Here is a 60,948-nt window from a genome sequence, read left to right on the forward strand (position 1 = left end):
CATCATTATGTATTTATATGTATATCTTGACTGTGGTTCATTGACATTCAATTCGTATTGGCCCACTTTTTTAATTTCCTTTCACCTCACCCTTATTTGCATTGGAGGGGTTCTCATGTTGGTTCTTATGCTTCCTTGGTTCGATGGAGTGAGCTATGTATTTAGTATTTTCTCATATGTACTAGGTGGATGTAGTGGTTGGGTACCTATGCATTTCAATGAGATAGATCATTTGCCACATATACAATCTTCTTTTCATTCCTACTTTGGTTGTACTATTCCATGTTCGATTGATCAACTCTTTAGGCTTGGTGTTTTATGTCATTTGTATCTTTGACTTAAGTTGTTTTCCTTTGTGTGCCTCCTAATTTGAGTAGTATTTTCTAAGGGCACTCATGCAAATTATAGTCTTCTCTACCTGGTCAAATTCTATTTTAGTGGAAGTTCTTTAGACCAATAGTTACTTTTCGATAGAGCTTTGCCGCTTCTTCATGCTTCAGTGGTGTTCTTCATGATCGTCCTTTTGTTCTTATCTTTTGGGACATTCCCTAGTTTAGAGGCTTATATAGTCATCCACTAGTCTTTCAACATTATTTCATTTCTTCTTAGAGTAGGGTTTTTCCCATGTGGTTTTCTCCATTTCTCCTCTTTATATAGTTTTGGTTGTGATTGGGTACCTCATCAGGCCTTGTTGTGGAGACCCAAATTTTATTTCACTAGTAGTTTCTAGGTTTTTATCTACTCACTAAGTTTATCTTAAGGGGGGTGTTAGAATAATAATATATTTTCTTATGATCTATATTTTTCTTAAGCTAAACATTAGGCATATAGTAATTAATTCTTTTATTAATTATTATCATGCAACCTAGGATATTTTCCCTTTTGGGTTTTTACCTTTCTCCTTTTGTAAGGATGGTAATTGTAAATCTATTCATTCTCTCTATTAATTTCTCTTGTGACAAGCTTTTTCATGCATGTTTCTTGGGTTTAAAAGATTTGTATTACTCAAATCTCATGATTTCAATAACCAATAAGTTTTAGGTATTGATCATTGTGGATGATGGAGCAAGGAAATTATCCCTTCCCTTAAATCTATCTCTTATAAGTCCTCTTGACCATTATCAAAAAAATTCAAAATATTGGCATTTGATATTGGAAATAAATATGCATACAAGAATCATAATTATAGTTTGATGAAAATATTATAAGCCCTAGAAGTTAATAAAATCTTCAGTGATCTCAAACCTTGAAACTCAATGTCTATATGGACTAGAGAGCCAAAAATGAGATAATTGAAGATAAAAAAATGTCATTAATATTGTCTCTCAAAGCATATCTTATGCACTTGATTTGGGGCTAGTTGAAGCACTATTCAAACACAATGCAATACAATGGTAGCTTCATATTTCGATAAGAGTAATCTAGAGATTTTTTCCCCTAAAGGTTGGATTTGATAGTTTCCAACTTATAATCAAGTGAGACATATGGAGTATATGTGGAACTATATTTTTACAACAACACATCCTTTTTGACATTTGAATTGATGAAATATTTTACACAAACAAAGAGGTGGAATTATTACACTAAAGGGCCTAAACTTACATTGGCATAATACCCTCTTATAGGATGTCATCGAAAAAATGCTTGTAAGAAAAAATAAACTGATCAAATTCTGCTACCACCTACTCATGTCTTCAACATTGCTAATAAAGATTGGACAAATTAATGCATTGTGAGAATACAAACTGTGTGCAGTTACAAAACATCCAAAATCAATTTTAGTTTTAGTTTAATGATATTGTATTAATTATTGTCCAGGATAATTTTCTCTATTCAAACACAGATTGACATTGATGAGTATTGTTGTTGTCCTTAATATACTAAAGTTTAGGGAATACGATGTGTAGGATTACTATAATTTATGGCTTTGACAAAGTTTCTAAAATGGTTTTAGTGAAACAAGAGTCTAAAACCCAATGATAAATTGTTAGCCTCTTATGTAAGAGGTCTGGGATTTAAAAAAATAAACACATAATAATTAACATTAGCTTCTACTTATTATCGATCCAACTAAAAAAAACACTGCCAATTACTATTCATGCATTAATGTATACTATACTATATTTGTTCACTTCTAACATTCATATGAGTTACATAACCGATGCTTGTGAAAGATTATTTATATAGGTAAATTATATTGGGAACAATCCAAAAATGGAAAATCCTTTCAATGTATTCTGTAATGTCCATAACATCCCCCTCACATCAACTGTGAAAGTTAGTAATAAATCTTGGATTATACCATGATGTATTTGTACGAACATGGAAATTTAAATGTTTGTTGAATGATTATTGTGGTTTATTGTTACTTAGCTTATATTTGGCTTATTTTTATTTTATTTTATTGACAAATTATGTAACTTTATAGTTAATCTGAGACAATAAGAAATTAAATTTATTTTTAAATTTTTTTGAGCTTTCACCTCGGTTTTGCATGCATGTATATTAGAGCATTTATAACAGAAATCTCCAAACACTAGTATTGTTTGATTCATTTCCATACTTATTAAAAGATTCCATTTTCATATGTAAAAAAATGGTTTTAAATATGTCAATTCACGTTCTCAATAGATCCATCTTTTGCAACTCATGCAATCATTGCATGTAATTGGTAGCTATATTTTGTTTGAGGAAAGAGTATTTGATCTTTATTTTTAATTCTAATTTTAAGATTGTTTTACCTATCTTATTAGTATGTTATCTATCTAATAATTATTTTTTCATTCTTATATGAATAGACAATATCTTTCAATTTGTTGTTCAACAAGAACCTAAGTTGAGTTTTATGAAACATCCAAAAATATAGTGACACAACAAATTAGTTAGCCTTTTATGTAAAAATGATGAGACCTATATTTATTCAAAATGAGTTTAATATTTCCTATTCACATTTGTATACGAAATAAAGAGAATTCTTTTGTGTGAAAACATAAGGATTATAGGGTAAGAGGGATAGCCTCCAAAGATTATGGTGATTTAAGGATAGGATTCTATTTTAGATGTAGTATTAGATTTTGTTAAAATAAATGAGCAAGTTCAAAAGATTTAGAGAATTAATTTTAGAAAAATCTAATAAATAAGATTTGATTCTATCAATCTTTCTTATTAATGAGAAAAAGAATGTCTAATAACAATATAGTATACAAACTAGAAATGTTTAAAACTACTTCTACATTCTTTTTAATCATAATATTGGAAATGTAAAACACACACACACACACACACACAGACAAATATAAAATACATAAAAAGTAAGATGTTTCTAATTTTTTTTATTGCATAATAGTGTCAATTTTAAAAGTACTTAAATAAATTCAGATTATGAGAATAGTTTTTTTGATATTTATAATAATAGTAATAATAATTTATTTTTTTGGAGAAGGTTTTTTTACTTTCTATCATTAATAATCATTTACGAGTTCTTGCAAAATGACTTATGATTAGCATAAAAAGGAGAAAATATATTTGTATCATTGTACACATTATAATTTCTTTAGAGAATATTGAATACTAGGGCTTATTATGTGATGAAGGATGGTAAAATTTGAGGTCTCTTGTAAACTAATTTGAACCCAACTAAATTGAGACTTAACTCAAATTATAAACCAAATTGAACCTTAACCATAAAAAAATTGAATTACGATGCAAATCCTAATCCTAATCAAATATTAAAATAAATTAAAATTTAGACCTAAAATGTTAGCTTATAGAAAAACCTTTTAAAGAAATAGAAACGACAAACCTGAAAAACCAAATAAATATTAAACTAAATAAACCCTAACCTCATCTGTAGATGATATTTCATATTTAGCCAAGATGAAGCCTTACCTTAAAAATATAACCCTAATTAGTGTTAATATTTAATTTAATTTAATGTTAACCCTAATTTTTTCTTATCAAGTGTCATTTAATTTCCACATTACAAATGTTTAAACTAAAAGAATATAATCAATCATAGATCTTAAATCAAATTAAAGCTCAAAATTAACAAACATAAATGGACCCTAACAATAAACCCAAATATAAATTTTACTTTCTCACTTAAAAAACCCTTAACCTAAGTTAAATCCTAACTACAAACTTAATTAAAGATTAAATTATTAAATCTTACCACTAGATCTTAAAGCCTCATCATCAAACTTTTGTAATGTAACATTTAGAGCATTTGGCTTTCCAATAACCACTTACACATTGGTTAATTTTTGAGTTGTCATCAAATTGATCTATCTAAATCAATTAAAACTTAACCCTCACTTTAATCTTTATTTAACCATAACCAAAAAATAAACCTAACCCTAACTATAATTGAGCTTTTGTTGGCTTCAAAAATATATTCCAATCTAAGATTAGAAAACTAAGGCCACTTGATAAATTAAACCCTTCACCTAATCCTAGTTCCATTTTACCAAAAATAAATTGAACTATATAACCTTAATTCTAAACCTTAAATAAAATCCAAACAAAGTGATCCTTGAAATTTAACCATCACTTAACCCTAAACCTACTATAATTAAATTATTACCCTAATTAAACTCTAATTTTAATGATACAATTATATTTATATCCTAGAGAAATAATCAAACCCTTATTGTAATCAATCTCTAACTATAATTAATTTCAACCCTAATTATAACTCACATATTTCTCTCCTCAAATGCTAACCCTAATCTAACCTTAACTTCAACCCTAACTATGTTTCAACCATAATAGTAATTAAAGCACAATTCTATTCTTGTTTGAACTCTAACAATTATTTAACTCTAAAGATATTTGTAATTCTAGAAATTTAATATCCACCCTAACCAAACACGTACAAATATTAACCCTAACAAAAGCCAAATTTAAACCTTAACTAAAGATTAACTAGAACCCTAACCCTATACCTAAATTTAATCATACATCTAACCCTAACTATAATTTTCAATATCATTGTTATAATACCTCCAACCCAAACCCTAATCCTAACCAAGATATAGACCCTAACTATAACCATAATCACAATCTTAACCCTAAACCTACTCTATATACTATCCCTAACCCTATACCTAATATTAATCCCTATCCTAACCCTAATTCACTAACCCAAAGACCTCTTCCTATCTATAATCTTAACCATGTAATTGTAAATGTTAAACCCTAATCCCAACCTTGGTTCTAAACAAATCATAACCATAAACCTAATAGTAATTATGATCTAAACATATACCCTAAACCAAATCCTTAAAAATCATAAATGGTAAGCCCTGACTCTTGTTCTTCACTTAAGGCTCTCATTTTTGAACCTTCAATTTCTTGCTCATTTAGAATGTTTTCAGTAAATAACATGTAATTGCCGAACTCTAGCTCTTGGTAAAGGATCTGAGCTTTAGGGTCATCTGATTTTAAGATAGTAAATTTTGCCTTTTCTTTAGGTTCTAATTTAACTTTCTTATTCCCTATGGGTATGAGTGCTTGAGACCAGTCTAGTTTTATTTTTCCTCCTAGGTCTCAGCAAAAACTCCTACTTAAGAGAAGCCCATAGCTTTTTGGAATATTTTCCACTAGAATAGTCAATAAGAGTTTCTTTTTTGGATCAGAAGCTAAGGCTACTTGAGTATCTTTAATTTGTCCGAGTAAAGGAACCTATTTAGCATCCATAGAATAAAATGTTCCATGTACCTTGGTGAGGTTGAGACCTAGGGCCTCTGATACACCTAATCTATTATGTAATTGCTTAGTTTACATCCATTTATATATAGTGAAATATAGAACGGGTCAATTTTTTGCCCAGGAGAGGTCGCTAAAATAGTAGAACCCTCTTGATTAAATAGGTTAGATGTTAAGGTTTCATTCCCTTCTTCAACAGTCACATTGTGATTTAAATCTAAAACATTCCCTTTACATCGATCTATCAATCTTTTTAACTCAGAGGGGTGAGACTTCAAATAATCTATAGGGGAAATTTGAATTTTTGATTCTTCACAGAATTGAATGAAATCAAAAGGCATTTTATCCTTACCCATTTGAGATGTAGATACTCGATCAACATGAACATTACTTGCTGAAGGACTGGGATCATTCTTGTGAGCATGACTAGAGGATTGATTCTTTTGCCTTTGACCTTGAGTCCATACTATGCATGAAGTTCCATCAATAGTTGCATAGCATTCACCCTTTGGTTCATAATTTGACTCATATTCTAAAAATAAATTTTTAGAGTCGCCATTTGAGTACAAATTTGATTCTGAACAAGGAGTTGTAGTATTCAGCTTGTTGGTGGATAATAACTGCATCATACGAGCAGTTTCCAAATAGCTCTCACTATCATGATCTGTTGTCAAATGAAAGACACACATATTTCCTTTCTTTGGTGCTGCTTCAATTTGCAACCTAGGTTGTGAGCCTGTGAGCTATAAAAATTTTCCATCATTGTTCCTTCCTAGAAAATTTTGATAATTCTGCTAGTAGGAATTATTGAATCCAAGTAATTTCCTTTTTACTGCTACCAACTCATTTGACAATCTCTGAATCATTTCATTAGATGACGTGGTGCTACTGGAACTTCCTTTAGTTTGAAGTTCTTGCTTCCATTTTCTTGTGGAAATCAAGTCATATTCACGTTCAATTGCCTTCTTTTGTACATCTGCTAAATCTGTGAAATGTTCCCTTCTCAATCATAATTGATATCTGGGGGCCTCACACTTATGAAGAAGGTTTTCAGATTACTGGTTGTAGGCCTGTCAGTAGTTGGGATTCTACTAATAATCTTATTGAAATTAGCTATGAAATCCCTTAGACTCATGGTAGGTTACTTTTTAATAGATGTCAACTGTGTTAACAAGGCATGTTCATCTTCTGTACTCTTAAATCTTGTGTCAAAGGATGTTCTCATTGTATCCCAATCAGTGATCGAGCCATCATCCAGATGATAGAACTAGTCTGCTGCACTTTCTGTCAAGGTTTCCACAAATAATCTTACGGCAACATCCTCATGTCCAACTCTTAAGATGTGAGTAGCTACAAACAAGGCCTTAACATGTTCATCTGTAGTAACCTTCCCATCACCTAAAAATTTAGGGAAATTCTTCCTTGAACTAGCTAGGAGTGGATGATAAGTTGTTAGTGCTAATGGTCCTATTGTTGCAACCCACGGGGCAGCCATGATTGTTCTGGATAGGTATGGTAGGAAATTAACAAATGGGGGAGCAATGATTCCGTGCAGGGCCAATACCTGGCATGTAGTATGTAAAGCACTTTGATTCCTAATAGGGGAAGGTGGTCTACTTTAGATTTTCTTTTCACCTTTCCGTTTCGAAATGTCTAAGATGAGAAAACCAAGCTCTGTAAGTTTATCAAAAATAGGGTCTTTCCCACCCTATTCCTTGGTACTTTTGAGGAACCTTGTTTGTTCCAGGGTGCTAGGTTTGTTTTATCTTTGAGCTTCTCGTCTCAATTGTCTTTCTACTCTTTGGATGTCTCTCCTTTGAACAACTCTTTCTAAAGCTTCAGATCTTCTTTCTCCCTCTTCCAATACTTGGCTAGCATTCTTGTAATGTTCAACATTCTTCCTATGTCTCCAAACAAATGTATTAAGGGATGAAATTATGTCTTCTTGGTCATCTTGAAAACCAAGGTTAGGTTGGAGCTCGAGAAAAATGTTCTCATGAGGTAGTACCATTTTCCCTCATTATATAGGCTTATTAATCAAGTGACTATTTGTATCCCCGAAAGAGTCACCAAAAATCTATTGGTAAACAGATTTTTTCTTCATTGGTTATGACTCTTGAATGCCCAAAGTATAAACAATATCTTATTACAAATAGTTGAAAAGCCACTTATGGATAGACTGGCTTTTATGTGAATTGATAGGTACAACTCGCTATGGTAGATTTGTAGTGAATTATGTTTTATTTCTAAACTAATATGGGGTGTGTTCTTGACCCGAGAACAAAAGAGGTAAAACCAAGCCAGACCTAAACAGGATCTAACTCAGGTAGAAAAAGACTTCTAAAGAATTGATTAAGTTTATGAACCTAGACATCTTATGAACTCACAAAGCTTAATAGCACAACAACTAATACTAAACTAAATTAATTAGAATCTAAACTACAGAGAAGAAGAAGTTAGCTAAAGGAAAAAATGTTTAAGGGATTCCTCTTTCAACGTGCAATGACACTACTTATCACATCCATTCGCTGCCTTGTAACAGGGGAATGAAACTCTATTCTTTCCTTGCTTCAATCCAAATTAAAGAGAAAACGTATAGCTACAACTAACACAAATGGAACAAAAAATAGTTGATACAAAATACTATTCAATTGACTCTTCAACATCAAGTACTTTACACCAAAAATTTTCCAACCTTTTATTAATCTTTCAATTTCATACATATAGGATTTTGAGATGACTATTACAATAGAAGTTCAATCGGTTCATCTCCTCAAAGAATGAAAAATGGCAAGAGACCAGTTTTTCGTATTGCAATAATTACATAAGAAAGTGAAAAGGGGGTAGAATGTGAATCACTTCGTATTCTTCCCCTTTTTTTCTTTTGTTCTATAGGCCTTAGCAAAAACTATGATTGGGATTAGCTCTTCATGCTTAGGCACGTGTATATTGGTGTATCTCAAGAGCTTCTTAGAATGTTCCTTGGCCAACTCCTTCACAACATTCAATTGATTTGACAATTGCTCCATGGCCACGTGTATGTATCTGCTAAGTTTTTGGAGTTCCACAACTCTATTTTGATTACTGGAAGACACATCACTCAGACTATCTAAGAATTTGGAGAAATTATCCTTCATGATGTTTATCCCAATGAGTGCTTTCCCTTGGCCACTAGTCTATGAATCTACATGTAGCCCCTTCATGAGTTCAAATCCTCTATCTTGGGTCTTCTTCACTTTATCCTCTATTTTCTTAAGTCCTTTTTCTGCTAATAAGATCATTTCTATCTTGAACTACATGCTTTGAAATCATTCGAATAGAGGTTCATCTACTTTTGGCAAGATCTTTGCTTCAACAACTTCCTTTACCTTCATTTGAATGATCATCTTTAGAAGAGAGATACAATCATCACACTTCATTCTTTGTCTGGCCAGCGTACTACTAGTTGCTAAGATGTTATCCTTCTCTATTTCTAATCTTAAGATAACATTGCCAATTTGTTCTATAATAGCGACTCCCTCTACTTTGAGCTTTCCAATCTAGTCTTTAAAATTTTCGCCAAAGTACCTATCTTCTAAAGTTGAGAAATAAGAGCTTGAACTTTAGCAGCAGTAGGATTTCTTGTTATTGATACTTCGGAGGTAGTTGCCAATGGAGTAACCAATTGTCTGATGAATCTGTTCAACTCTTTTGTCTCAGCCTTCATCCTAACTTTTGACAACTTCAGGCCTTCCAATTGTCCTTCAATTACTTCATTGGTTGACTTCCACAAGCCAACCTTAGTGTCATGTCTAGCTTCTCCAAGGTCCACCAAGTGCATAGTAAAATCATCAAGAGTCATATCTTCAATTCTTCCTTCTTTATTGGGCTTGGCTATCTCCATTGTTAGATGCCCTATTTCTGGATCTTGCCCAAGTGTAGACAAGGTTTTCTACTTCTTCAACTAGGTTAATGTAGATCCAGAATGAACTGCAAGGGATATGGTATCTTTGGCAAGGGCACTTTCATCTTTCCTTTTTCTCTTCCTCTCTAGAGTATTCTCTAACCAGGAATCAATGCCTATCACTTTGGAGGCCATCCCAAGTGATTCTATGCTAAACATATTCTTCTTAATTGGAGGGATTGTCATCGTAGTTGAAGAGAAGGGATTCTTTGAGGCCTAAGAAATAAGCTTGGAAGAGCTCTAGCCTCTCTCCACCTCTGATATTTTCTTCATTGCCTCATTAGATTCAGTAGATTCACTACTACTGCTCTTTCCATCTCCCAAATCTACTATTTATATTAGGGAGCCACTTGGTTTCAGAAGTGTAGCACCTATTGGTGAAACTGAGCTATGATGAGGAGAGGAGACTGGTGTAACATGGGTAGAGGGAACTAGTGTGTAACATGAGGAGAGGGAACTAGTGTAATAGCATTATCCTTTGGCTCCTCCGTCTTTTTCTCTTCAGCACCATTTTGGGTTCCAATAACTGGGAGAGAGCCACCATGACAAGACTTAGCTATGGGAATGCTCTTGTTTGGAGGTTGGTCACCTCCCCCTAAAGGTTGAGCTAGTCCTTTAGTAGTAGCTATTGTTATGCCTGGTGTGGCACTCTAGGAGAAAGAGGGCATTGTAGTTGCTGGAGAAGCTTGAGTGGCTATGCCCGTACTCTGGCTTCTTTTGGTTGTCCATTCAACCCACTTCCTAGTTCTTTTGATGATTTGGGCCATCATAGTGTCTAAATCTTCCTCAACATCCCCATAAGGCTCCAAATTGATAGGAGTGTTCCTTAACTTAGTCAAATATGTATTACTATACATATATTGCCCATCATGCTCCAATCTTTCAACATTAATATTGATATTAAATGTTTTTATTTGCTCTATTGTGAGCCTGGTGAAAGTGTGATCTTGACTTTTAAACTCATCTTTACAATCTACCCAATAGTCTTCAATAGTGGTAATGTGCTTGATCACACTCCCAATCTGCAACACATCCCTAACATATCCATTCGAATCAAACATAGGTCTCAAGACCTTATACATCTCCAATTTTTATTTCATCTCAAACACTTTGAGCATATTCTTTGCATCAGAGCAAGACTCACAATTGTAAGCTCCTACTTTCACAGAGAATTCATATCCCTTCTTCTTCAAGCTTCTACTCACCACGTTCACCTAGACCACCTACCTCACAATCTCTATCAACATGATCATGTCACTCAGATACCTGGGCAGCTTCAAGGGGAATCCATCAAAAGCTACAAGAAACAAATATGAGAAAGATGAGAACTAGATAAAATAACTTTTGAACTAACTAATAGTCGCCATTGCCTCCAAACTAAATCTCCTCTCTGGGCATCCTTGAAGTTCCCTATAAATTCTCATTGTGAATGCATCATTAACTTTGGCATACTCTGTATAAGTATTTTGCAATTGAAAAGATGGATAGAACTCATAGCACTTCACATCATCAGGAAAGTTTTCTATTCTTGGAAGGCCCGACCATAACTATAGAGATGCTAGCATGTAAATCAAAAAATCAGACATATAGAAAGTGTTGTAGAGCTTCGTGGCGTTGAGAGGGTTGGAAATATTTTCACTTACCTAATAAGCCTAATCAATATATTGTGTATCTGAACAAATAACTTGTAGTAGAAAGAAATGCTATTCAACAAAATTTAGAGCTTCTACCTCATCTTTCAAACTGTATAGGAGAACCATAATATCTATAATCTCAGGTTTGAGATTAGTACCAAATAGAGTTTTGGGAATCTTACTCTTGGTACTCTATAGCTTTTGAAACTAGGATTGCATAATTTCCTTCCTCAACACCATCTTCTTCACAGAGAAATCAGAGACTGCTCCTCCTACTGTCAAGTCTGAAAACTCCTCCTGTTCTAGAACTTAGAGGCAATTCACCATAGTTTCCCTATCAAAGGAGATTAATACTATATGATCAGGTAACACAATCTGCCTGGTATATGGATTGTATTGATTTATGCATTCATAAATCAATTATGGAGCTTGGACTACAACCGGGAAACCAGTTTCCTTTACTAGTCCACTTCCTCAAAGCTTCTCAGTTATGGGATGAATCGGCTCCAACTTCAGCCTCATTTGGAAATCTTGCATGACATAAAAATGGAATGAAGTATCTGTGAAATTCTGCAATGTGGACTTGATTCCATTTAGCCCATCAAACCCTGCAAATCTAGTTTCCATTCTGTCTAAGAATGAAGTAAATTGCAATTTTGAATCTAGATGAAGAACAACATATTGAATTTGCAAATACAAACTATTTGAAAGTGTTGTGCAATTTAATAGAATAATAGTTGAAGAAAAAGTAGTAGTTTGAATAATTGTTATATATTTGATTAAGTAAAACAAGTTTTATAGGGATCCTAAAACCCAAAAGTTTTATAGCATAAAGATAGAAATTTAAAAAGTCCAGCTAACATGAAACTGCTACGAAAAGCCAAAACCAACAGCCCACGGCTAGGAGGCAAAATCCAACACCCAACAAAACTATGAGAAAAACCAAAAGAAAAATAGACTAATGGTTGTCCTTATCTAGATCCTACAGAGTTTCTACAGCCTCATTGTCCTTCTAATTGTTCATTCCTTCATGGTTCTTGTTCTGGGTTTCCACCTGGTCCACCTAGTTCATCTAGTCCCTGGACTCATTCTGAGCAACCTCTTCTTGGCCAAAGTCCAACCTAGTCTTCTGCATCGTGTCCCCACCAAGGCCAGCTCTCATTAGAGAATCCCCTAGATTGAGAATGTTCTCATTCAAGGTGTGCAGAGTGTCCACTATTTGTTTTGTCATGATCTAGTGGATGGAATCAAACCTCTAGACTTTCTGTTCAACCAAGGAGAGTCTTTCCTCCTGTTCATCTTTGATGTCCTGACCATTGTAGATATTCTAACTGCCTTCTTGATCTCTCTTCCTTCCTGTGGTCTCCTAGTCCCTATGGATGTTCTGGTTTTTGTCATGGTTTTTCTTATCCTTTAGAGCCTCAACTTCTTGAAACAACCATTTGATGGAACAGAAGTTATCAATCAAGCTATTCTTCACATTTTTCAAGAGGTTGAGGCTAGTTTCTTGCACATTGTCAAAAATGATCAACAGAGTAGGGTCAATTAGCTCATCATAGTGGGTTCTGCTGTCAAGGTCTTTCAACACCTAGATGTTCATTAGCTTTCTAACAATACCCAAACTTGTAGTATCCAAGTTAAAATTCCTCCAAGCCCTCCTCTTGTTCTTCCTAATCACCTCCCCACTTTTTTCCACCATAATTTCAATCATCTCCTTAGGTGGTGGTGTAGGCGAGATAGGGCCAAGAGTCTCAGCACTCTGGGCTTTCAGGTCTATCTGGGGTAGCTCTTGGTCAACTTTTCTTTTCCTCAAGTTTACCAGGGAGAAGATCCTTCTCCATCTCCTTATCCTCATCCTTAGAGTCCATGTCAATCTCCTCGTCTTCCTCACTATCCGCCTCCTGAGGCTCAAGCTTGGGGAGAGGGGGAGGGAGGCATCTAGGGCTCTTTCTACTAGGAATGTGGGGATTGTGGGTAGAGATGACATTGGTGGTGTTAACCTCATCCTCAGTTTTCACTACCTGAACATTCCCAGAATCAGAACTAGTAGTGTCCTCTGAAGCACAACCCAGGTCACCAAGGGATTTTCCTCTGGTTTGAGTTTTCAAAAACTCGTAAACCAGGAGAAGAAGGCCGTCATGGAGGGTAGGGTTGGTAACAGGTTTTTTCTTGAAACCCTTAATACTCTTGGACATGGAAGTGTAAAGACAAAATGGAAGAAAAATTTTAACACCATGCCTAAAGTGGTTTAACAAAACAAAATGGTGTGTTCTAATCTTGTCAAATCTAGGGTTGAAAGTGATATACTCAATGAGGATCTTGAGAACATACCTCCAAAAAAATTTGATGGATTCTATGTCATAGTAGGTGTCAATCTTGACAAGATTATCTTTCTCCATTTCTTCCTTGACAAAAATGCTAATTGCATTGGCCAACATCTTTTTGTCCCTGTAGAAATTCATGCCTTCCTGGGGAATGTCTATCACCTCCGTGATCAAGCCCTTAGAAATTTGATGGGTGATACCATCAATTTTGACACTCTTTTTGCTCCATGTTTCCACCATGATCTTGGTCACCCCAGCTTCGAAGCTATGAAGCTTTTCCATGAACCTGGTGATGCTGTCTTTTTTGAGTTTGTGCCACACCTTCTTCTTCTCCTTCTAGCTCTCCGCCTCCCTCTAGGCCTCTCTTTTGATCCTCTCTCTGACCATGGTTGCCTTCGGCTCTACAAACCCTATACCACTAGCTATTTTATAGTGCTCAATTTTCCTTTGGGTGCTTAAAATGAAAACATTTTTACGATATTTAGTGGTTATGTTCTTGCCATCCTTTGAAGTGTGCCTTCCATATGCATAATTATGACTTGAAAAGGGCTCCGCATGATTTCTATTAACTCCCCCTCTGACATGTGATTTAGCAAATCCTTTCATTATTAAAATGGGATTTTATTTGTACCCTAGATTCTATCCTGCCGGATCAACTCAATCACCATAACTAGGATTTTGTCTCTGTTCGTCCATGTCATCACCAAGTTTCTAGCGATGGTATCATTGGCAAACCAATTAGCAACCAAGTTGGCTTCTTAGTAAGTGTGGCTAACGTGAGTCTTTTTGAACCTAGCCACGTCAAATTTGATGTCCTCTATGATGTTGGCAATTGTCCAGGAAGGTGCAGATTGACCTTTGATGCAATTGATGATGTTCAGGGAGTCACCCTCAAGCACAGGTGCTAGATCCCAGAAGCCAAGGCCAGCTTAACAATATGTCTAGCCACACTGTCTTTCGCAAACTGGTTTTTTTGGTGACCAAGAGGGAACGATATGGCTGCAATTCCTCCACCTGAACTATTTCTAATTATGCCTCCGCTTTTGGTCGAACTAGGGTTCCCCTTTGCCACCTCGTCAAAGTTGGCTTTGTGCCATTCCTTAGGGGGAAATGACCATCTTGCTTCCTATCTTCTCATGGACCTGTCTTTCTTATTGGCTTTTTTGATCCCACCTTCCTGTTAGAATTCTTTAGAATAATTGAGAGGGGGGGGGGGGGGGGGGTGAATCAGTTATTCAAGGTCCAAATGCCCTATTAATACCTTTTTACTACCTTTAATAAATGCATACACTTTTCATCCATCCAAACTTAAATCAATCATATAGGCACGTTACAGTAAATCAACATGCAAAGATAAAACATGCAAGATCAACACATGACACAATGATTTATGTGGAAACCTGATTTGGGAAAAACCACCAGTAACATGCTACTCGATTCTCACTCTTCTAAAGTGATGCCCTGTTAAAGGCTTACAACACACTATTAAATGTGACCTTGTTAGAGGATTTCACCAAACTGTTAGGAATGGGCCTAGTTAAAGGTCTTTAGAACATTCTCTTGGAATGTCACTCTGTTAAAGGATTTATCTTATGGCTATTAAACCAACCTAAGTCCATAGGATTTAAACTTACTGTTACAATTGCTAGAAATTAATGATAATGGTCTTTTGATCTGATATAACTTACAACATACTTTGCAGATTTCATATCATACTTTCAATTCAATCCTTATGCTTGGCTTCAATCACTTCAACTCAGACTGCTTGTCTTCCTCTCAAGCTTCGTTTCCTTGAGTCTTCTTACTCATTCTGCCAATGCATTCATCCTTGTGGTCGTCTATCCAACCAGAGTTCCTGTACTTTCTTCTCCTTAGCACCTTCTTCAGTACTTCATACTTTTATGCTTGACCACCTCTCTCTCTCTCTCTTCTCCTTTTATTAACTTGTGTCCTCTTAAATAGAAAACTGATTTGCCTTTTCCGCTCAATTCTTCCTCTCCAATTTTAGAGTTTCAAAATGGATTAGGTAGGATACAATGTATCTACCCCATATATTGTTTTCTTCTAAAAACTTCACCAATTGTATCCTTAAAAATGTTCTACATGGTGTTTTGTGCCACCGGCTCATCATTCTTATCTTCTTTTTAATTCACATATTTCTAGATAACAACCTTGTCGGCTTAGATCTGGCGAATCTTCAATTTCCAAAATAATGCAGCAACTCAGCATTATTGAGTTACTGGTGCTTGGCACCTCTATGTTACTCGACACCTATACATGCTCAGCACTTGGTTCTGCTCGGCACTTGATTCTGCTCGGCACTTGATTAACTCTGTGTTACTCGGCATCTGAACTTGCTTGGCATCTGAAGTTTACTTGGCATTTGATCTTGCTCGGCATTAACTAGGAATTTTCTCAGCTCTTACTAGCTTGCTCAGCTCCTTCTCTCTTAGTTGAGCTTTACAAAATACTTAGCTAAAGCCTTAAATCTTTGATATGTTCTAGTGTGCCCATTCTTTGTATGTTATAGTATGTCATCAAATACACTTTTTCATCAATGGCTTAGCTAATCCTTGTACTTCATTACAACATCATAACTTCAACCTTTCTCTAGGTGTTCTAGTTACATCTTATTGATTGTCTCCTCCTTGACAATCAACTAATTGATAGTATTTGGATCACTAAAGCAATTGTCATTCCTGCAAGTAGCAAGTTTGACATCAATAACAAAACAATGATTGAGGACATTCTTTACTAGTTCCATATATTATTCCAACAACTTTTCTTATGATCATTTCAATCATTTCCAACAATCTCTCTCTTTGGCATTGATGGCAAACCAAACTGATCAATTAATCAACTTAGTTACCACCAAGATTGTATACGTTGTCTTGCTACTGATCTCATACATCTCCCTCTTTCATATATATCTCCTTCTTTCTTTGTATTGATCAATTTTTTGTATACTTCTCCCTCTTTGACATAAATGCCAAAGATGTAGCATCTTTATCATGCAAAATATAAGCTTTGGCTTCTTGTTGATTTTCTCCCTCTGTCGCCATGCTTGTGACTGATTTGGAGTTTCTGCTCCTGCTCTCATCCTTTGCATCAACCTGTTAATATTTCAATGATGTATTTCTGTTGATGTAGGGAAGCTTCCTTGTTGCCTTACACTACTTGAGTTAGGGTATTACCCCCAACTTGCCTCTTAGATATTCATAGGCATCCTTGGGAAATGGTTTGATGAAGATATCTGCAGTTTGTTCTTTTGTGTGAATGTATTCCAACTTTACTTGTTTGTCTTCTACCAATTCTCTGACATAATGATACTTGATTGTAATATGCTTGGTTTTTGCATGCATCACTGGATTTTTGGATATGTTTATAGCACTTGTATTATCACAATACAATATCACAGGTTTTGTTACCTCTTCTTTCATCCCTTCCAATAGATGTGTGAGCCATACAATATTTGTGCAATTGACTGCAGCTACCACATATTCTGACTCTGCAATGGATTGGGATGTACATGTTTGTTTCTTGCTAGTCCAGGTGACCAACCTTTTGCCTAGAAATAATGCACCTCCACTTGTGCTTTTTCTATCATCAATGTTACCTCCCTAGTCTGCATCTGTATATGCATTGAGCTCAAATTTTCCATTCTTTTTGTAGTATAGACCAAAGTCATTAGTTCCTTTAAGATATCTCATTATTCTTTTCATTGCTATGAGATGATTTTCTTTAGGATTAGCAGAGAACCTAGCCACTATTCCAACTGCTAATGCTAAGTTTGGTCTACTATGTACAACATATTGTAGTTTTCCAATCATGGATCTGTACATTGTTTGATTGACTTAAGCTCACTCATCATTTTTGGACAGCTTATTTCCCATTGCCATTGGTTTGCTGACTAGTTTGGATTCCTCCAATCCAAACATTTTAAGAATTTCTTTGATGTATTTTGATTGTGTAACAAATATTCCATGTTTGAGTTGATGTACTTGCAATCCAACAAAAAATTTGATTTCTCCAAACATAGACATCTCAAATTCATGTTTCATTTTGTCAGCAAAGCTTTTGCAAAGTACTTCCTTACCACCAAACACTATGTCATCCACAAATATTTTAGATACAATAATGTCTTTACCTTCTTCTGCTTTGATGTACATGTTGTTGTTGTCATCAGTTCTTTCAAATCCAATTTGCACTAGATACCTGTGAAGTCTCTCATACCATGCTCTAGGTGCTTGTTTCAAACCATAGAGTGCTTTATGTAGCTTACACATCATATCCCTGTTGTTTTCATCAACAAATCCTTCTGGTTGTTCAATGTAGACTTCTTCTTCTAGTATACCATTTAAGAAAGTAGATTTTATATCCATCTGATAGACATTAAAATCTTTGTAGGAAGCATATGCAAGTAAAGTTCTTACTCCTTCCATTCTGGCAACAGGAGCAAATGTTTCCCCATAGTCTATTCCTTCTTCTTGAGCATAACCCTTGCATACTAGTCTAGCTTTGTTTCTTGTAATCTCACCATTCTCATCTAGTTTGTTTTTGAATACCCATTTGGTGCCAATCACATTCTTGTCAGTTGGTCTGGGAACCAAACTCCAGGTTATATTTTTTTTTATTTGATCAATTTTTTCTTCCATAGCTTTATACCAGTCATCATCTTGTAATGCACCATATACTATCTTGGGTTTAGATTTTCTGATCAGACATTATTCTTGTCTTAGTCTGTTCCTTGTCATTGGTCTTGCATCTTTGTCACCAATTATCTATTCAGCAGGGTGATGTCTTTTTACATATTTGGATAATCTTGGCTCTGTCCTTGTTTCCATGTTTGATCTTCCAGATTCAGGATCACTATGCACTTTTTTGTCAGGTTATTCTTCATTATGTGTACTATCTCCAGAATCAGATTGTCCATTTCCTTCATTTTGCAACTCGGCTTCTGAATGCAACTCGGCATTCACTGGTTGAGACTCGGCTGAGACTGAAGTTTGTTGTTGAGTTTCAATTTGATTGACATCATCCTCATTAATATTCATTCCTTCATAAGAATACACAAAGATTCTGTACTCTTCCATTTTCTTTGGTACTTCAGCTTGGACTTATGTGTGCTCATCAAAATTTACATTTGCACTTTTCACAATTTTGTTAGTGTTAATATTCAAACACTTATATGCCTTACTTCTAGTGGAGTAACCAAGAAATATACCTTCATCACTTTTTGCATCAAATTTTCCATTTCTAGCATCTTTAAGGATAAAGCATTTACAACCAAACACTTTGAAATGTTTTACATTGGGTGAGTAACCATACCATAATTCAAAAGGTGTTGTATTTGTACCTTTCTTGACTTTTACTTGGTTCAGTGTATGAACAGCTACACTTATCGCTTCTCTCCAGTATTTTAGAGCAATAGTCTTTTCCATCATTAATGTTCTGGCATAGTCTATCACAGATCTGTTTCTTCTCTCAACAATTCCATTCTGTGGTGGAGTTTTAGGAGCTTACATTTTCCTTTTGATTCCTTTATCATCGCAGAATATCTCAAATTCATTTGATGTAAATTCACCACCTCTATCTGATCTTAGGCATTTCAAGCTTTTTCTAGTTTCCTTTTCAACTCTAGCCACATACCATTTAAACATTTGAAAGGCTTCAGATTTTTATTTTAAAAACATAACAGTCATCAACCTGGAATAGTCATCAACAAATAGCATTATGTATTTATCTCCTCTATAGCTTTGTATTTCTATTGGACCACATAAGTCAGTGTGAACTAACTCAAGTATCTCTTTAGATGTATAGTTTTTGCTTTTGAAACTTGATTTTGTCATCTTTCCTAGCTGATATTGTTTGCACATGATGTTATTAGGCTTCTTCAATTTTGGTAAACCTCTGACTTTCTTTATTTTACTGATGTTGACTAGATTGTCAAAGTTGACATGACATAATCTTCTATGCCATAACCATTCATCATCAAATTTTGCAAATAGGCAAGAAACATCATCCATATCAAGGTAAAACAAATTACTCTTTGTTTGATCTCCTTTTCCTATCAGTTTACCATCAGTATCATAGATTTTTGCAATTTTGTTTCCAAATTCCACTTTGCAACCTATATTGCCTAATTGTGAGACACTTAGTAAATTGTAGTTTAATCCTTCAACATAGTATGCATTGTCACATGAAATTTGTTCTGTGAGCTTAATGGAACCTTTTCCTTTGATTTGACATGGAGCATCATTACCAAATCTAACACTATTTCCATCATACTAAGTAAAGTTAACAAACTTACTTTTGTCTCCTGTCATGTGATGTGAGCATCCACTGTCTATGATCCATCTGTCATTCTTGTTTATACATGTTACCAGTGCTGTGGGGTCTTCTTCATTAGATTGGTCCTTCATGGCTACATAAACAACTTCATCATCATTGTCATCAAAATTTTCTTCAACAATATAGCACTTCTTACCTTTTTCTTTGTAATCTCTCTTGTCATCATATCTTCTGTACTTGTATTTGTTGACTTCCTTGAAATCCTTTTTCTGTGGACACCTTGCAGCAATATGACCTACGGCATTGCAATTGAAACAAATGATAGGCATCTTACCTTTGAATTTTCCTTTGCCCCTGTAAAATCTTCTAGCGAGCAATGCTTCCAATTGTTCCACATCTTCCTCATCAGTGCTGCTGTCACTGGATACATACTTCATTTTTCTTCCTTTCTTTGATTTCACATGTTCAGCATCTTTCAGTGATAACTTGGCCTTAAAAGCAGATTCAATATTTTCAGGTCTGTAGTTGTCAAAGTTAGATAACTCAAATGCAGTGAGTCTACCTATTATACTTTCAAAACTTAGATTGTTTCTTGGTATACATCTTAGCTCTTGTATTGATGATACTCTAATAGCATAGATAGAGAGCAAGGTTCTTAAGAGCTTACTATTAACAGTATCTTCATCCAGTTGACCACTCAAGCATCTTATTGCACTTACCACTTCCTTTATTCTTGCACCATACTGAGCAGCATTCTCATTTTCTTCCATTTTCATGTCATCAAACTTTCCTTTGAGACTTTCTCTTTTTTCTCTTTGTACATTCTGATCTCCTCCATAGATGTCTGATAGGAATTTCCACATTTTGAATGCAGTGTCACATCCTTTGATATCATCGAATTCAGCATAGTTGAGTGCAGAGGCAATTTCCAGCATTGTCTGATTGTGTTCTTGCTTATTTTTCATGTCTTCTACAGTAGGAGCACCTGTTGGATCTACATGTTCAGTGACAATGGAATTTTGGGCATAATCTCCAATGGATCCAAGATGTAACTTAATCAAACTTTTCCATGCAACAAAGTTGTCTTTGTTAAGCTTGGGAACTTCTCTTTTTGGCATTTTGATCTTTTCTGCTTGTAGTCCCTTTAAACTGAATCAGCAGTCAAGCTCTGATACCAATTGTTAGAATTCTTTAGAATAACTGAGGGGGGGGGGGGGGGGGGGGGTAAATTAGTTATTCAAGGTCCAAATGCCCTATTAATACTTTTTTACTACCTTTAATAAATCCATACACTTTTCATCCATCCAAACTTAAATCAATCATATAAGCAAGTTACAGTAAATCAACATGCAAAGATAAAACATGCAAGATCAACACATGACACAATGATTTATGTGGAAACCCGATTTGGAAAAAACCACCAGTAACATGCTACTTGATTCTCACTCTTTTGAAGTGATGCCCTGTTAAAGGCCTGCCCTGTTAAAGGCTTACAACACACTGTTAAATGTGACTTTTTTAGAGGATTTCACCAAACTGTTAGGATTGGGCCTAGTTAAAGGTCTTTAGAACATTCTCTTAGAATGTCACCCTGTTAAAGGATTTATCTTATGGATATTAAACCAACCTAAGTCCATAGGATTTAAACTTACTGTTACAATTCCTAGAAAGTAACGATAATGGTCTTTTGATCTAATATAACTTACAACATACTTTGCAGATTTCAGATCATACTTTCAGTTCAATCCTTATGCTTGGCTTCAATCACTTCAGCTCAGACTTTTTGTCTTCCTCTCAAGCTTCATCTCCTTGAGTCTTCTTACTCATTCTGCCAATGCATTCATCCTTGTGGTTGTCTATCCAACCAGAGTTCCTGTGCTTTCTTCTCCTTAGCACCTTCTTCAGTACTTCATACTTTTATGCTTGACCACCTCTCTCTCTCTTCTCCTTTTATTAACTTGTGTCTTCTTAAATAGAAAACTAATTTTCCTTTTCTGCTCAATTCTCCCTCTCCAATTTTAGGGTTTCAAAATGGATTAGGTAGGATACAATGTATCTACCCCATATCTTGTTTTCTTCTAAAAAATTCACCAGTTGTATCCTTAAAAATGTTCTACATGGTGTTCTGTGCTACCAGCTCATCATTCTTATCTTCCTTTTAATTCACATATTTCTAGATAACAACCTTGTCGGCTTAGATCTAGCGAATCTTCAATTTCCAAAATAATGCAGCAACTCGACATTATTGAGTTACTAGTGCTCGGCACCTCTGTGTTACTCAGCACCTATACCTGCTCGGCACTTGATTAACTCTGTGTCACTCGACATCTAAACTTGCTTGGCATCTGAAGTTTACTCGGCATCTGATCTTACTCGGCATCTGAAGTTTACTCAGCATTAACTAGGAATTTGCTCGGCTCTTACTAGCTTACTCGACTCCTTCTCTCTTAGTTGAGCTTTACAAAAGACTTAGCTAAAGCCTTAAATCTTTGATATGTTCTAGTGTGCCCATTCTTTGTATCTTATAGTATGTCATCAAATACACTTTTTCATCAATGACTTAGTTGATCCTTGTACTTCATTACAACATCATAACTTCAACCTTTCTCTAGGTGTTATGGTTACATCTTATTGATTGTCTCCTCCTTGACAATCAACTAATTGATAGTATTTGGATCACTAAAGCAATTGTCAGTCCTGCAAGTAGCAAGTTTGACATCAATGACAAAACAATGATTGAGGACATTCTTTACCAGTTCCATATATTATTCCAACAACTTTTCTTATGATCATTTCAATCATTTCCAACACTTCCTTGATATTTCCTCCTTTCATTATTGCGAAGTTCTCCAGAATAAGACCTTTAATTTTCTTAGCAATTATGAACTCTGGTGACTCTCTTTCTCTAAATATTCTATTGTTGCGCTCTTTCCAGATTCCCCAGCAGAAGTGTGGGAGAGTCCAGGAGCTCATTAACTGAGAGTTCAAACCAGAGAAGCCATCTCCACTGGCAAAAGAAATCCAAGATCCTTAGTCAGGAAGATCCACACCTTGGAAGAGTAGGGGTAGTGGATGAATAAATGATTGACCATTTCCAATTCATGCTTACATAAGCAACATCTGTTGGGGATAATTTTGCATCTCTTAGCTAAATTATCCAGGGTGAGAATTTTATCTTGCAGGAGGAGCTAAAAGAAAATGTTGATTTTAGGTGTGAGACTAGAAATTCAGGTTTTGGCCCAAATGGGTTTCTCCATCTTGTCCCATAAAGATAAGTAGCCAGAAGCAATCGAATAAAGTTTGTTCAAGGTGTCTCCCCAAATGATGAAGTCCTTATCATTGTTAATGAAGGTGGCATTTAGTAAAACCATTAGGGGGTTAAGGTCTAGGGATATCATAGACAGGTTGTGCTAGCCATTCTCTGATATGTACTCATTAACTTTCATGCCAAACCTTTTTATGCATTGCTCTGCCCATCTTCCGTAGTTGGGGTGGTTGATTAGTGGTCCCTAGTACGTCCAATTGTCCTGCCAAAATAAAATTTTGTCACCTTTGCCAACTTTCCATTTGGCCTTCAAGATCCCATTCCAAATGTAGGACCCCTAGGGAATCTTAGTCTCATGAATCGGGAAGGTGAGGGATTGTCTTCTCAGATATTTCTCAAACAGGATATCAAGATCCAAACACTTGTGCTTTGAAAAATGTGCCATAGCTATTTCGCTAAAAGGGCATTATTGAGATGTTTTATATTTCTGATACCTAGCCCCTCGTGGCATTTTGGAAGGCATACAAGATCCCAAGCAACAAGGTGGTATCTCTTGTGATCTTCAGACCCAGACCAGAGGAGGTCCCTCTGAATCTTCTCCATTCTATTTGCATGTTTAGTCAAGATACTAAAGAGGCTTAAGGCATAGTTAGGGAGGTTATGGAGTATAGATTTGACTAGAGTACACTTGCTAGCCTGACTTAGGGTGGCCCCTTTCTAGCTAGCAAGCTTCTTGTTGAATCTATCAATGATGCTATTCTAGAATGAATCCAAGGGTCTAGTGCCCAGAGGCAGGCCAAGATAGCTAGCTGCCAAGGACCCAATGCCACTTCCCAGGATGCGAGCAATTTTCCTCTATCTCTCCAAAGGGGTATTGATAAAGTAAACCGAGATCTTCTCCCAATTAATAGCCTAGCTTGAGCCCTTGGTATAGGTGTTAAGGAGATCCTTGAAAACTCTGGCCTCTCTAACAGAGGCTTCTCCTCCCAAGATAGTGTCATCCAAAAATTGTTGATGAGTGAAGGAATAGGGAGCCAAACAGGGCTTGAGCCCTTGTAAACTCATGTTTTGACTTTTCCTCTAGATAAGTCTTCCCAAGCATTCAGCCAGGATGATGAAGAGGATAGGGGATAAAGGATCACCCTGCCTTGGCCCTCTCAATGGGAAGAAGAAAAGACAGGGGGATCCATTAACCAAAACATATAAAGAAGGAGAAGTAACAAGTTGAGAGATGAGCTTACAAACCTGAGCATCAAACCGGAAAGTCTGAAGGATAGCCATAAGGAAATTCCAGTCCACCCTATCATAGGCTTTAGACATATCCAATTTGAGTAGAAAACCTTCCTTCTTACTAGCCTCAAGAGAGTGGATGACCTCATGGACTGTGACAATGGAATCAAGAATTTTCCTCCCAGGGACAAAGCCAGTCTGTTGAGGAGAAATGATCAAGTGAAGAATGCTGAATAACTGTTATATTTCCATCTATATAGGAGTCTCAATTCATCCGTTGATCTTCAGGATTCGCACCACGCGAATGAATTAAAGGATAAATACGTTGAAATAGTAAATGTGGGAGCTCTATCAAATATTTCAGTGTCTTTTCACTATTTCTATTGTCCCAATGGTAACTTTACTTTCTTTCATACTTACTTTTATGTTTCCCATTAAGTTTTGGAGAATTAGGAATAGAGTACCCCGCAAGGAAATGTTTGCCCAATTAAATTCTACTTAGAATACCTTTTTTACAATGGTTAGATTGTTTCCATTATCATCTTAAGATGTTTTGTGTGTAATTCGTGGGCCTAATGCACTTACAAAGTTGATTTTCTCTTGAATGCAAAAAATTGTCAAGGGTTGAAAACTCGTCGAGGAGAAGACGATTTCCATTTTTTCGCCTAGACTTTCCTTTAAATTTTATCATTTGAGTTAACATTTCATTTGGGTTCAAAAAATATTGAAAGGACTATGAAAATTGAAAAAGGGGCCCACTTCCTTGTTTCTTTCCTTTACAATTTCCTTTGGCGGAAAACAGACTTCATGGGTCAAAAGCCTGCTGAGGAGAAGTCATTTTTGAGTTTTCCGCTTAAGATTATTCTGAGCATTGTGATAAATCTAGAATGTTTTCGAAGGTAGAATATTGTAATGAAAATAAGGATTTTCTATGAAATAGCTCATTATCTTCTTATATAGGCTTGTAAGCATCATCTATTGCTCTTCTCAGAAAATTGCCTTCATGGGTTGAAAGCTTGTCGAGGAGAAGGTGATGGTCAATTTTTTGCAAGCTTCCTTCTTTCATTAAAAAACATGATAAGTCATGAACAAACCTAGCTTTGTGAACAAATTTTGCATGTTGTAAGAACCTCCATTGAATAAGGTAGTAAACTACCCATAAACTCAGAACATCAAGGCAAACCACCCGGCCATGAAATGTGGGAGAAGGAAAAGATGAAAAATCTGATGGAGACTCCTTTCACCTAAGGAGGATTAAAACTAGACCCAAACATACCTAGACTTAACTAAGACACTTAATTTTCCACTTTTTCAAAATGGTTATAGGGTGAAAAGTGGGGCAACAACTCCAAAAGAGGATGGTCTAGTAGTTCCTTATGCTCCGCAACAACTGCAACAACAAATATCTCAAACCCCAGTGAATGTTAGAAAGTTAACAAGGTTAAGAAGACCTCTAAAAAAAAATTTCTCCCTCTTTGTACTCTATTTTATTAACAAATGTTGGTGAACTAGAATGTTATGGTGAAGCTACTAAGGTGGATACAAAAATTTAGTAGGAGTTTGCAATGACAAAAGAAATAGACTCCTTGCAAAAAAACCAGACTTGAGATTTATGTAAGTTGTTTGCATGTAAAAGGGCTTTAAAGAAAAAATTAGTTTATAGGCTAAAAGAAGAGGATGGAGGTAAGAATTTTTTTAAAGCTAGACCAGTTATAAAAGGATTTGCACATAAAAGAGCATTATTGATTTTGATGAGATATTTCTCCAATTGTTAAAATGACTTCTACTCATAATATTTCAAGTATTGTGGCTACTAAATATTTGTATTTGGAGCAACTTGATGTTAAAACAATTTTTTTTCATGATTATTTGGATGAAGAAATGTATATGACACAACCACAAGGATTTGAGGTCAAAAGTAAGGAGAACTTAGTGTACAAATTGAAGAAAAGTTTATATGGCTAAAAGAAAGCATCTTAGTAATGGTATCTTAAATTCAACAATTATATGCATGAGTATGTATAAACTAGGTGTTATTTAGACCATTGTATTTATTTTAAGAGGTTGGATGATGACATATACATTATTTTATGTTTATATGTTGATGATATGCTTGTAGTTTGGTCTAACATGAATCACATTAAGGGATTGAAAAAGTAATTAGTACACTCATTTGCTATGAAGGATTTTGGGGCAGCAAAACAAATCCTTGATATAAAAATTTGTAGAGATAGGAAAAATAAGAAATTGACTTTCTCTTGGGCTGATTATATTGATAAGGTGTTGCAATGTTTCTTAATGGAGAATACCAAAGTTGTCTGGTCATTTTAAATTGACTAAGGATATGTGTCCAAAGACACAAGAAGTGGAGGTAAATTTTTCAAAATACCTTATGCTTTAACTGTAGTAAGTTTAATGTATGTTATGGTATGCACTAGGTTAGATATTGCACATGCAATAGGAGTTGTTAGCAGATATATGAGTCATCATGGGATTGAGCATTGGAATGCAATCAAATAGATTCTCAGATATTTGAGAGGGGCATCTAGTAAATATTTACATTTTTGGGGATCTACTATTGATTAACAAGGCTATCTTGACTCAGATTTGGCAGGGGATCTTGATACCAGGTAGAGTACTACAAGATATGTATTTATTATTGGTAGGACAACAGTGAGTTGGATTTCTCGGTTGTAGAAGGTAAGTGCTTTATCCACTACAAAGGCAGTCAAGGAGATGATATGGCTTCAATGCTTCATGGAAGAATTAGGACACCCACAAAGAGTCAATTGTTTATTTACAGATAGCCAAAGTGTCATTCATCTTTCCAAGAATTTTATCTCCATTCAAAGACAAAATATGTATAGTTGTAGTACCATTTTATTTGGTGATTTTTGGATGATGAATAGTTAAGAATGGAAAATATACATATAAATGATAATCCAATAGATATGTTTACAAAGGTAGTAACAAGAGAGAAGTTGAACTCCTCTTCAACTTCATTGGTCTTTTAGAGTAAACATAATAAAAGAATAATAGTGTCCAAGTTAGTTTTACATTCCAGTGGGAGCTATAAGTTTTGTCATGTTATGATTAGTCTCCAAGTGGGAGGTTATTGTTGTGGAGTCTGATTAGTCTCTAAGTGAGAGATTGTTGTGATGTGGAACCTAATTAGACTTGGAGGTTAATTTTTTCTACTTTATTCAAAGTGGTTTCCCCATAAATTATTTCTATGGGGGTTTGGGTTCAAGGGGTAACACCCTCCTAAGGGTTTTCGAGGAAAGCTCAACCAACTTTATAATTGTAAAATGCATTGGTTGTTATTTTTCTAATAGAGGAATTATTCTAGCACTAAAGCAAAAAAAAACTTGTATAAAATGAATTAGAGATAGTGATTTCATTAAGTATGATGAGATTGTGGCTTCTTGCAACGATATCAAGATGTAAGGGATTACATATTGTAATCAGGTTGTAATCACTAATTAATAGAATATTGGACTCACTATTGGTGGACGTAGCTTAGAATTTAGATCCTACCTTAGCCAATGTGTGAGAGAAAGGGAAATCAAAGAGGACTTATTAAGTCCTACCTCAATTTCACCTAGGGGAAAGAAGAGAAAAGAGGAAAAGTGTATGCTCAAAGTGCAATCATAAAATGAAAACACACTAAAGAGGAGATAAAATGTCATAAATTGAAGTCCATCCAATTTAATTATTGATATGTCATGACTGATCAGGAAAGTATTGTACCCTTTTCATAATTCTCTGGGGTTTGGGGCATTAGCCCAATTTTTTTTGTTGACTCATCAAGGGTTTTTTGAGTTGACTCGTCAACCATTTCCCAAGGTTGATTCATCAAGTATTTTTTAGGTTAACTTGTTAAGATAAAATAATCTAGCTTAAAATGGCTCAGGGTTAGGGATTTCATGATGTATGATGAGATTGTAACTTCTTATGGTGGTAAGTGGTTCTAAGGGATTACAGATTGTAATCAGGTTGTAATCACTAGATAATAAGAATATTGGACTCATTGTTGGTGGATGTAGCCCAAAGATTTGGTGAACCAGGTTAAATATTTATGTTTTGTGTTCTCTTATGTGTGATTTATTATTTTTTGATATTGGATTTATTTTGATGTAATTATTATTTATGTCTCCTTAATCCTAACAGGAGTAGTGTAGTGATATATAATATTGTGATTACCAGCAAAATAAAGGTCACAAAACTAATGAAAGCATGAAACTAAAGCATGTTGTCAGGACCTAATCGATAGTGACACCATTGAGGTGGATAGTCAAAAGAATAATGATGATTACAAAGAATACAAGGATCCTTTCCCTAAATACAAAATGGGGGAAACATTTTGTTAATGTTATAATTTTTCGGATAAATTATATATATATGAGATATATAAATAATAAATGGAAAATATTATATATGAAATAATTAACTTATGTTGAGAGAGAGAGAGAGAGTGAGAGAGAGTGTATTGTTATATTACTATTATAATATATTGAGGGTATCTTTAACTTGTGTTATAACTAATGTTTGTAAATATTTTAAAGAGACATGTCTCTTCAAGAGACATGCCTCTTTGATCTCATATATATTCACTCATATAGTAACTTGGAAAACACATAAAATATAAACAAGTGCTATTACAAGTTACAAAATAGTTTAATGGATCATATCTTTAACATGGTATCAAAGCAGAGTTCACTTTGAGATTTGGAAGTGAAGAGTTGAGTGATACCTTTGAAAGAAAAAGTGTTTTAGTTAGAAGCAGCTTCAATTAGAGGAGATTGAAAATTTTTGACACATGTATTCATGTTCCATGACTTTGTGATCAATTGCATTGATTGATGTTTAATAATTTCAAAATATACATAAAATTGCAATCAGGAAGAAATTCATACACATAAACTCTTCCATAGAAGTCCATAATATATTCTTCTGCGCATAATGAAATGTCATTGTAAAATTTAGACATAGATGAGTTTGCTTGCACACTACAAAGAAATGACATGGACATCATGAGAGGTGGAAATAATCGCAAGGTTAGACCAATAAAGAAATTTTGGTGAAGGAAAGAAACATTCAAAGAGTAAGTGCAATGGAAAATTTGTCCACCACAAAAACATTGTATTATGAAGTTCAATGTTGATTTTCTATCATTTTTAAGAAGAGATGTATGGTCAGATTAATGAAGTGATATTGAACATTAGTTCCCACAAATTTTATAAGGCAAAAGAAGTAGACAATCAATTTGGACCAAATGTGGAAAGAGATCACATATCCATATATAAGAGATTGCAGCCTATCTCAATTCAAATAATGGGAACGCAACACAAATGGAGAGAAACCAAACTCCCTCACCATCTCAATATAAATGGACCCGTTCTATTATTCAAAGATTGGTCTGGCTATCATTATTCCTACCAGTGTCATGAAGGTATCTTGGGATAGTAGATATCAACAAGAGTACTCTATTGCTATATTTTGATTTTAGCCAGTTGGAAATAGGAAGAGTTGTCAAAGTCAATTAGGCCCTGTTTGGTTGGGGAAGATGAATTTTTCTCATAACCAGGTTTTCGAAAACCTGGTTATGTATTTTAGGAAGATAGTTGGACCGTTTGGTTGACACAGAAGATGAATTTTCAAATCCATATTCTGCGTTTGGTTGCCAATTTAGAAATTGGAATTGGAACAGAATATGACTAGGAATATCTTTTTGTTGTGTTTGGTTGTTCATTTTCTAATTGGAATTGGAATTTGATGTAAATTTTTTTTATCTTATTTAATTAGTTAAACACAAGGATTAGAATGAGTAAAGTATTAATATTTATGATTTAATTTATTTATAATTAGACCACATTATTATTATTTTTTATTCTTGAATATTCACAGTTTTATTTTGTTAGTCAATAATAAATAAAATGATTATTATTTTTTATTTTAATTCTATTTATTAGAAAAGAAAAGTAAAAAATAATCATACGTGCAATCATTTGTACGAAGTTATTTTTTGTCCCATCGTTGGAAATTGTGATCATATATATTATATATTTTTGAAAAATTGTGTAAGACAAATTTATCGTCGAATTGAATTTATTGTCAAGTTCATCCGAACTTCATAATTGTCGAACTTGAATTGAAACTTGAACCTTGTGACTTAGCTGCTAAATATGTGTGTTTGTGTCCTCTCTCTATCCCTCCCTATGTTTGTGTTCATCCACGTGATTTGGCAGAAGGATTGGACACAATAAATGTTGTTTATGCAGATGAATTATTGCCTACACTATATGAGAATTCTCGCATCTCTTAAGACTAGTTACCGACATAGAGAGGGATTGTGAGGCGTGTTGTGGCTCTTGGTCGATATCTTCAGAATCTATTGGCCATGGTTGTAACATTATATAGTCTTGGCAAAGAAATATTATCATTGAAGCTTCATTCACTGGAACATTTCCTTACTCCAGATGAAAAGTATGAAGCTGTTGAGCAGGTAATAGTTACAGCAACCAACTGTAGAGGCTATGAAGCGACTTGTCTTTATAAATGCTATTGGTTTTTTTAAGGGTTAGAGGGAATGGACAAGCAGCATCCGAAAACCATGTTATGGATCCATTGGATGATACTAGAATTCATCCAAATTCATATGAATTTTCCAAGAAAATGGCTAAGGACATATATTGTGAAGAAGCTGGACATGATATAGATGATATGGATGAGGAAACACAAGAAATGGCTGTTGAGCATGTCAAAAAATATCCTGATCTGTTAAATGCCCTTGATATTGATGAATATGCTAGAAGTGTGGAGCAATGGACATCCAATAAAAAGCAGGAAACCCTTGCTGACATAAAGAGTGAATTGTTACATGGATTTCAGGATTTGAGATCGCCATATAAAGAGCCATCCCAAGATGAGGAATTTTATCTGCTGACTGGAGAAAATGAAGAGACCTTGTTAATGGGAAAAATTGTCCCCGCAGAGTCCAAAATCATCGTATAATTTGTGATCTGGAATCAAACTTGACATGAATAATATTGAAAGAGGAGCTTTCTGATGATCTAGATATAGATCCTTTAGAAAAAATTGCAGAAGGCAGCATCCTTACCTGTTGGGTGAAAACTATGACAAAAGTGAAGTACCTAGTTGAGTTAACTTGCAAAGAGAGTTCACTAAAGAATGATAACTATCAAGGTGAATAGGATAAGGATAAGGAGGTTAAGGATCCATATTTTGCAGAAGAGGATTCCATTTCACGAAGTGAACAAGAGAATGAAACCATTAAGTTCCTAACAGATAAAGAGCCAGGGGAGAGTATTATCCGTCCAAGCTTGAAAGGGCCTACTCACTTGATTCTAACATTGAACATTTTCAATGGAGTTTATGCACACAAGGATATTGTGGAGGGAGGAAAAGACCAAAAGGATTTTGCTAGCTATCTTCGACTTGGAAAATACTTTCAATTGGGGAGGAGACATTTGAAGATCTTGATGAGGTCATAGACAGATATATATTCAAGAGAGGATAAGATATTTCAGTATTTCGTTCTACTGTTTGGTGAGTCATAAAACACACATCAACAGACACCTTTCTACAGATGCAGGAACACACAAGCTCCTCTCTCTCTCTCTCTCACTCTCTCCCTCTGTCCCTCTGTCCCCCCTTCTTATCCCGCACTCTCTGCCCCTCTATGTATCTCTCCCTTTTAATAAATTTATTAAGTTAGTTAATTATTCAACAAAATATGCAACTAAAATTTTACGTGAAATATTATATAGGAAAAAATATACCATTTTACATTCACATACATTAAACATTTGATGATAACTTTAACAAGAAAAATGATGCTTTGTTAATAATTGCTCTTAAAAAATGTGGAATTTTGGCAACATAGATTTTACATGCAATTTTTAAAAAAAGATCATGAAAATCATTAATCATATAAATCATATTTTAACATCATGAAATTCTAATAATGAATTTCACATAATTACTACAATATGAAAACTTGCTAACTTGATAGAACAATATCCATGATTTGATGGTGGTGTGAAAACACACCGTTAAACACGAAAACACTGAGAAATCCATGATGTATGCCTTTATGCCCCACATTCGACGACACACCGTTACATGCGAAAACACTGAGAAATCCACGATGTATGCCCTTATGCCCCACATTCGACGGCAACCCTCTCATGCTGCTCAATCTTCCCATTACTGTTTGTATTGTTAGATGGTCAATCCTGCATATATGAACTAAACATGCTTGAAAAATTAAAACCTAATTTTTTTTAATGGAATACACCAAGGAGTGGCATCAAAAATATTGATCGTTTACAAACACAGTAAACAATCATCAGATAGCTCATTTTTTATCAGCATGTGTGGTCTTGCAATATTAGCAAATCAAGAGCAATAAAAAAATACAAGAGAAAGACATTTTATCAATACCGTTGGCAATCTTGTCAAGAAGCACTCACATAGGAAACCAAATTGTGGAAAAAAAAATAAGAAATTTTAAAAATATCCAAGCAAATTAGGAATATACATATAACATGGGACAGAATCATGACTGTACAATCATCTACCAAAAATCCTCAATACTTTTGATAATCTTGTCAACGAGAAGATACATAGGAAATCAAATAGGGACAAAAAGACAAAAAAATAAAAACATATGCAAGCAAATTAGGACTATAGATATAACATAGGACAGAATCATGAACTATACAATCATCTAGCAAATCACATTTCTATATGCTTTCAAGTTCTACAATTGAGCATTCATCATTTGCCACTCCTTGTGTATTCCACGTATGTATGGTTCAAATATAACTCTAATTAACAATGCAATGAACAACTATACCAAACGTTTACGAGATCATAAACTACGTGTTGTGAGAGATCAATGCAATACCATTAAACAAAGCCAACTAACCCTCTGGAATTATTTCACATGCCAATTGTGTGAATGCCAATGAAATGAACAACTAAACTATGTACTGACCAATGCCAATCATGTCAATGAAATGAATGACTAAACTATGCATATATCAAGTATGTATACATACGTACATACATGCCTGAACATACATATGCACAAACATACATACATACGCACATACATACATAGATACACATGTACATACATGTGTACATACATACGCACATACATACATATATACGCACATACATACACACATACATACATACATGCTTAGCAAAATAGAAAAAATGTGCTCAGTAATGATTTCCAATATAGTGTTGTGACAGATCAATGCAATACCATTACACAAAGCCAATTAACCATCTAGAATGACTTCACATGCCAATCGTGCGAATGCCAATGAAATGAACAACTATCCTGCGTATTGACCAATGCCAATCATGTCAGTAAAATGGATGACTAAACTATGCATAGATCAAGTTTGTATACATACGTACATACATGTGTGTACATACATATGCACATACATACATACATACGTACATACATGTGTGTACATACATATGCACATACATACATGCATACGTACATACATGTGTGTACATACATACATACACATATACATACATACATGCTTAGCAAAATAGTAAAAATGTGCTCAGTAATGAGTTCCAGTATAGTGTTGTGAGAGATCAATGCAATGCATAGATCAAGTATGTATACATGCGTACATACATGTGTGTACATACATATGCACATAATACATACATACGTACGTACATACATACATGTGTGTATATACATACTGTTTGTTTCAAATATGTTTAGCAAAATAGTCAATATGTGCTCACTAATGAATTCCAGTATAGTGTTGTGACAGATCAATACCACTGAAATGGACAACTAAACTTTGTAACCGTTTCTTGACAGTAATGAGTTCTAGTATAGTGTTGTGAGAGATTAATGCAATACCATATAAATAGAGCCAATTCATAAGCTATGTATAGATCAATGGCAATCATGGCTTTTATCTAGACATAATCAATATGTGCTCAATATGTGCTCAATAATGAAATTTACAATTATATCACTAGCTTTTATCTATACATAGCTGACCTATACATAGTTTATCATGGTTCTATTTCTATCTGCTATCTGCTTAGCATAGTCAATAGATGTGGTAACTATTTGTTTCAAATCTATTTAGCAAAATAGTCAATATGTGCTCACTAATAAATTCTAGTATGGTGCTATGAGAGATCAATACCAGTGAAATGAACAACTAAACTTTGTAACAGTGTCTGGCTGTTGGTGTCAAATCTGTTTAGCAAAATAGTCAATATGTACTCAATAATGAATTCCAGTATGTGCTCATGTGATTACTTGTATATATCATAATGCCAATCATAATAGAAAAACATGGCAATCATGCTTTTATCTATACATAGTTGACCTATACATAGTTTATCATGGTTCAAATCTATTTAGCAAAACAGTCCAATATATGTTATAACAGTTTGTTTAGAATCTGTTTAACAAAATAGTAAATATATGCTCACTAATGACTTCCAGTATAGTGTTGTGAGAGATCAATGCAATACCATTAATCAAAGTGAATCATGCCAATGAAATGAACAACTAAACTATGGATATATCAAGTATGTATAGATCCATGTAAAATCATTCAACATACTTATGACGTCATAAACTATGTACAGATCAATGCAATACCATTAAACGCAGCCAACTCATAAACTATGTATGGATACATGGAAGATCAATGGCAATCATGGCTTTTATCTATACATAGTTGACATATACATAGTTTATCATGGTTCAAATCTGTTTAGCAAAACAGTCCAATACATGTTGTAACAGTTTGTTTAGAATCTATTTAACAAAATAGTAAATATATGCTCACTAATGACTCTCAGTATAGTATTGTGAGAGATCAATGCAATACCATTAATCAAAGTGAATCATGCCAATGAAATGAACAACTAAACTATGGATATATCAAGTATGTATAGATCCATGCAAAATCACTCAACATACTTATGACGTCATAAACTATGTACAAATCAATGCAATACCATTAAACGCAACCAACTCATAAACTATGTATGGATACATGGAAGATCAATGACAATCATGGCTTTTATCTATACATAGTTGACATATACATAATTTATCATGGTTCAAATCTGTTTAGCAAAATAGTCCAATACATGTTGTAACAATTTGTTTAGAATTTGTTTAACAAAATAGTAAATATATGCTCACTAATGAGTTCCAGTATAGTGTTGTGAGAGATCAATGCAATACCATTAATCAAAGTGAATCATGCCAATGAAATGAACAACTAAACTATGGATATATCAAGTATGTATAGATCCATGCAAAATCATTCAACATACTTATGACATCATAAACTATGTACAAATCAATGCAATACCATTAAACGCAGCCAACACATAAACTATGTATGGATACATGGAAGATCAATGACAATCATGGCTTTTATCTATACATAATTTATCATGGTTCAAATCTGTTTATCAAAACAGTCCAATACATGTTGTAACAATTTGTTTAGAATCTGTTTAATAAAATAGTAAATATATGCTCACTAATGACTTCCAGTATAGTGCTGTGAGAGATCACTAATTAAATAGTCAAAATGTGCTCAATAATGAGTTCCAATATAGTGATGTGAGATTAATATAGTTTCAGTTTAGTGCTATTAGAGATTAATGCAAAACCATTGAATAGAGTAATCATGCAGCATAAGTCATTGCAATCCAGTCAGTAGCTGAAATAGCTAAATGGTACCAAATGTCATTGCAATCCACTCCACTCTCTCCACCTCATCCATCATCAAGAACCCTTTGGCTCTTTCACATTGAAGCACGAAGGTATCATGTGCTTTCACGAAAATTGCTCGACTCAGTTCAGGGATAGCTTTGAGAGCAGTATATGCAGCAGTCAAAATATTATCATCTTCAGATTTATCTACTTTTACAATCTGAGGCTTAATGAGGCCATCTTTTAGTTCCTTCATAGTTTTTCATATCACATCCAATGATGCAGCCAAAGATGTCTTCTTCCTCTTTCCCCTCCTTGATGATAATGGTGGAGTCGTCCCTCTAGCACTTGCACTCGACTGATTGGAATGATATAACTCTTCATCAATATCTGGTTGGCTGTCAAGAGGTGTACCACAATTGGTATCATCCTCATCAAGCACATTAAATGCATCGTTCATAGGGTGCCCTTCTTTAGCATCAAGGGGTGTTGTAGATGCGAACCCTTCAGCAATGTCATTACCGACAATTACAGCCAACTCATTGAAATATCGAAAAGGTGACCTCTTATACATTTTTGCATTTTTGAATTCTCTCCTCTACATATAAGCATTAATAGATGGATTAGGTTGTAAGTTTTTCATTATTAAAATAAGAAGGGAAAATTTCTTTAATGAAAAGAGTACAAAGATCATCCTACCTTCAAAAGGTCATCCCACACTGAATCCTCAGCATCCACAGTTTGAGTTTCTTCATTCCAAGCTAACCCACTTGTATTTTTCAAGTCCTTCATTACTTTATATCCTACTTTCCATGTTTTTAGCTTATTCTTAAAATGATCTCATGACAAATTCGAGTTCATCGCTGCATTGAATGTCCTCTCTATCGCAGTCCACGCCTCTTTTTTAAACCCACCTTCACCTTTCCGTCCGAGATGGACTTGTTCAAGGAGCAAGGCTAAAAACTTGTGTTCCATCGATTTTGTCCACATTTTCTTCTTTGAAGAAGAAGATTTGTTGCTCACAGCGAGGGATCCATCTATATCACTCAAAGTAATGGGAGAACACATCTGGTTCACATGATCAGATCCGTCCATGCTCATCATGAGCTCAGTATATGCCATTGTGTACTCCTTCCTGTATTTCATTTAAATTTGAAGTAGAAAATCTTTAACTATCAATTTTTAATACGTCATAATGGAACAAGGCTAACATATTGAATAGGTAAACGTATTACGATTTAAAGTAATCATACGACTGAAATTGAAAGTTATTGCTCTTTAAATTTAAATGGAATGCAGCAAGCAGTAACATCAGAAAAATAGGATTTTCAACGAATTCGTTGTTCTCTTCTTACTAGTGGGCTTATGATCTTCATCATTTGGTACTCCTTGTTGTATTTCATTTAAAATTGAAGATGATAAACTTTAAATATCATTTTTTAATACATCCTAATGCAATGAGGCTAACATTTAATAAACTTGAAAGAATTTAACTGAAGATGATACACATTTTAAGCAATAATTGATGATAACACATCAACATCAAAAAAACTACCAGTAAGACAAAATGGTGATATCAATGGCAAGTAAATAGTCATGAGCCCCATTATGAAGCATGTTATTGTACTTTCTCAATGCAAAGATGTATAATAATTGTGCTTTCTTGCATTTAAATCAATATAATCTATATTTCAAGTTGAATTGTGTATTGCAGATATGATCAACAATTTTTGTACATAATGTAGGTGTGAAATTGAAAGTTAATGTTCTTTTTATTTAATTAGAATGTAGCAAAGACTGATATCAGAATAACGAAATCACACACCATCATTGTATATGCATACATCAATTTAATCATATAAAGCACATTGCCTTCTAATAAATCATTTATTCTCGAGATCTATAATCTTCCCACATCCTATTTGTTATATCTTATCGAAATTGGGCCCACTCATTTCTATCCTCCTGAGACAACCCATATGTCTCAAGCAGTGGCACCTCTATCCCATCACGATCATCTTCCTCTTCAATAGCTTCTTCCGATGGAAGGCCATCCTCTATCGTAATGAAATTGTGAAGTATGCAACATGCTAAAACAATATAGGATTGTGTCATGATATCATAAGACGTTGCATGTCTTAAGATTGGAAAACGCTGCTTCAGAATACCAAATGTACGTTCTACTGCATTTCTAAGAGAGGAGTGTCAATGGTTGAACAACTCATGTGCAGAGTTTATTGGGTTTTCTCTTGACCACTCTTTCAAGTGGTAGCATGTACACCGATAAGGAGCGAGAAATTCAGGTGCATTTGGATATCCAGCATCCACGAGATAATATTTTCCTATATAAAGAAAATATATTGTCAATACTTGAACCATTTAGCATAACCTTGAGTATATTAAAATGTGATTTGGCTTACCAGGGGGAACTACAAGTGGATCTGATCTGGATAGAGTTGAGGCTAGAACACGGCTATCTGCAGCAGAGCCTTCCCAACTAGCAAGGCAATACTGAAACTTACAATCAAAGGAGCAGACACCCATAACATTTTGCGATAGGTTCCCTTTTCTATCATGATATTTACCCTATATGTCGACACCAACTCGCACTGGAATATGGGTACCGTCGATGGCTCCAATGCAATCCTGTGGGATATGATACACTGATCAAATGCATGCTCAAGTAATAATAAGATAAGGACAACATTCTAGACAATAAACTTGTTATAATGTGTGATTTACCTTGAAGAATGGTTCAAAACGATCCTTCCCACTAATTTCAGGAGGAGTGCCTGGACTAGGTGGTATGAAGTAATCTCTGTGAAGGGCTAAGATAGCCATCAAAACCTTGTGGAAGTACCGACTGACTGTCTCTCCTGAGTGCCCAAAGTTATGGGCAATCTTGCGGTTCCTTAGATTGTGCCCAAGGGTGTGGAGGAACATCACTAGTTGTTCCTCTAACTTCAAGTGGATCGTATCTCTCAAGCTTCCTTTCAGCCTCAGAATATGAGCTAGAGAAAAGAAGGCTGCCCTACTCATCCGAATCTGATCATGACAATCCACCTCATTCGAATGAATAATGTCTCTACAAAAGGAATTTCCTTTTCTTATTCGTTTACCCATTTGACTACCTTCTCGGGCTACCAATACTTTGGCTATGCCAACAAAAGCAAAAAGAATTGTGAGAATGCGGGTGTATGTGGTCTTCCTAACTATGCTTCCTTAGACCTCTATACTCTCCATAGGATCCATCAGTGACCTGAAAGGTGGACAATTTAAACACTATCAGTTATGAAATATCAACTATCACCTATCGAGATACAACATGATTATTTGCTAGCCTCATTGCATTAAGAAGTCAATTATTTATTCAAATACAGCAAGGAGTACCAACTACCGAGGATCATAAGCCCATAAAGAACAAATTACAATGTGTCATTATACTCCATGTAATCTATCTATACCAATGAAAGCATAATATTGATTCCATTTGTCTATATGTATACACACATGTATGTATATATGTATGTGCGCACACATGTATGTATGCATGTATGTATGTACACACACACATGTATGTATGCATGTACGTACGTACACACACATGTATGTATGTGTGTATGTACACACACACACATGAATATATGTATGTATGTACGTACACACACACACATGTATGCATGCATGTACGTAGACACACACATGTATGTATGCATGCATGTACGTACACACACAAGTATGTATGTTCGTACGTACATACACACACATGTATGTATGCATGTACACACATGTATAAATGTACAGACACATATATGTATGTACACATACACATGTACAAACTATAACTTGAATTTGGGCTTTTATGAATGTGTTTTAATAAATCGTCGAGTCCGCTGAAACTGAGGCTCGTCTTTTAGAAGATGAAAAGTAGCATAGTTGGCAATGGGAATAGCGTTTCTTTCTGCATTGATCTATACATAGTTTAAAATCATGGCTTTTATCTATACATAGTTTATAACCTCATAAGTATGTTGAATGATTTTGCATGGATCAATACATACTTGATATATCCATAGTTTAGTTGTTCATTTCATTGGCATGATTCACTTTGATTAATGGTATTTCATTGATCTCTCACATCACTATACTGGAACTCATTGGACTATTTTGCTAAACAGATTTGAACCATGATAAACTATGTATAGGTCAACTATGTCTAGATAAAAGCATGATTGCCATGTTTTGCTATTATGATTGGCACTATAATATATACAGGTAATCACATAATCACATACTGAAATTCATTATTGAGCACATATTAAGCACATATTGATTATGTATAGATAAAAGTCATGATTGCCATTGATCTATACATAGTTGATCCATACATAGTTTATGATTTGGCTCTATTTAATGGTATTGCATTCATCTCTCACAGCAGTACACTAGAACTCATTACTGGCAAGAAACTGTTACAAAGTTTAGTTGTTCATTTCACTAGTATTGATCTCTCACAACACTATACTGAAAGTCATTAGTGAGCATATATTGACTATTTTGTCAAACAGATTCTAAACAAACTGTTACAGCATATATTGGACTGTTTTGCTAAACAGATTTGAACCATGATAAACTATGTATAGGTCAACTATGTATAGATAAAAGCCATGATTGCCATGTTTTGCTTGATTGGCACTATGATATATACAAGTAATCACATGAGCACACACTGGAATTCATTATTAAGCACATATTGAGCACATATTGATTATGTATAGATAAAAGCCATGATTGACATTGATCTATACATAGTTGATTCATACATAGTTTATGACTTGACTCTATTTAATGGTATTGCATTCATCTCTCACAGCAGTATACTAGAACTCATTACTGGCAAGAAACAGTTAGAAAGTTTAGTTATTCATTTCACTGGTATTGATCTCTCACAGCACTATACTGGAATTTATTAGTGAGCACAAGTTTATGACTTGGCTCTATTTAATGGTATTTCATTCATCTCTCACAACAACATACTAGAACTCATTACTGGCAAGAAATTTTTACAAAGTTTGGTTGTTCATTTCACTGGTATTGATCTCTCACAGCACTATAGTGGAATTTATTAGTGAGCACATATTGATTATTTTGCTAAACAGATTTAAAACAAACAGCTAGAAACTGTTACAAAGTTTAATTTTTCATTTCACTGGTATTGATCTCTTACAGCACTATACTCAAATTTATTAGTGAGCACATATTAACTATTTTAAAAACAGATTTGAAACAAACAGTTACCACATATATTGACTATTTTAAAAACAGATTTGAAACAAACAGTTACGTTTGAATGAACCAAAAAAACTTAAAAAAATCCAGTATGCAAAGGTGGGTGTGAGAGGAGAACCGTTTACCGCCACCGCTGTTCAAAGTGGAGAAGAGAAATCGCAGAAAATGCCAAGGCCACACAAAACCACGGCCACAGAAAACCCACAAACCAGAAACCCTCGCAAACCACGGCCACAGAAAACCCACAAGCCCAACAAACGCAGCAAACCAGAAACCCTCGCCTTCGCACAATAGAGCACGAAAACAATACAACCGTCGTCTTCCAAAAAACCCAATTTGTTCTTCCAAAAACCTAAGGCGGATTCGGCAGACCCGACGATTTATTCAAATGCATTCATAAAAACCCAAAACCTGGTTTTCATTTCAACTTCCACCTATTTCTTGGAAGAAATTTCTTCCAATTTTTAAGCGAAATTGGCAGACGAAACCCGAAACCAGGTTATGTGTTTGATGAACCAAACGCCACCGTTTTCTTCCATAACCTGGTTTTGGCGCTGAAAACCCTATTTCGCGCCCGGTATTCCCGTAACCAAACGGGGCCTTAAAGTAAGAACGAAGGAAGACATGAATGGGAGGAGTGAATGAAAATGGTAATCAAACACCCCTTGACCGTCGAGCATACACTGTTAAGGCGTTCAGATGCATCAGACACAAAAGAACATGTTACATTCCAACAAATGTAAAAGAGGGGATATTTATTTTAGACTATGGAAACATGTGGATCGCCTCGGTGAGAAATATTTTGGTCAAACTCATGAAATAAGAAACAACACTGCCAGATATTTTACGTGAAGGTTAAGAGAAAAGTCACTCAGGTCGAAGCTTGCATAAGTAACAGATTTGAATGAGCTTATTAAAGGCACGTCGGTACTTATAACGTGGATCAAGGAACCCCAAAAGTGGCAAAAGGTTAGAGGCGACTAACATATTATATGAACTAGAAAGTAATTTCAAGGAGATCGATTGGGGGTGACACGGAGAAAGGAAGACATGTCATATGTGGCATGATCCACGTGTCGATGTAGCAGAGGAAGTGCGACTAGATCTATTTTACCATAATAGATTTCAGTGGCCACTGAAAAGGGCACCGGCTACGGTGCAACATATTTGCACTGGCCGGGCCCCTCCTCCATCCTTTCTCCGACGACTCCAACTTTACTTGGCGCAGGTACAAACGGCAGGTGCAGGTACAAAGGTCCCTTCCACTGCGCCGTATGTTGTCAGACGCCGCCCTCTGCCATCTCCTCCGCCATCCAGCGTTTTACAATTAATATCAACCAAACTCATAAATGACAAAACTTATGCAATTAATTTTTTTGTTTTAAATATATAGTAATATAGAAATAAAATAAATGTTGTTTATTTTATAGAAGTAATAAGTTTTTTAAAGAAAAATTAGTTGCTTGAAAGATAAGATTAAATTAATTGATTATTATATTAATTATATTATGAAATTCAATTAATAATTTAGTACATTAAAAAATAAAATAATATTTTTGCATAGTTATATTTAACATATTTAAGATTTCTAATTGATTTTGAAAAAAAAAAAATTTAAAAAATTGAAATGAAATAGTTTAAAATTAATAATTATAATAAATAAATAAATTAAATTTAACAATATTTTATTTCTTTTATAAATACAACATAAAAATACATATGTTTTCAAATTTGTTTATTTTTTAACATAGCTATTTATGTGTTGTCTCGATTGTCATGTAACATTAATAGTTCCTCATTTATTTATTAAACTTATTTAATGACAACAAACTAAGCAAGTATCAATTTGTGATATTCTTCTCAAGATTTAAGTGTGTGATTTTGAGTCAAACTCATTGACCCATGTTTCATGAGTAGTGATTCAACATGAATCCATCTCTCATGAGTATAAATGTAACACTTAGCACTCATTGGATCTAGGTGATGCTCACAAGGGTGAAGCACCAAGACTTTCTGAGAGGTCACCCATCCTAGTACTACTCCAGCTTGAGTGCGCTTAATTATGGAGTTTCATCCATGGAAATGATCTCCTACTTATCAAGTATCAATTTTTTGTACAAAATAATTCATAAGACAACCATGTTGAATATAATTTCTTAGATAGTTAACCTACTTAATCGTTTCATTTTATATATTCTATATCTTGTCATCTTATTTTCTTCTAAGTAAGAATGAGAAAAATTACATGATTCTTAACCACATAAAATGTTACAAAAAAATTGCTTAATTTGACCATGTTATTCATAACCATACACATATGTTATTTCAACATTTGTGTTATTGCAATACTAAAGTTGGATCAAACGTTACATGCTAACTTTAATCAAATAACACATGGAAAGTTCAAGACAACATAAATATATGAAGATGATGAACAACTATTTTACCAAAATATAACTCAAAGCATCATAATGCTTTCACTACGAGACAAAATCAAATCCCTTGTAAAAGCACAAAATCAAGGATGTAATATTTGGATGATAAAATAATACAATATGTTTTGAAAATCTTTCATAGTGAAGCTCTTAGTCTTGACTTATATTGACCTCTCTTCTAATTGGAACCATTTTATCACTTCGATAAATTTACAAAAAAGTGTTGATCACCATCCTCCATATAAACATCATCAACACCTGCAAATATATTGTGTTAATAATAAAATTCATTTTCAAACTAAAGACACAATTGATTGAAGTTCATTTCGTATTTTCCTTACCATCTCTACTTTGCATTGTGTTCGTTCTTGCTATTGTTTGATTAAGATCAATAAAATATGGTTGCATGCTTTTTTGAATTTTTTGTTGATCATCTAATTCAAAAAAAGCATTAACATTTAATATATATCATCAATAAATTTAAAATATAGTTGTCAATTTAATACTCATAATTATGTTTATTTCATAACTTCATTACCATATCTAGCTTCTATTGCATCATTTTTTGTTGCTGCCTGATTAGATTCAATGGAATCTAGTTGCATGTATTCTTGATTTTTCTGTTCATCATCTAATCCTGCAATAATATGAACATTTAGTATGTAAACTTTGGCAAAATAAATTTACAAACTAAAGACTCATAATTCATTGATTTATATAATGTCATTACCTTGACTAGTATCTATCACATCCATTGTTGTTAATGTTTGGTTAAGATCAATAGAGAAGGGCAACGCAAGTTGTTGAGCATCTTGTTGATCATCCAAATCTACATAAAAAACTTATATTTAACATTTTAACTTATATAAAATGTTCAAGTATAAAATTAATTTATGTACATAATCTAAACAATATTAAAATTACTATCTACCTACAATAACTTGTTAAAAGGTATGGATAGGGATAGTATTGATCATTGACGGTTGATCTCTAATAATTGTATCTTGTACATACAGAAGTGGTTAGAACTATGAACCAAGTATTTTATTATAAAAGTAACAAAGACACTTAATAGTTAAAAGCTTACCATTTGGAAACTTCACTTCACCAATTGTTGTATGGTTTAGATCAATGGAGAAAGGTAATTGACGCTGTGGAATACTTTCTCGATCACCCAAACCTACAATGAAATATGATTAATACATGAAATGAAAATAAGAATTATTGCTATGTAATTATAAAAATACTTTTTCTTAAAAATACACTCACCTTGTTGCCTGATAATATCTCTTTCTTCTTGAATAGCTATATTTGAGCGATTTATGACCTTTTTCTTTTTCTTTTTCTTTTTGCATCCTATAGAGGGGAACTGGAAATTTTCATTCTCCTCAACTCTACTATTTAAGTTTCTAGAGAGGGATTTACGCTTTTTGTGAATGGAATGACTTTTTTTCATTTTACTTGGACTAAACCATGGTGCTATTCGTCTCATAGATATGTTATCTGAGCCAGGGATTGGTTTAAATTTGGAAGATGAAGCAAGAGATGCATGAATTTCTCTAAATTTGTCAACAGATTGACTAAAGATGTCTTTGTCATAATCACTAGTTGGTAAATTTTTGAGCAATGAATTTAAATAATCAACAGATTTTTGAAACTTATCATTGATAGTAGTAGATAAATTCCAACTATCTGCAATACAAATGTAATAACAAAGTCAGAATTACTGATAAATATTGAAATTTCATTAAAAATGATAGTTATGAAATTTACCAGTTTTGTCACCTTCACCAACGTTAACCTCAAGCACATCTTGATTTCCAGAAAGTATACAATCATCTACAATTGAAATATTACGTAATTAATGTTGAGAATTATAAAATCATTTAATATTTAACTATAGAGATCATATTGATCATTACCAATGACATTAATGTCATGACTCGATCTTCCTATGACTTCCTCATCATCAACGACCAATGGAGTAGAAGCTTCTGTAATTTTAAATGAGACTAATATAGTTAACATAGATTTTTTTTAATAAAATGTAAATAAATTAATGCTAAATTTTAAATGATACTTACCAACAACTTTATCATGTGTGTTTCTCTTTATTATATATAAGATCTTCAACACATGTTTGCATGTGTTTCCTCTTTTTGCCCATTCACAATCACACACATGCAAATTTGGTCCAAATTTCCTTACGAAATACCATTTTGCTGGAATAGTTTGACTTCTAACTTTATATGTGTTTGGTAGCTGGTCATCTTGATAGCAATCAGTATCTGGTATTAATTTTGATCTTTCTAATGCAGTTATGTAATATCTTTCCTTTTTGAAGTTGGTTAAAAATCCAGATTGTTGCAAATATCTTTTATTTTTATAGAATGGCTCTACCCTATGAAGAAGTGTATAGATGAGCCAATCCATTCTTCTTGTGCATTTCCTAGAACAATCACTTAGATGTTGACTCTTGATGTGGGAGTGATATGACTCTATCGAAGCATTAGTTTCTTGATTTGCATGAGGGAAGCTCCGAAAGCTTTTTGCCCACATCGCTAGAAAAACAAACATGACATCTTAGCATATAGAATAATTAATTTAAATTATATAAATTCATAATAAAATATAAAAGATAATCTTGATGGTCTTACCAATGCGACTCTCATCATGGCACCAATAATTCTGAAAGTAATTAATGAATTCCTTCTCTTCTTTGAATTCCTCTATGAACTTCATTATCAAATCAGTAATGGCATCTTCATTTTCATGCATTGCATACATTATCTCACCCAGTCTATCAAATATTCTTGTTCCAACATCTTTATTTTTAACAAATCTGGATTATATACAACAATATAGAGTTATGATGTTATGTATGTGATTTTTCATATATTCTAATAAAATATTAACTTACTTGTACACATTCTTCAGCCATGCCCTACGCACATGCCAGATGCATAACAACACTCGACACTTAAAGGATAATCTACAAGATAATTAATTATCAAAGTTCATAAGTAGTATTCTAAAAATAATAATTCTTAAATTGAAACTTGTTTATGCTAAAAATTGGAAAACATATATATGTATAAACTAAACATTAAAAATTTGCATTCTTCTAACTATAAACTAAGGTTGGAGAAAACCTTATTGCTTCAATCTCGGCGCTAGCATCATCTGTCATGAATGCATTGACATGCCAATCTTCTCTATATTGTTTCCCTCTTTTATAAATCTCCATTAGCCATTCATTTATATCCTCAATTTTATTTCTTGAGGATATGGCCCATGCAACCGGTACACCAGCTTCTTGTTCATCAAATACAAGCAAAGTATAAAGTTGATACTACACATGAAAAAAACAACAATATATTAATTTTTTAGACAAATAAAACTAATGGCTAAATTAAAATCCATAAAAAAAAAATTAAAATTGTTCTACTCACACAGTATTTGTTTGTTGAGAATGTGGAGTCCATCGCAATAATTGAATCATGTGAATGTTTCACCATCATCTCTTGCATCCATGGTGTTTGGATGCCTATGATAAATGGAATATTTTCTTTATTTGTTGGTGTTTTATAAAAAAAGAAGTTATCTTTCTCCTCTATATGCCACAAACATACACTTTTTGCATCATCCTCATTTTTCTGTGAATGTAGGGAACGCACTCTTTTCCATGCATTTAACACATCCTTTCTTAGCAAACAAGTATCCCTCTTATTCATCAACTTTGTTAGACTAGAATCTAGGTAATGTCGTTGACATATTGTGTCAATCCCTACGCCCATCAATAGTAAGGATTCAATATATGATTTACATTCAGTTGATAACCTTGGTGCAAAACTACTCCTTGGATCACCAGAAGGGTCATTTTTTCCATGACAAAATTCACCATTGGCATCTTGATGACTAAATTCATTATATATAATTATTGCAACATCTGGTCTACCATACATAACCCTAACATTAAAATGAGTTTGACAACCCCTTTTTTGAATAAAATTGTGACTTCTTTCCTTGCTTGTTGGTGCATTTCTTTTATCTAGTGGCCCAAAAGCACAATGATAACTGTTTAAACATGTGAAAAAATATAAGTTAATGGATATAAAAAAATATAAGTTAATGGATATAAAAAAAAAGTGACATGCTTAATCAATTTATTAAAGCAGACAAACCTTGAATACATCTTTGTGGCATGATTAGTAGGTTCTATCAAATTACTCTCCAAAATCCTTTTACGCACAAATGTTGTTTCAGTACTATCCAATAAACCTTCCCCTTTGACAAAGTGAGGGAGCCTTTCAAGAGGGATAGCAGCACACCATTCTATTTGTTGTTTATTATCATCTCCAATAGGTGTCCATTCAAGTTCACAACTTGAGAAATGATTTCCTTCATTTGGGATGTCTTGCACATCTAACTTGATAAGTGATTCCCACTTATTCTTTCTACCCATCCTGAAATTTTTTAATATTGTTAGTGACCCTTAATATTGTTAAAATACGTAAAAAAGTTTTTATAGTGGTACCATTAAATCTATATTATAATACATGAATTTTTTGAAGTACACAAAAGTAAATGTAATTTGAAAATTTAAAAAAAAAACCAAGATGATTCTAAATCAAACAAAAACTTTATGAAAACATAGGTATTCAATTCCATTTCTTACTTCAAGGAAGTACAAATTTATGAAAGTAGAATGAATGTAAAATTTATATACATCTTAAGTATCTTAGTAATTCTACATGGATGTAAATATACCAACATGTGTCAAAATGAAATAGTTAAAAAGAAATTGGAATAAACTTTGTATGTATTTTCATATGTCATGTTTTATTATGCTCTAATTATTTTCATTTGGCAACCCCTTTTTTGTATAAACTTTCATATCTTTTTAAGGACATGTAGAAACCAATATATTAATCAACATGATAAATTTTATATATATATATGACATGCTTAATTATATGGAAAATGTTAAGCATACTTTGAATACATTATGGTACTATGGTTAGTAGGGTTTTCCAATTTGGGCTCTCTATGAGCTTTATGCAGAAATGTTGTCTTGATGTCATCCTGCAATATACCTTCTCCTTTGATAAAGTGAACAAGTCTCCCAAGAGGGATAGCAGCACATAAGTCAAGCTCCTAGATATTTTCATTTCCGATAGGTATCCATTTAAGATCATTCATTGAAAAAAGATTTCTTGTTTTTGGAATGTCTTGGACATGTAATCGAATTAGTAATTCCCATTTCAATCCCCTACTCATTCTGTACAATATTTGGCTAATTAGTTCAAAGAGATCAATGCGCTCTTGAAAGAGAATGAAAGAAGGCAACAATGAATTTATCAAGGATAGGAGGCACACACCGTACACAACCTTCATTCATACCCAAAAAAGTCCTTAGTAATGGAGGCAAAGAACTAAGGCTTGTGAAAGGAGATCTTGATGCCAACATGGAGGCTTATATGAAGATTGATCCAAAAATAAGACAACAACTCCCATTTATCCAGTTTCACAACTTAAAGAATGGATCAATGGGAAGTCAAATGAACCATTTTTTCAAAAAGGATCTGTAGAATAGGATGTCTAGGTTGACACTAGCAACATTTGATGGTACAAAAAAAGATTCAGCACAAGCATGGATCCAAAAGTTAGAAATTAATATTAATATAGTTGGCATTGGTATAGTTGGATATCAATATATATTAATATAGTTGAAATTGGTATACTCACAACATATTTTTTTGTTGAAAAAGTGGAATCCAGTGCTATAATAGAGTTATGTGAATATCTCACCATCATCTCTCACATCTATGGTGTTTGAAAACCTATAATAAATGGAAATTTTTCTCCACTATTGGGTGTTTTATAGTAGAAGAAGTTGTCTTTTTCCTCTACATGCCATAAACTTAAACTTTTGGCATCAATTTCATTGTTTTGTGATCGAAGGGAATACACCCTTTTCAATGTGTTCATTACATCTTTTCTTAACAGAAATGTGTCCCTCTTATTCATTAACTTCATAACCAAGATCCAAATAATGTTCTCACATATTGTGGAAACCCCACACCCATCAATAACAATGACTCAATATAAGATTTATATTCATTTGACAATCTCAGGGTAACCGTACTCCTTTGATCACTAGAAATGTGTTATGTATGTACATTAATTTACGCTTATAATAATTTTGAATGAACTTGAGTACAACTAACATGGGATGTAATCTCAATGGGATAATTTTGAGATGACCAAGAAAGGCAAGAATAATGACAAAAGGAAAGAATTGTATTGGCATCAATGACAAGACATCTCCAAATATGTGATAAAAATCTCTGAAGTACACATAATTTACACAATATTTTCTTCTCCAAGTATGTTATCTTTTCCAATTCATCTTCTCTGATTTTATCATCCATTAGGTGAGAGGATTTAGGTGATAATCTAGGAGGAGCAAGAAATGGAGAGCAGTATTGATTTCTTCCAAAAAAATCATTTGCTGACTGCCAATCTGAAGCCTAAAAGGTGTTTAATGTTTCTAACACCCTATTTTCAACCTATCTAAGTGTTCTATGAAGTTAAATCATCATTCTGAGTCATTTGGCGAAGTCTTGCTTTTAGAAATTGTCAATCTTGCATTTTCACCTAAGTGTCAAACAGCGACAGGAGGTTGTGTTTGTGATTGAATATCTCACACCTAGAATTACATCATGATTCACCACTTTGGAAATATCTAGTATCCATACCTGAGAGCCTATGTTTCAAATTTTGAGTCGTTTCGAGTTCATTTGACTAGGTTTTGAATCCCTCAAAGTTGGTAGTTTACTGTTTTCACACATTTGCAAAATATTCAAAATTCTGGAAAGCCATGTTTGACGTGTTGTAACTTTTGACCAGTTGACCCAAATGTCAAAATTCCTTTTGTGTTGCATTGTAGACGTTAGAGACCTGTCATGTTTCAAATTTAGCTCTTGACGAATCCGTTTGATCAGTTTTCAAATGCAATTCCAAACGGAATTTCTAAAGTTTTACTGGTGTCAGTATTTACAGATTGATTGGAACCCCTATTCATGATGTCATATCTCCTGATTCGTGATAGGTGAGATCGAATGGTTGGTTTCCCTATGTTCTATACTGAAAATACTCCAGGTGTGTCAATTTTTATGTCTTGACGAATTCGTCTGCACACTTTTCCAAGCCAATTCCATTTGCAAAAATCGCTTTTTGTCATTGTTCCCAGTTTGCAAAATCCAAGTAGCCAACTTCAGATGCTCGCCAAATTTTCCTTGTGATCCATCATGAGCCCAAATCGTATAATCATATTCTCCTCATGACAATGTACTCATGCCCTAGATTCCAGATCCCCAAGTGCCCATATGTCCAGTTTTCCAGGCCATTTCCAAATGCACTTTCCAGTTTTCTAACATGTTTATCTGCAGGTGAATTTAAGTTGGCAACTTCGAAGGTCAATATCTTGTGACCTTGATGTCGTCATGCAACGAGATCTGGCAGGCCTATTGAACATGTTAGAGAGAACAGAGATCCTGAGTTTTAGAGCTTGATCAGGTGTTTATGTCAATTTTTTTAAAGTCGAGCAACAGGCCTCCTGAAAAAGTTTTCACAATGGTGCGAAAATAATTGAAATAAGTTTTTAATGGTAAATCAGTGGTTAAAATGGATTCTAGTAAGCTCGAGATAATCAATGGACCAGTTTGCCATATTAGTGGTTTGGAAACGAAATTTTTTTAGCCGGACCCACTTTGGGTCCCAGCTAAATTCATCAGATTTGCGATAAGTGGACCAGTTGGATCCATGAAGGCACATCTTAGAATGAAATTACCAATTCAAGTATCTCCATTACAATGATTGGATTGAAAAAATTACTCCTATATATGTCAAGATGGAAATATACATAGTTTGAGAGACAAACATGATATTGATCAAAAAAAAAAAAATCGAATGGGTTTGCTAAAAGGAAATCCAAGAGAAAATATAATGGATGTGTTGATAATGGGAGTTAGCTGCCCCTAGATGTGTCATATTCTCATCAGGGTAATTGGAAATGGGTAACGTTTTCAAACACCAACATAACATGTCTTGCTTAAAAAGACATAATGTGCCAATATAAGTCTCATGATTGGTTAACACAATATGCCATTGTTGGTCTCACAATTGTGGAATTATCCAAGAGTTATAATGTTCTATAATAAAATGTAATAATATGAGATAAATTGATATGAGATAACTTTCTTCACTTACTAACTCAAAGATAGCTATGATGCAAAGATTGAAAGTGACAACAATTTTAGACACTCAAGATTAGGTGCACAATGGTCAAATAAACTCAGGAATAACAAAAACACGGTTACCCTAGAGTCCAAATGATGATTGATGAATTGTCCTTTTTTAACCAACTAAGATCAATTTTAGATTTATAAATAATAATCAGGCACATAGAACAACAATCAGAGATTTCAAGCAAACATCTACAAGCAATGGGCAAGGGACAAAGCAACCTTGCACATGAACAAAAATAGTGTCGTAGTATGAATCTAATCCCTAAAACCACTACTGTGTATGTTCTCAAAGTATTTTTCAATCACACACATAGTCTTAGAAAAGAAAATTTGGCAGCACTAAGGTTCTTAGTAATGGTCAACTCTGCAGCTTTTGCAATCTAGAGTGGGCGAAATCCAATCCTGGTGTACCAAGGTTTTGACATATTCCGAGAATTTAATCAATCGAAGATACTGAGGAGATCCGACAACCCAACAAAAGACTACACCCGTGAGGATTTCCCCCACAAGGACATTTATATAGCGGTTGCTACTACCACGTCAAAAATGGCTATTACCGCTTGAGGTACCATCCACGTGGTTGACCCAATAAAGGGAATGTCCACTACGGTTTAACCCTCTCTAATCAAGGAAGACTCACAAAGTTGTACCACATGGAGACTTGGTTTGGATTCAAAGGTTCCAAGTTTCTGATGTGCCCAAAAGGGAACAGAGCATACTCCTCTAGCCTCTTCACCTTACCCAAACATAGCAAACAAGATTTTTTGACACGCTAATTTGAAATCACCTCATTAACTTTTTGAAAAATCCAACAACAAACACCACTAGTCTCAAAAGAGAAAGTACTAATGGATGTTGAGGACAAACCCAAGCAGAATAGTGAGACAATGACAAATATCCTTCCCTACCTACAAGGGGATCCGTCGTCAAGAGGAGCTTCACATGGAAAGCAAACGAATGAAGCTCAATCTCTCAAGATCTCCCAAATAGTGTTCATAGGGCCTAATTACTATGTGAAACATATATGCGTGAAAGCAAATCTAGATTCAATTTTAAAGCACCAAATGAAGTGTGAATCTATGAAAGCATGTAAAAACACTCAAGCCAAACACATGAGATGTTCATTTTAGTTCCAAATCAAAATGTTATAGAGATCCAACAAAATACCTAGTAATCCTTGCAATGCATTTTTCTTTGTTGTACCTTTCGTTTATGCTTGAACGCTCACTCGCAACGAACAAAGCAACAAGCAAAACAAGGAAACACAAGATATGCAATATATATACCAAAGCCAAGAGGCATTTCCAAATTAGAGAAAATTAAATGAAAAGGTGTGACCCACTCTCGGTGTAAAACTCTATAAAAATTATAAGATGAGGGGTTTTTTATTTAATGTAAATGTAAAATAATCTATTTTCTTATAAAATAAAGCATGTGACATATGTAAGTATTGGATCAATTGTACCACTTATTTTGGCTTCAAAGTAAGTGGATAATAGAACGATATAAAATACAATTCAAATAGCATTATGACCACTTTTAACATTTGCACGCATGAAGGATTCCACAAAATTCATCTAAAAGCTAAATCAATAGTTATTAGTAATTAAGTTATATACAAAGTTGTCAAATCAAAAGTTGTGCATTAAAAAAACATGTAGTAGGTAAGGTACATTTTTTGTGCATATATATATATATATATATATATATATATATATATAAAACTCAAAAAAGAATTATGTTTACACTGTCATGTACCTATAAGTATGACAAAGAAAATCATTACAATTTTTAAATTTTGAAACGTGTCATTCTAATTTACATTAAAATTTTTGAATTAGAGATCAAGCCAGAATCTCATGATAGATAAGTTCAGAGATCACTTATCAACAACTTGAGTTAAATATGAGACTAAGCAAATGGTCAAAATCTATTGCATCATTAAGTAGCTTAGGATTCAAAATTACTATAGTAGCTCTTGGTACTCTTCCCCTAGTTTAATTACAAATTGTTCTTTAAATTGTTTTATTATTAGTTGAAAGACTTTAGATTATGGACATAATTAAATATTATCAACAAGAAAAAGAATGAAAAAATAATTCAATTTATTATCATCAAGTGCTTTAATAAATATATATTTTAATATAATTATACTTAATTAGGATATTATATTTTTTATGTTTCAGAAAGTTAAAAAGTAAAATATTGAAGATAAAAAATTAACTTTATTATATTCTATTAGTTATAAAATTTATTTTATTACATATGCATTCTTATTAAATTATAAATGATAATAAAATATATTATATTTATTTATATATATTAATTATTGTATAATAAAAATATCTAAAACGATATCTAAAACAGTTTGATCAATATCTAAGAAAAACTAAATTCCTATTGAATGAGGAGGAAAGAGACATTTCATTTTTCCTCTAATGTTTTTAGCTTTAAACAAGAGACGTTAATAGTTTTTGGTCCCCATGTAATAATAATAATTTCTTCCAGTTTTGCAAAAGTAAGAGTACTTTTGCAAATTTTTGTTTTTGAGACTGCAAAATTTCTATTTGAAGCTCTTTTATTCGGCAGGCGAATATTCACACTTGGAAATCTCTGGACCTATATTACATCATCTTATTGTTTAGGTAAAAGGTGATATTATTCATCCTGCCTATCTATAGGCGAGACTATTGTTTTTGCCTCATATTTGAGCATTTGTTTACCTCAAAAACAGTGAATATTTTGCACAAATTGTAATGTCTAGTGGTGTCTGCTAGAAAATAAAGACTAAATTTTCTTGAAAATGTTGAAATCTAAAATTTTCATTGGGCAAGACAACTTCTAGTTGGCTTTGGCTATGGTGCAACCTATTTGCATTGGCAGCCTTCACGATTTGCATGGCATCCCATCCCATGGGCATGAATAGTGTTAGTGTCAGTCTTTATTGTACGCACTCCTCAGTCCGTTCAACAGGTACTGACAAACTGCCTCGTTCGCTCATCATCTAAAAAGAAAATTAAAATATATATTTAATATCTTTTCCAAACTTTCTTTCTCTATGATTTTCCGATTTGTTTGTTCCATAATTTTTTTTTAAAAAACATTCACCTAAGCTAAAAGCATATTATTTTACAATTATATTTTTAAATCAAAACTAATAAAATTAATTATTATTTCTTTTATACTAAAGTAATATTATATGTAATTTAAATTTTTGATAAATGTATTAATTTTTTAAATCTAAATAATTTTAATTTTTTATAAATCTATCAAATTTTTTTAATATCTTATTTACTAAAAATGATTTTTTTTTGGCTATTTATATTATTTAATAATTTTATTTTTAAACTAAAACTAATGAAATCAATTATTATTTCTTATAAGACTAAAATGATGTTATATATGAAATTAAATTTATAAATATTAAATAAGATTATTTTATCTCTGTTTTATCATGCAAATTGAACTTTTATTTATAAAGTTCATTTATTTTATTATTTGAAAAATAGGAAAAAAAAACTCTAAAAATCAACAATGATAAATTATTAATAACCATTAAATATATAAAATTACATCTAAATCTTCACTCAATCCTCCGAAGCCTTGTTGTATTATGTTAAGAAAGTTTTGACTTGATATTACTATTCAGGTGACACTTTTATTTAAGATGCCTAAAGTATCCACAACAATTATTTGATTTAATTTAATTATTTTATTTACATAATTTGATAAAACTATTTTATCTTTTTATATTTAATTTAAATGAATTCAGAAACAACACATTTCTTTGTTTAATTAAAATGAGCATTTATTGTTTGAAATTAAAATAATTTTTATTTAAGTGAATTTATTTAATGTTTATGCTATCTTTTATTATTTTATCAATTCTATTATTTTCTAGATTATCTTTATAAATTATTCAACAAAGATGTTTTTACTATTTTAATGTATTTTAGACATATATTGTATATTAATAATCTTGTAATAGTCTTCTTTTAAAGGAATTTAGAAACAACACATTTCTTTGTTTAATTAAAATGAGCATTTATTGTTTGAAATTAAAATAATTTTTATTTGAGTGAATTTATTTAATGCTTATGCTATCTTTTATAATTTTATCAATTCTATTATTTTCCAGATTATCTTTATAAATTATTAAACAAAGAAGGTTTTACTAATTTAATGTATTTCAGACATATATTGTATAGTAATAATTTTGTAATAGTCTTCTTTTTCTTCACTCTTCACACTTCTTCTTGTTAAGTTTAAAAATTATATTAGAACTTAATTCTAATTCATCGAAAGAGACTAAAAATCAAAATTGTAACAATTATAGAAAATAAATCTAATTATAGAAATCTCACTTATAAAAATTATAAAATAAATAGATATAAAATTATATAAATTAATTTTCTCTTTTTTAATATTTATATAAGTTAAAATTATAAAAACTATTTAATCTTATTTATATAAGTTTAAATAAATGTACTATAAAAATTTGATTTTACTTGATAATTTTTTTAATGAGTATTGAATTTTTTATGCACAAATATTACTTTATAGTAATTTATTGTATTTTTTATGTACAAATATTTCTATTTTATTTTTGTTTCACATGATAGATGTTAATAAACTATGATATTTTTCTCTGAAATGTAATGTTTTCTTCATTTCTTTAATACAAAAATACCCATTTTTCCAATTTCCTAAACAACATTCAGCACAATACGAGGTAACAGTAAATGATAAATGATTCGCAGGCCCTTTTACTTTTTATCTATAAAACAAAGAAATCCAAAGTCTCAAAACATATATGTAGTTGCAAAAATTCGAATCGTAACACTTGGTAACAAAGAAAACTTTGAAATTTTTTTCACCTTTAACACTAAATGTAGAACTTCCATGTACCAAATTCAGACAAACAAAAGGAATGAAAATTTAAATGAACAAAGACTTACCTATGAATGCAAAGAACCCAACAACAAGCGCTAAAATGGCACCCAGCGGCGAGAACGATGACGCCAAAACTCAGCAACAGCGAGACAGATGAAAATTCACCCAGCAAATATGATAGGAAAATGACTTCGGCTCTGTTGATATAGACTCCACGAAAAATGGCGGGACGAGCAGTAATGAGTTTGGTTGATATTAATTGTAAAACGCTGGATGGCGGAGGAGATGGCGGAGGGCGGCGTCGGACAACATAGGGCGCAGTGGAAGGGACCTCTGTACCTGCGCCTGCCGTTTGTACCTGCGCCTGCCGTTTGTACCTGCGCCAAGTAAAGTTGGAGTCGTCGGAAAAAGGATGGAGGAGGGGCCCGGCCGGTGCAAATATGTTGCACCGTAGCCGGTGCCACTAAAAAGCTGCTCAAATGATTCAAATTGGAAGCCTTCGTACATAGACTGTTAGGAATATGTTAGACTGGTAGAATTATACATGGGCGTAGAGGAGGGACGAGTTTTACATATGACTCAGTGTATTAAAAGGAGATTTATGAATATTACATGATCCATGAAAATTATTATTTCAATTTGCTTGTAAGGTGGTGGGACCTTCATTGGAGCAGCTTATGCGTGCCATAATTAATGTGATACAAAATTGTTTGATGATATAAAAGTGGGAATTTTATATTGTGGGGGAGAAATAATAAACAATATTTCACTCCCACTTGAACCATCCTTAGTGAGGAGCTGATTCAAAAGAGGAAATATCTCTTAAACAATCTAAGAAGATATTTTCAGATATGGATCTTTATTTTAGCAAACTCGTATCAAGGATGCATAGATATGTATTTATTATCCTTTAGTTTTACACTTATCTACTCATTGTAGTCTCTCTCTTATTTGTACTTCTATATGTGCTATAAAGAGTCATTTGTATATTTGCCTTAATATTTTCCTTTGTCTTTGAGGATGTCCTTGCAGGAAAGAAGATTGGAACATTAGGCATGCTATCAAATATTGTGCAGACTCAATCTTATGATAGTAGCTCCAAAGAAGCTATGATGTAGGATTCATGAATCATCTTATGATTAGGTTGGCTAATGTGACAATCTTGAAACGAATATCCTTGATGATTATGATTATGAGAGGGAGTTTGACAGTTCATTAGAGGCAACATTAGAGAAAGAGAGGGCGTAGAAAATAAAAAATTCTTCAATCAAACTTTTGATGATCTTGGTTTAGAAGGAGTAGACCTTGTTGATGGATTCAATACTAGTCAGAAACTATAACAACTAAAGGACTATGATTCATGGGATAAAGTCTCATGTATGTAATTTGGAAGGCATTATGCTATTAGGATACCCATTGAACTAGGGAAGCATGACATGACTTGCTAACAAGAGCTTAGAAGGATGATAATAGATTCAGAGAAAGTCTGACACTTCATTGAAGAGAACCTTATGCTAAGAGGTCAAAAAAGTTGATATCAAACTAAGAGGGAGCTTTGATGCTTTATTAGTAACCTTGACAAGAAGATGAAAAGTATTCGTGGAGACTTCATGTGAACTTTTGATGTCATACATGTATGAGCTTCCCCTGTGTACATTATGAAGAAGTAATGACTTCTAACTGATTATCACTTGTATTAGGAGAAGTTATTGAAAGGTGATGACCTTACAATAACTTGTATCATGATATACATTTTGTGTAAATGTTGAAATAAATCATGAAAGGCTTTATTTCATAAATCAACAACTAGTTGTTAGATGTCATTAATTTGACTATCTACAAGTTGTTTGTATAGATATATTTAAGGTACTTGGTGAATATCTTGCCTTGATATTCTGATAGGCCATTACTGCATTGAGTACTTGGTGAAGACCATTTAATTGATGTTCTAATAGGCCATTACTTCGAGTACTTGGTGAATATCATTTGATTGATGTTCCAATAGGCCAATGCTCATGTTACCAAATATGATATCAAATAGTAATTGATGAATATCATGTATTGATATTTTGATAGGTCAATACTTATATGATATCATATTTTAGAAATATTTTGATCAAAGATTTCCTATATGTATTATTCTTGAAATATTACCTATGGAGTAATATCTATGTGTTTTATCCTTCTTCATTAAGAGAGAGTGTTAATATTATAATTTTGTCAAATAAATTATATTGTATATATGGAAAATATTATATATAAAATAATTAACTTATGTTAAGAGTGTGTGTGTGTGTGTGTGTGTGTGTGTGTGTGTGTGTGTGTGTGTGTGTGTGTGTGTGTGTGTGTGTATCTTGTTATATTTCTATTATAATATGTTGAGGGTATATTTTACTTGTGTTATAACTATAACTAATGTATTTTAATATATTAAAGAGACATGAGACATGCCTCTTTGATCTCATATATATTCACTCGTATAGTAACTTAGAAAACACATAAAATATATGCAAGTGCTATTACAAGTTACAAAATAGTTTAATGGATCATATCTTTAACACATTTAATCCTAAGGTTGGTGTAAAGATCAATTGTACTTACTCTAGCAATGAAAATGTTATTAAGATTTTGGAATTGGTTGAGGTATTTATCCACATGATCAGGAAGAAAAGAAATGTAAAACTTGACAGAAAATCGAGTAAGGTAATAGTGAAAGATGGGATTCTTCCTCCTCATTTCCTCAATATCTAAATAGAGAACATGATTAATTAAACATGATTACTCATAGTCAAGATAAGGTCACCCTTAAGGGAGCTAAACCCTTAAAAATAATAATGTCAACATCAAAACCAAACATGTTTAAATAAGCATCCGCTTCAAAATTATCTAAGTATAGCTTGGTAGACTAGTTACAGAAAATATTAATGCAAATCTTGATCTTTGAGTTGTTGAATATATTGCATGAACATAGAGAGGTCCTTGAACAAGCATTGATCATCGTGAATGTTCCTAAGGATATATATGCATATAGCTTTCAAACAATGGTGAGCCATCTATCCTCATCACATTACCTATCCTTCTCTAAGAAATCACCTACACAATCAACATCTTCACATTGAGGTTCCCATCTATAAGCATTGTGTTAAACTTATCGAAATAGATGAAGTGGTTGGTATAACATTTGTACATATAGTTTAATCAACTAATTAGGCTTTTTGGACCACACAATTGATCCTCATAGGAAGATTACAATAAAATCATGTAATGAAGAAGAAAGGTCCTCTAATGGCATCATGGTAATGTCAATTAGGGTAGGACCTAAAAAGAAAGAGGCAATGTATGTCAAGTGTTGGATCTACTCCTTGCTTATAACATCTTATCAAGGAGAGCTTGGATCTACAAATGTAAGTAGTACCATCAACTTAGCATCAACACATAAAATTTCCTTGTAGTGGGGTTGACGTAAATATTCTAGAGTAACAAGCCATATGTAAAACAATTTGAAACAAGTTGCAAAAACTCTTGTCCTACACAAGAAATATGCTTCTAGAAAAGAACACTAAAAATTCCCAAATCGCAATGTTAGAGTGCAAGGAGATCAAAGTCCTAGACAATGGGATGAGGGAATACACATCAGATTCACTCCTTTCACTCCTACAGTGTCCTAGGTCATATGGAAAGCCCTTACAGGAAATGAGGCAATCAATAATGATGCGGTGCAAGGCAGGAGAATCCCCAAAGGAGATGTCTAAGCCCCTAGCAAACAACCACACAATGAAAAAACAACAACAAGCAATAACAATGCAAGGTCTGATACCAAATCACAACTCTTTATTCATATAATAACTGATCACATGTA

General features: G+C 33.4%; 1 long non-coding RNA gene across 1 annotated transcript; it reads right to left on the reverse strand.

The window, feature by feature from the left end:
* Window positions 1-43,951: 43,951 nt before the first annotated feature.
* On the reverse strand, window positions 43,952-44,290 carry LOC149531764 (uncharacterized). Its single transcript, XR_016359115.1, has 2 exons — window positions 44,226-44,290; window positions 43,952-44,142 (listed from the first exon to the last, which is right to left on the reverse strand). It is a non-coding gene; the product is annotated as an uncharacterized LOC149531764 (long non-coding RNA).
* Window positions 44,291-60,948: the final 16,658 nt, after the last annotated feature.

The sequence above is a fragment of the Cupressus sempervirens genome, chromosome 11 (assembly GCF_028749045.1).
Source record: "Cupressus sempervirens isolate cs-2001-9-10 chromosome 11, ASM2874904v1, whole genome shotgun sequence".
Classification (NCBI taxonomy): domain Eukaryota; kingdom Viridiplantae; phylum Streptophyta; class Pinopsida; order Cupressales; family Cupressaceae; genus Cupressus; species Cupressus sempervirens.